Here is a 70976-nt window from a genome sequence, read left to right as displayed (position 1 = left end):
ACGCACCCACGCACGCACCCACGCACCTACCAACGCACCTACCCACGCACCCACACACGCACCCACACACGCACCCACGCACCTACCCACGCACCTACCCACGCACCCACACACGCACCCACGCACCTACCCACGCACCTACCCACGCACCCACACACGCACCCACGCACGCACCCACGCACGCACCCACGCACCTACCAACGCACCTACCCACGCACCCACACACGCACCCACACACGCACCCACGCACCTACCAACGCACCTACCCACGCACGCACCCACACACGCACCCACGCACCTACCCACGCACCTACCCACGCACCCACGCGTAACACATTGTCCTGCGGAGGGAGCTGGTAGGAACGTCGGGTTGCTCGGTCAATGGCCTGCAGGGTCAACGGCGGCGTGGTGTATTCCGCAAATATGCCCGACTGTGAGGGCGGGCACAAGCCGGCGTGAGTAGGTTAAACGTTGAGTTTTATAAGGCCACCACGGGGTGACCAGCCCCTCCCCACCCAGCCCCACCCCTCCCACCCCCCACCCAGCCCCACCCCTCCCCACTCAGCCCCTCCCCACCCAGCCCCACCCAGCCCCACCCAGCCCCACCCCTCCCACTCCCCACCCAGCCCCACCCCTCCCACCCCCCACCCAGCCCCACCCCTCCCACCCCCCACCCAGCCCCACCCTCCCACCCCCCACCCAGCCCCACACTCCCACCCCCCACCCTCCCCACCCAGCCCCTCCCCACCCTCCCCACCCAGCCCCTCCCCACCCAGCCCCTCCCTGCACGACGGACGGACGGACACAATAATCCCCTGTGGGCTGGTGTAACCAGGAGGTTCTTACCAGTATAAATTGCACGCGTAAGCATTCACAAAGACAAAGATCCCTCTGATCCCATACAGGCTTTGAACAGGCAGTTGGGGCAAGTGCTGTTCGCGATTAGCAGCCTCTTGATGTGGCCAGCGTCACGCCCGGCCGCCTTTGTCTCCCCAAACGCTGATGTTTTCAAAGAAAAAGAAAAGATCCCCCGTGTAGCCTAAACAGACTGTTGGGGCAAGTGCTGTTAGCGAGCGCCTATGAAGGCCGGCACGGCACACGAGGGGGTGGGTGGCCAGCACCACGCCCGGCCGCCTTTGTCTCCCCAGTGGCGATGTTTGCACACCGCACAAGGTATCTTATTTGAGGCTGAGTCGACCTAGGGGAGGCCCAGGACCGGTTCAGATAATCGTCACTGGTAGTTGTCCGTGAGCGGGAATCGCACTCGGGTCGCCGGGTTCGTAGCGTAGTGCGCTCACCGCTACACCACCGCTCCCCCATACACCCACCCACACACAGAGACAAAGATCCCCCGTGTAGCCTGTAACAGACTGTAGGGGCAAGTGCTGTTCGCGAGCACCTATGAAGGCCGGCATGGCACACGAGGGGGTGGGTGGCCAGCACCACGCCCGGCCGCCTTTATCTCCCCAACGGCGATGTTTGCACACCGCACCAGGTATCTTATTTGAGGCTGAGTCGACCTAGGGGAGGCCCAGGACCGGTTCAGATAATCGCCACTGGTAGTTGTCCGTGAGCGGGAATCGAACTGGGGTCGCCGGGTTCGTAGTGCAACTCGCTAGCCATTATGCTGCCACTGCAGAAAAACACACCCACACAGCATATTGTCAACTGCATGAACTCGCCATTGTAATTAGTCCCTAGAGCAGTGATTCTTATTATTTTTCTTAACCCGGGGGTGCCGTGCCATTCCCTGGGGGTGTGAGACGCACTTTCTGGGCGTGCGAGACGTGGCCGGACTTTTTTTGTTGTTGAATCGTCGAAAACACGAATTAAGCACGTGGCAATGTAAGTGACACCTGAGGACGGCTGCTTGCGTTGTGGCCGAAACGTCGTGAGAATTGCATCTTATTATGTTTTATTTGTATTATTTTATTATTTCCCTTCTACGTGACTTTACCGAAAGAACCAAGAAGATGAATCCCTGCAGTCACGAAAGCTTTAAATCGAAATATTATTTATTTCTTCCAATGATTGCTGAGCCAGAATCCATTAAATATACGCTGCCAAGCCTGGTGGTGTTCATTAAGACGCTGTCTTTCCGACAGACCTGTTCTTCACCTGAGGACGGCTGCTTGCGTTGTGGCCGAAACGTCGTGAGAATTATTTAATTCTGTTTTATTTTTATTGTTTTATTATTTCCCTTCTACGTGACTTTACCGAAAGAACCAAGAAGATGAATCCCTGCAGTCACGAAAGCTTTAAATCGACATTCAACGGGGCAATGTTGAGAGATAGGTCTGTCGGAAAAATCAGTGTTCTTCACCTGAGGACGGCTGCTTGCGTTGTGGCCGAAACGTCGTGAGAATTATTTCATCATGTTTTATTTTTATTATTTTATTACTTCCCTTCTACGTGACTTTACCGAAAGAACCAAGAAGATGAATCCCTGCAGTCACGAAAGCTTTAAATCAAAAATTATTTTATTATGTTTTATTTTTATCATTTTTTAATTTCCCTTCTACGTGACTTTACCGAAAGAACCAAGAAGATGAATCCCTGCAGTCACGAAAGCTTTAAATCGAAAAATACAATTCGCTTTGTTTCATCCAACTCTCTGTGTAGTTATTATCGTTGTACTTTTTTTAACGATTGAGACTCAATAGCGGTTGCAAGGCTGCAGTCAAGGCTAAGAATCGCTGAACTAGTTGTTGTCATACTGCCAGTATGTCATATCTGGGCGTCTGTGATAAATGAACGTCATATCTCATCGGATTCTTCCAGTGTAAATCAATATTCAGATTCCGATTTCGTCTGTTTTCCACCGATAACATCACGCGACGTGGAATGTACACAACACCAAGTTCAACTTTAGCTGCCGTGCAGTTGACTGCTAGACAGCCACACACTATGAGACCTCTTTTACCAGTGGCAAAATATAGTAGTAGGTTTTTACCCTTTTAAACTGGTACAAAACTGACACCTTTATACAAGGCATCATGTTAAAAGGGTAAAAACCTACTACTATATTTTGCCACTGGTAAAAGAGGTCTCATAGTGTAAATGCTTACCCCGAGCTCTCAATACTCTGATATTGCACTGTCTTTGAGGTGTACGCCTTCTGGTGTCATCTGGTCCAACACCAATGGGGACTAGGCTCTAAAGAAAGCCGTCTCGGGTGTGGACCAATCAACTTCAAGGACAGTGCATATTATTATCATTATCAGAGTTGTTTCTTTTTGTTTGCATTTTGACTGCTTATGTTGTGGTTATTGCAAACATGATGCCTTGTATAAAGGTGTCAGTTTTGTACCAGTTTAAAAGGGTAAACACCTACTACTAGACAGCCAGTTTATATTTATTTTCACATCCATAATCCCAGCCTTCTACTCACAGCGTTACACACACTACCATCACCATTGCCACACGTTGTTTCGAGCGTGCAAGTTTAGCTTGCGCCTTTCTAATTTTCCAGGTGTACAAGTGTAGGGGTTCATCTTATTGGTTCTTTCGGTAAAGTCACGTAGAAAGAATTTAATAAAATGATAAAAAAATTAAAATAAAACATAATAAAATTATTCTCACGACGTTTCGGCCACAATGCAAGTATCCGTCTTCAGGTGAAGAACAGGTCTGTCGGGGAGACAGAATCTGAATGGAACGCCCCAGGATTGAAGCGACCAAGAAGATGAATCCCTGCAGTCACGAAAGCTTCAAATCGAAACTGTAGGGGTGTTTCGAGAGGACAAACAAACACACCCAGGGGTGGGTTATGCCCGCACGTGTAAGGGTGCCTTCATCCACGTCCGCATCGGTTAGCCCTGGGGGGCTGTAACGGTGCTGTGATCCCCCATGGCCCCACCCCTCGGGGGGGGAGTTGCTCTACAAGGCGGTGAGCCGGTGGGCTCGGGGTTCAGTGTTTAGCTGAAACCATTTTTCGATTTAAAACTTTCGTGACTGCAGGGATTCATCTTCTTGGTTCTTTCGGTAAAGTCATCACGTAGAAAGAGAATAAATTAAATAATATGTATTTCATATTAATTACATATTTAATAATATATTTAATATTTAATTGATATTAAATAATACAATTAAATATTAAACAATATGTATTCTTGGTTCTTTCGGTAAAGTCACGTAGAAGGGAAATAGTTGTATTTTTATTTTTTATTATTTCCCTTCTACGTGACTTTACCAAAAGAACCAAGAAGATGGTTTAAACCAGTGAAGAGTGAAGACCGGCTAGATAGGCCCTGGGACTCCCCTGGATCGCCGTCCTTCTAAGGACCGACCAGGGCAAGCCAGTGGTGTGGCCCCAGAGCCCAGAGCTGATGTTCTTGTAAGAGCCGGTCTGGGGACTCAGGGTGCCGTGATCCCAGCTTGGCCACAGCTGGATCAGCTAGCCTCCCCTAGCTCTCGAGTGGAGGACCTGGGAGTAGGCTAGCCGGGTTAGAGTTACTGGGGTCTCCCTGTTAGACGGGTGAAGGGGCCGTTACCCCTTCGAGTGTTGTATACATTGGCCTGTGTTGAGTGTGAAGTTATAATACTGGTAGGAACGAAGTGAACCAGCCTCAAATAGATTATATCGTCCGTCCATCCGTCCGATGTCCGATTAGGTGTAGCAGCATCACCCCCTACTGCAAACACTTGGCAGGACCCTACAAAAACCTTTAGACTCAGTGAGGCTTTCCTGGCTAAACAAGTGTAACATTCCCTTATAATTCCCCGAGATAGTTTTTAATTAAAACATTTAAATTAAAAATTAACTCACAGCGGCCTAAAGCCTACAGCTAGGCCTAAAGCCTAGAACTAGGCCTCAAACTCTCCCTTCGTATCGTAACCTCCGCCATTTCATTTTATTATAGCCATTCATTTGTTCGTTCCTACCAGCCCACCCCGCAGGGACCTGTTAAATAAGTGTGCCTCCGACTTTGTCGTCTACGTCTCCTTGAACTCACTACACAAACATAGACGCAACTTCAACCGAGATGATGGATTAAAATTGAGCAATCTTTGGAAGGATGTAATGAAACAAGTTAAACTTTAGCTGCCGTGCAGTTTACTGCTAAACAGCCAGTTTAGATGTATTTCACATTATCATAGCTACTGCCGTGCCCAGTTACATGCTAATTTCTCACATTAACATCATGCTAATCTCTACATTGTCATAGCTACTGCCGTGCCCAGTTACATGCTAATTTCTCACTTTAACATCATGCTAATCTCTCACATTATCATAGCTACTGCCGTGCCCAGTTACATGCTAATTTCTCACATTAACATCATGCTAATTTCTCACATTAACATCATGCTAATCTCTCACATTATCATAGCTACTGCCGTGCCCAGTTACATGTTAATTTCTCACATTAACATCATGCTAATCTCTCACATTATCATAGCCACTTCCGTGCCCAGTTACATGTTAATTTCTCACATTAACATCATGCTAATCTCTTACATTATCATAGCTACTGCCGTGCCCAGTTACATGTTAATTTCTCACATTAACATCATGCTAATCTCTCACATTAACATAGCTACTGCTGTGCCCAGTTACATGCTAATTTCTCACATTAACATCATGCTAATCTCTCACATTAACATAGCTACTGCTGTGCCCAGTTACATGCTAATTTCTCACATTAACATCATGCTAATCTCTCACATTAACATAGCTACTGCCGTGCCCAGTTACATGTTAATTTCTCACATTAACATCATGCTAATCTCTCACATTAACATAGCTACTGCTGTGCCCAGTTACATGTTAATTTCTCACATTAACATCATGCTAATCTCTACATTGTCATAGCTACTGCTGTGCCCAGTTACATGCTAATTTCTCACATTAACATCATGCTAATCTCTCACATTAACATAGCTACTGCCGTGCCCAGTTACATGTTAATTTCTAACTTTAACATCATGATAATCTCTTAACATAGCCACTTTCGTACCCAGTGACATGCTAATCTCTCACTTTAACATCACTCGACCCAGCCACTCCTTTATGACCCTTGGGCTACACCCATTTCAAAACCTTTAAAACAGTCTGCATCAGCAGCAGGCCACGCTTTCACACCTGATGACGGATGCTTGTGTTGCGCCCGAAACGTCGTGATTTCATTGAGTTGTTTTCATTTATTTCATTTTTTACCTACGTGACTTTACCGAAAAAAACAAAGAGTATGTACACTGGACGTAATTATTGGAACGATCAAATACCTGTCAACCCCCAATTAGTGCCCTACCTCATTACAGACCGATTCAGACAGTGTTGGTCGCCCCGTGCCACACTACAACCACCACAAGAACAACAACAACCACTACAACAACAACCACCACAAGAACAACAACAACCACTACAATGACAACAACCACAACAACAACAACCACTACAACAACAACAACCACTACAACAACAACCACCACAAGAACAACAACAACCACTAGAACCACCACAAGAACAACAACAACCACTACAACGACACAAACCACAACAAAAACAACAACCACTACAACAACAACCACCACAAGAACAACAACAACCACTAGAACCACCACAAGAACAACAACAACCACTACAACGACAATCACTCCAACCACTCCAACCACTACAAGAACAACAACAACCACTATAACAACCACTACAACAACAACCACTACAACAACAACCACGACAACCACCACAAGTACAACAACCACTACAACAACAACCACTACAACCACCACTACAACAACAACCACAACAACCACCACAAGTACAACAACAACCACTACAACAACAACCACTACAACCACCACATGATAAACAACAACCACTACAACAACCACTACGACAACCACAAGAACAACAATAACCACAACACCAACCACAACAACCACCAACCACCGCAACGACCCACAACAACAACCACCGCAACAACCACCACCACAACAACCACCGCAACAACCACCACCACAACAACCACCGCAACAACCACTACAACAACATCAATCACCAACCACAGCAACAACCCACGTAAAACATCTCTCCACCTCCTCCTCCCTCCCTCCCTCTCACCTCCACGTGTTTCCGTGACCCCGTGACATCTGAAGTGCTTACGGGGACCCTCTGGGAAGATAATGTGTCAGCGTTTGGATTGTGTGTGAGCGTGGTGGTGGTGGTGGGAGTGCGTCTCTGCCTGTGTCTGTGTGTGTGTGTGGTTAGAAACATTTGGGCTGGCTCGCCTACGATCCTGCTTTGGGTTTAACCTGCAGGCTGGATTGTGTGAGGAGCTCACGAATCCTGGAAAGATCTGGACAAATTTCCCATCGGTGAGCTCCTCCGGCAGGCAAGGCTGCGTTGGCTGGGTCATGTAGCCCGCATGCCCAGCCACCGCATGCCTAAACAGCTTTTGTTCGGCAGGATCGAGGGGGCTAAACGGGCGCGGCACGGGCTAGAGAAGAGATGGAGTGATGTGGTACAGGAGGACGTGGAGCTGAGTGGACTTGCAGATGACTGGTACCAGCGGTGTCAAGATCGGCATCAGTGGAGGAGGCTCGTGAAGGACGCTACTGGGCAGTTGGAGGCAGTCGCCCACCAGCAATAACGAAGGGCGGAGGAGCGACGCTCACAACAACGAGCGGAGCGCCGGGTGGCTAAAGCACAGCAAGCTGGCACAGTAGGGGGCACAGATGGTGCATCGGCCAGTGGACTCAGTCAGTCAACCCATAGCACCTGGGTCTGTCCCGTGACCTCCTGCCAGCGGGTATTCGACACTTCCCGTTAATGTGTTTCACTCATACTGCACCATCTCGACTGGAGTGATCGTAACCCCACGTTACACACAGACACACAGAGCCAATGAATGATCCCTTGGGTCAATGTGTCCGATATTCTCCATGGTGAGTCCCTGATAGCAACACGACATCACTTCGTGGATGGGTAATCCGAAGCTTGGGAATTTATGATGCAGTTCGAACTTGTGTGATGTGTGCATTTATTAAAACGGTCGCCGAAATAATCTAAAGAATCTCTAATGCATGATTCTAAATGTGGAGAGAGAAAAACGGAGGACCCGGAGAAAAATTCCACGCGACCACGGGGAGAGAGAGACGCAAACTCCAAATATACAGCAGCAGCAGGCGTCAGGGTCGAGATCGTACCCACGACCTCCTGTACACCAGGCGAGGTAGTTAACATCTCCTAGCCACCGTGATGATGATGAGAGAGAGAGAGACACGCAAACTCCAAATATACAGCAGCAGGCGTCAGGGTCGGGATCGAACCCACGACCTCCTGTACACCAGGCGAGGTAGTTAACATCTCCTAGCCACCGTGATGATGATGAGAGAGAGACACGCAAACTCCAAATATACAGCAGCAGGCGTCAGGGTCGGGATCGAACCCACGACCTCCTGTACACCAGGCGAGGTAGTTAACATCTCCTAACCACCGTGATGATGATGAGAGAGAGACACACGCAAACTCCAAATATACAGCAGCAGGCGTCAGGGTCGGGATCGAACCCACGACCTCCTGCACACCAGGCGAGGTAGTCAACATCTCCTAGCCACCATGATGATAATGAGAGAGATAGACACGCAAACTCCAAATATACAGCAGCTGGCGTCAGGGTCGGGATCGAACCCACGACCTCCTGCACACCAGGCGAGGTAGTTAACATCTCCTAGCCACCGTGATGATGATGATGATGATGAGAAAGAGACACGCAAACTCCAAATATACAGCAGCAGGCATCAGGTTCGGGATCGAACCCACGACCTCCTGCACACCAGGCGAGGTAGTTAACATCTCCTAGCCACCGTGATGATGATGAGAGAGAGACACGCAAACTCCAAATATACAGCAGCAGGCGTCAGGGTCGGGATCGAACACACGAACCTCCTGCGTACCAGGCGAGGTAGTCAACATCTCCTAGCCACCGTGATGATGATGAGAGAGAGACACGCAAACTCCAAATATACAGCAGCAGGCGTCAGGGTCGGGATCGAACACACGAACCTCCTGCGTACCAGGCGAGGTAGTCAACATCTCCTAGCCACCGTGATGATGATGAGAGAGAGACACGCAAACTCCAAATATACAGCAGCAGGCGTCAGGGTCGGGACCGAACCCACGACCTCCTGCACACCAGGCGAGGTAGTCAACATCTCCTAGCCACCGCGTCTCAATTGCAGGGCCGAGCGCCTTTAACCTCATTGACTGGATGTCTCTGGGGAGGGGGAGGGGGGCAGGGGGGAGGGGGGGCGGTGGAGGAGGGGTGGAGGGGGGAGGGGGGCAGGGGGAAGGGGGGGAGGGGGGGGAGGGGGGGGAGGGGAGCTGGGGGGGTGGGGGGGTTACGGCTCGGGACACCTGCACATGATGAGGCGCTCACCTGACGATGTTTTGCTCCTCGGGCGAATTTCGCTCAGGAATTTAAACGGCGGCTCGGATTTCCTCCATCAGCCCCCCAACACCCCCCACACCCCACACCCCCCCCCCCCCCACCACGAACAGGACCCTAAAATCGAGAGGGCGAGGTGATTTAGACAGCAGCGCGCCTTTGTCTTACCCGCAACCAGGTAGCCGTTTGAGGTCGAGTAGACCTAGGGGAGGCCCAGCACCGGCTCAAAAAACCGTCAATTGGTTGTCGTTGGCCCTGTGCGGGAATCGAACTCGGGTCGGCGGTTCCGTGAAATCAGCGCGTCGATTGTGAATAACTTGCGGGGAGCGGTGGTGCAGCGGTTAGCGCTACGAACCCGGCGACCCGAGTTCGATTCCCGCTCACGGCCAACACCGGTGGCAATGATCTGAACCGGTCACGGGCCTCCCCTAGGTCGACTCAGCCTCAAATGGGTACGTGGTGCGGTGTGTAGTAAACATCGCCACTGGGGAGACAAAGGCGGCCGGGCGTGGTGCTGGCCACCCACCCCCTCGTGTGCCGTGCCGGCCTTCATAGGTGCTCGCTAACAGCACTTTTCCCGAAAGACTGTCTAGGCTATATGGGGGATGTTTGTCTTTTGTGTGTGTACATGTGTGTAGGTGTGTGCGTGTCTGTGTGTGCTGGGGAGCGGTGGTGCAGCGGTTAGCGCTGCGCTGCGTTACGAACCCGGCGACCCGAGTTCGATTCCCGCTCACGGCCAACACCGGTGGCAATGATCTGAACCGGTCACGGGCCTCTCCTAGGTCGGCTCAGCCTCAAATTGCTACCTGGTACGGTGTGTAGTAAACATCGCCACTGGGAAGACAAACCACCCACCCCCTCGTGTGCCGTGCCGGCCTTCATAGGTGCTCGCTAACAGCGCTTTTTCCGAAAGACTGTGACTGTCTAGGCGTCTCGCTCACACGTCCAGAAAGGGCATCTCGCAACCCCCAGGCAGCAGCTGGACACCCCCAGGTTTAGAAGAACCACCGCTCTCAATGACCTACATCATACTAGTAGGGAGACAAAGGCGACCGGGTGTGGTGCTGGCCACCCATCCCGTCGTGTGCCGTGTCGGCCTTCATAGGTGCTTCAGATTATTTTGTCCAGAGGTGTGGACTCGAGTCATGTGACTTGGACTCGAGTCAGACTCGAGTCATGAATTTGATGACTTGCGACTCGACTTGGACTTGCATAACAATGACTTTGTCCCACCTATGAGATGTGGACTCGAGTCATGTGACTTGGACTCGAGTCAGACTCGAGTCATGAATTTGATGACTTGCGACTCGACTTAGACTTGCATAACAATGACTTTGTCCCACCTCTGATTTTGTCTGCTATGAATTTCCACGTGATGAGGCCAATTTGTTGAGCTATCATTTGTGGCCAGGTCGCTTCTGAAAAATAAGTTAAAACCTCAGCGGGCTTTACCTGGCAAGATACAAATAATTATTTCGTTTAATTTGCATGTTTTTTTAAGTTAACACATTGTCCTGCTGTGGAGGGAGCTGGTAGGAACGTTGGGTTGCTCGGTCAATGGCCTGCAGGGTCAACGGCGGCGTGGTGTATTCCGCAAATATGGCCGACTGTGAGGGCGGGCACAAGCCGGCGTGAGTAGGTGAAACGTTGAGTTTTATAAGGGCACCACGGGGTGAACAGCCCCTCCCCACCCAGCACCACCCCTCCCACTCCCCACCCAGCCCCACCCTCCCACCCAGCCCCTCCCCACCCTCCCCACCTAGCCCCTCCCTACCCTCCCCTCCCCATCCAGCCCCACCCAGCCCCTCCCCACTCTCCCCACCCTCCCACTCCCCACCCAACCCAACCCTCTCTACCCAGCCCCTCCCCACCCTCCCCACCCAGCCCCTCCCCACCCACCCAGCCCCACCCTCTCCACTCAGCCCCTCCCCACCCAGCCCCTCCCCACCCTCCCCTCTCCACCCTGCCCCACCAATTCCATTTTTGGATTCACGACGGACGGACGGACACAATAATCCCATGTGGGCTGGTGTAACCAGCCCTACCAGTAACATTTTCTATGCTTTGCACTTCTATCATGTTTTTGTAATGTTCGTACCCCTTGCCCTGCCTGGACATCTGTGAACAACATAGAGCTTTATAGATCATCAGATTCCTCCAGCAGTTTTGATTCTGTCTCTCAAACCCTGGTCGCAGGGTTCACAGTTCACAGTTCGCAGTACGTTGTTGTTGTTTGCTGTGTATTGCTTTCAAATGATGACTGCAATGTTCTGTTTTTAAATCCTTTATATTAAGTTCACTTGCTTGCTTGCGCGCTTACGACCGTGGAAATCTTTCGGTCGTTTTTTAACCCACTTCCCGTGATCCAATCGAGCTGACATTTTGCACACAGACTCGTTGTGCGTGACAATTCATTTTCGTGAAAAAAATTGCCAAAATTTTACACTGTTTAGGGAATTTTTTTATATATTTAATTTAAAATACCAATGTGATAAAAATGAAACTTTTGCTCAAGAAAGACAGAAATGAATAATAAAATAAAACCGATGCCACGCATATAAAGGATTTATAGTGAAAAACTTTGTTTTTACGGGTTAATTTTTTAAGCTTTACCGGCCAATTGTTAGCGATCTCATTCCAATGGCTGTTCCGATTTTGATCATTTTGCGCCATCTACCGTTCATGATGGCGAATCGAGCGATAGGTTCCGAGAAGACAAAACGGACTTGGGTTTTCGACACTTCCCGTGGCCTTAAAATGTGTTTCACTCATATTGCACCATCTCGACCGAAGTTATCGTGAGCCCACGTTACACACAGACACACAGAGCCAATGAATGATCTCCTCAATGTGTCCGATGTTCTCCGTGGTGACTCTCTGATTTCGAAAAGTGTATTGGTTTAGCCATGTTTGTTTGTTGTAGTACAGAGTTAGACTGATGGCCTTAATCTAAGTTGTCTTGTGGTTGTTGTTGTTGTTTGACTTGCATCCCACTGGGATTTTTGCACACAGCGTTGGTGTACGGTGTTTTTTTCTGCAATATTTTGCTGTCTTTTTTTGGATTTTCTGTTTGCACTCAGTCACATATTCACTTTAAGATGTTTTTTGTTCGTGTTTTTGTTTTTTTGTTTGTTGCGGTTGCACCCGATTCAAGAGCCGAATGGCTCACAGGGCTACACCTAATACATGAACTTGAACTTGATAGCAACACGACATCACGCCCGAGTTTCACTCACATTGCACCATCTCGACCGAAGTTATAGCGACCCCACATTACAGACACAGCCAACGAATGACCCCTTCGGTCAATGTGTCCGATTTTCTGCGTGGTGACTCTCTGATAGCAACACGACATCACGCTCGAATTTTACTCACATTGCACCATCTCGACCGAAGTTATAGCGACCCCACATTACAGACAGAGCCAACGAATGACCCCTTCGGTCAATGTGTCCGATTTTCTGCGTGGTGACTCTCTAATAGCAACACGACATCATGCCCGAGTTTCACTCACATTGCACCATCTCGACCGAAGTTATAGCGACCCCACATTACAGACAGAGCCAACGAATGACCCCTTCGGTCAATGTGTCCGATTTTCTGCGTGGTGACTCTCTGATAGCAACACGACATCATGCCCGAGTTTCACTCACATTGCACCATCTCGACCGAAGTTATAGCGACCCCACATTACAGACACAGCCAACGAATGACCCCTTCGGTCAATGTGTCCGATTTTCTGCGTGGTGACTCTCTAATAGCAACACGACATCATGCCCGAGTTTCACTCACATTGCACCATCTCGACCGAAGTTATAGCGACCCCACATTACAGACACAGCCAACGAATGACCCCTTCGGTCAATGTGTCCGATTTTCTGCGTGGTGACTCTCTGATAGCAACACGACATCATGCCCGAGTTTCACTCACATTGCACCATCTCGACCGAAGTTATAGCGACCCCACATTACAGACACAGCCAACGAATGACCCCTTCGGTCAATGTGTCCGATTTTCTGCGTGGTGACTCTCTAATAGCAACACGACATCATGCCCGAGTTTCACTCACATTGCACCATCTCGACCGAAGTTATAGCGACCCCACATTACAGACACAGCCAACGAATGACCCCTTCGGTCAATGTGTCCGATTTTCTGCGTGGTGACTCTCTAATAGCAACACGACATCATGCCCGAGTTTCACTCACATTGCACCATCTCGACCGAAGTTATAGCGACCCCACATTACAGACACAGCCAACGAATGACCCCTTCGGTCAATGTGTCCGATTTTCTGCGTGGTGACTCTCTGATAGCAACACGACATCACGCTCGAATTTCACTCACATTGCACCATCTCGACCGAAGCTATAGCGACCCCACATTACAGACAGAGCCAACGAATGACCCCTTCGGTCAATGTGTCCGATTTTCTGCGTGGTGACTCTCTGATAGCAACACGACATCACGCTCGAATTTCACTCACATTGCACCATCTCGACCGAAGTTATAGCGACCCCACATTACAGACACAGCCAACGAATGACCCCTTCGGTCAATGTGTCCGATTTTCTGCGTGGTGACTCTCTGATAGCAACACGACATCACGCTCGAATTTGACTCATATTGGACCATCGCGTTCGGAGATGGTCCAATGTTAGTGAAGACGGACGGACAGAGACAACGCATTATGCCTGTCCACGTTAGTTGGAAACGCCCAGTTAGGAGTGTGGCTGCACTTGACAACCTAATGTCGCCAGATTGAGTTAATCTCCCGTCGTGGTAATTTAAACAAAGTGTGCACGGCTTAAAGCGTTCGTGACTGCAGGAATTAAATCTCTTTGGGTCTTTCGGTAAAGTCACGTAGATAGGTTCAAATAAAATAACAAAATCACAAAAAACTATACTATACTATTATATTATATTCTTAGGTTTTGTCGGTAAAGTCACGTAGGTAAAACATTACAATTAATAAAAGTAAAATACTTTATTAAAGTCACGTAGGTAAAACATTACAATTAATAAAAGTAAAATACTTTATTAAAGTCACGTAGGAAAAACATTAAAATTAATAAAAGTAAAATAAAATAATATAATAAAATAATATAATATTTTATTTTATTTTTATTAATTTTAATGTTTTACCTACGTGACTTTACCGAAAAAACCTAAGAATAGGAATCCTTGCAGTCACGAAAGCTTCAAATCTAGAACTATTATATTATTTTATTACTTAATTATATTATTTTATTATATTATTATGTTATTTTATATTATTTTATTTTATTATGTTTATTTTCATTATTTTATTACTTCCCTTCTACGTGACTTTACCCAAAGAACCAAGAAGATGAATCCCTGCAGTCACTAAAGCTTTAAATCGAAAATTAAACTATACGACGTTTCGATCGCAACGCACGCGTTCTTCCTGATGACGACCGCTTGTGTTTGCGATGGAAACGTCGTAATTTTTTGTTATTTTGTTATTTTCTTTGAACCTATCTACGTGACTTTAGGGGACGTCCATAAATGACGTCACGCGATTTTGGACGATTTTTTACCCCCCCACCCACCCATCGTCACACGGCGTCACAAAAAGTCAGACACCCCCCCCCCCTCGAATATGACGTCACAAAACTCTACCCCCTCCCCCCCCCCAAAAAAAAATATAAAACATGCTTCAAATCGATTTAAAGCTTTCGTGACTGCAGGGATTAATCTTCTTGGTTCTTTCGGTAAAGTCATCACGTAGAAGGGATGTTTTATTTTTATTATTTTATTACTTCCCTTCTACGTGACTTTACCGAAAGAACCAAGAAGAGGCTTCAAATCGCTTTAAACTATTGTCATTGTAGTGCGTATTTAATGTGGCGCTGCACTCTGATGTTGTAGGAGAAAACATTTATTTAAAAAAGTCTATTTAATTATTTATTAAAGTTGCACATTTCTCACCCCCCCCCCTCGTCACACATCGTCACAAATGTTTGACCCCCCCCCCCCCCCAGGTGCGTGACGTCATTTATGGACTCAGAACCCACGTGGTTCAACTCAAACCCCACGTGGTTCAACCAAACCCCACGTGGTTTAACTCAAAACCCACGTAGTTCAACCAAACCCCACGTGGTTTAACTCAAAACCCACGTGGTTTATCTCAAAACCCACGTGGTTCAACCAAACCCCACGTGGTTTAACTCAAAACCCACGTAGTTCAACCAAACCCCACGTGGTTTAACTCAAAACCCACGTGGTTTATCTCAAAACCCACGTGGTTCAACCAAACCCCACGTGGTTTAACTCAAAACCCACGTGGTTCAACCAAACCGCACGTGGTTCAACTCAAAAACCCACGTGGCTTCTTCACCACGTCGAATTTGGGTCACGTGGTCCCCCCCCACCTTGCCCCGCCCCCCGAGCGGAACCACGTGACCCCCTAACCCCGCCAGCGTGACCCCAGGAAGCGGAAACGAAGCGGCTCGCGCCGTGGAATAAGGAACGGAAGTGAGAATTAAATTAAAGTTTTTTGTTCTTATAATTTTAAATCCTCCTCGGTTATTTATCATTCGCTTCCCACCCCCTCTTCTCTCCGCTTTCCCAGCCGTTATAAAATCGTTCGAGCTCCCCTGTTTTCTATTTAGTAAATTTAAATAAAATTAAAACAAAATTGTGCAATGTGTAAGCGATTCACCTTTGAAACGACCACCACCAAAACCTCCCTCTCCCATTCATTTGTAGCGGCGTTTCGTGACGGCAACCACCGGCTCATCAACCAGCTCGCCGACCCACTCTTCACAGCTGGATGAGTCTCGCTGTCATCACGAAACGCTGTCTGACCATCGTCACAGCGCCCGGCTAACGACACGGAGGTACGTGGTGGTGGTGGTGTTGGATGGGGGCGCATAGAAGTGCAGTACAACCCTACGATTTTGCCGGACCAGTGCTTGACCATGCCGCTACTGTACAGTCACACACGTGTGTGTGTGTGTACAGTCACACACACACGTGTGTGTGTCATGTGTCGGTGCGGTTTGGTCGAAGGTCGTGAAGCGAAGAATTGGGAGCATACGTGGGTACAGTACAACAATGTATGTTGTAGTACTATAGTAATTGTCAAGAGTTAATTGACACGCGTGCTAAGATCGTTTCTTTTACGTGATAATCCCCATGTGTGTGTTGTTTGTATAGGGACATTAAGACTGATTAGCACTGTACTCATGCTCGAACACGTGTTCAGTACAGTCCTTAATCAATCTACTGCTGGATGAATGCCTCGTAACTGGTTTCGGACATACTTCACCGCGCTGGTCAATGCGGATTTAAGAAGGCAAGGAGTGTGGGGGGGGGCATAGAAGTACAGCACAACAAGTGTGGGTAACCTCCCCCCCCCCCCCCCCCCACTGCCCCTACCCCCATCTCATCAACTCTTCCAAAGCGTTGGAAAAGTAGACCAAAGTAACCCTTCTGGCAGCAGTAGCCAGTACAAGTGGTTGCAGGGCTGCACCCTGGTACCACTCTACCTGTGGGTAGGCGCACCACGTAGCAGGAATGGCCCCGACTCCAAAGCCAATGAGCCCAGCAGCGGCCGATTTCACTACAACAGTGAGGCATTCATGCCACGGTCTAATGCAAGTTCAAGCGGCGATTACAACAACAACAACCACAGCACCCATGGGCATTTCCCCATGCTGACATGTGGCTGGTTGACACAGCTGGTGATACAAACCCATGGTCATTTCACCATGCTGACATGTAACTGTCTGACTCAGCTGGTGATACAAACCCATGGTCATTTCACCATCCTGACAGGTGGTTGGCTGGCTCAGCTGGTGATACAAACCCATGGTCATTTCACCATGCTGACAGGTGGCTGCCTGACTCAGCTGGTGATACAAACCCATGGTCATTTCCTCATCCTGACAGGTGGTTGGCTGGCTCAGCTGGTGATACAAACCCATGGTCATTTCACCATGCTGACAGGTGGCTGCCTGACTCAGCTGGTGATACAAACCCATGGTCATTTCACCATCCTGACATGTGGCTGGCTGACTCAGCTGGTGATACAAACCCATGGTCATTTCACCATCCTGACATGTGGCTGGCTGACTCAGCTGGTGATACAAACCCATGGTCATTTCACCATGCTGACAGGTGGCTGCCTGACTCAGCTGGTGATACAAACCCATGGTCATTTCCTCATCCTGAAGGTGGCTGGCTCAGCTGGTGATACAAACCCATGGTCATTTCCCCATGCTGACATGTGACTGTCTGACACAGCTGGTCATACAAACCCATGGTCATTTCGCCATGCTGACATGTGACTGTCTGACACAGCTGGTCATACAAACCCATGGTCATTTCCCCATGCTGACATGTGACTCTCTGACACAGCTGGTCATGCAAACCCATGCTCATTTCACCATCCTGACATGTGACTGACACAGCTGGTGATACAAACCCATGGTCATTTCACCATCCTGACATGTGACTGTCTGACTCAGCTGGTGATACAAGCCCATGGTCATTTCACCATGCTGACATGTGACTGGCTGACAGCTGGTGATACAAACCCATGGTCATTTCTTCATCCTGACATGTGACTGGCTGACACAGCTGGTGATACAAACCCATGGTCATTTCACCATCCTGACAGGTGGCACGCTGACACAGCTGGTGATACAAACCCATGGTCATTTCACCATCCTGACATGTGACTGTCTGACACAACTGGTGATACAAACCCATGGTCATTTCACCATCCTGACATGTGACTGTCTGACTCAGCTGGTGATACAAACCCATGGTCATTTCCTCATCCTGACAGGTGGTTGGCTGGCTCAGCTGGTGATACAAACCCATGGTCATTTCACCATGCTGACATGTGACTGTCTGACTCAGCTGGTGATACAAACCCATGGTCATTTCCTCATCCTGACAGGTGGTTGGCTGGCTCAGCTGGTGATACAAACCCATGGTCATTTCACCATGCTGACAGGTGGCTGTCTGACACAGCTGGTGATACAAACCCATGGTCATTTCACCATCCTGACAGGTGGTTGGCTGGCTCAGCTGGTGATACAAACCCATGGTCATTTCCTCATCCTGACAGGTGACTGTCTGACTCAGCTGGTGATACAAACCCATGGTCATTTCCTCATCCTGACATGTGACTGTCTGACTCAGCTGGTGATACAAACCCATGGTCATTTCACCATCCTGACATGTGACTCTCTGACACAGCTGGTGATACAAACCCATGGTCATTTCCCCATGCTGACATGTGACTGTCTGACCCAGCTGATGATACAAACCCATGGTCATTTCCTCATCCTGAAGGTGGCTGACTCAGCTGGTGATACAAACCCATGCTCATTTCCTCATCCTGACATGTGACTCTCTGACACAGCTGGTGATACAAACCCATGGTCATTTTCCCATCCTGACATGTGACTCTCTGACACAGCTGGTGATACAAACCCATTCTCATTCCCTCATCCTGACAGGTGGCCGGGTGCCCGCGTGGCCGGAGGGCGGACGAGGAGCGACTTAGCGGGGCGAGCGGGGTGAGCGGGGTGAGCGGGGTGAGCGGGGCACCATGGGCCCTCCGCTGGACGACCTCGTGGCGAGCGTCTCTCTGCACACCCTGAAGCCGCTGCCCCTTCGCGGCTACGCCGGTCCCTTCGTCGCCCTCTACGCCGCCTGGCTCTACGCGTGGCTCACCGCCGCCGAAGCCGTCACCGCCGACGCCGCCGCCCACGACCTGACCGAGGGAGCCACGGAGTCGAGCGGTGGCGGGGGACTCGATGGGGCGGAGCTCAACGGAGGGGAACACGACGGAACGGGCCTCCTGCTGCTGGTGGCCGGGGCGGCGACGGTGCTGGTGCACGTGCTCACGGCGCTCTCGTGCCACTGGTCCGTGCACGTCCGCTGCGCTCTCACGTGCAGGAAGGTGAGCGGTGGTGGTGGTGGTGGTGGCGGTGGTGGTGGTGGCGGCGGTGGTGGTGGTGGTGGTGGTGGTGGTGGCGGTGGTGGTGGCGGTGGTGGTGGTGGCGGCGGTGGTGGTGGTGGCGGTGGCGGTGGTGGTGGCGGTGGCGGTGGTGGTGGTGGCGGTGGTGGCGGCAGTGGTGGTGGTGGTGGTAGTTGCAGTGGTGGCGGTGGTGGCGGTGGTGGCGGTGGCAGTAGCAGTGGTAGCTGTGGTTGTGGTGGTAGCTGCGGTGGTGGTGGCAGTGGTGGTGGTGGTGGCGGTGGTGGCGGTAGCAGTGGTAGCTGCGGTGGTGGTGGTAGGGGTGGTGGTGGTAACGGCGACGGTGGTGGCCGTGGTGGCGGTGGTGGCGGCGGTGGTGGTGGTGGTGGTGGTGGTGGCGGCGGTGGTGACTGTGGTGGTGGTGGTGGTGGTGGCGGCGGTAGCAGTGGTAGCTGCGGTGGTGGCGCTAGTGGTGGTGGTGGCAGTGGTGGTGGCACAGTAGGTGGTGCAACATCTGGTGGTGCATCTTGCCAAGTCATCTCAGTCGGTCGACCCATGGCACCTGCTGGGTCTCTGTTCCGCGACCTCCTGTCAGCGAGCCTTCTCCGCTTAAGTTGCATCGGCCCTGTAGCAGAGGTCGCAACCGGGTACCCGATACCCGTACCCTACCCGATACCCGGCTACCCGTACCTGGCCGGGTACGGGTACCAGTTTGCGACCCTGGTGCGGCCGGGTACGGGTAGGCCATGAGTCACTGGTGAGTCACCGTTTGTCACTCATTTCCCAACGTCTTGTCTCTTCTCACAATTCAAGTTCCTAGAATCAACCCACCCGCGCCTGCAACGTGGCTTCATCCCAGAGGTCGCAACCGGGTACCTGATACACGTACCCTACCCGATACCCGGCCGTGTACGGGTACCCATTTGCGACCCTGGTGCGGCCGGGTACGGGTAAGGAATCAAAACCCGTTTGCGACCTCTGCCCTGCATGCCGTGGTGACGTCACCATCACTGAGTGTCGAACGCCGGGCATTGGTATTGATATTGGCGGTGGTGGCGGTGGTGGCGAAATAATAATAATCATAATAAACTATGTTATAAAGCGCCTTTCATATTGAGGTATCTCAAAGCACTGTACGTAAAAGTAAAACTCGGCTCACAAGTTCGGATGAAATCTCAGCGAGATAGAAAGCTGACGGTAACGATACCACTGACGTCAAAGTGGAGAACCACGATGAAAGGGAATAAGGTTATTAATAATTCCGGCAGAGTAATTCAAGAGGACAAACAAAATCGTTTTTTTCCATCCTAAGTTACGGGGAAAGTCTGCAGTACATAAGTAATATGAAAAACAACTTTTTTTAAAACACGCTTTTTTGAAATGTACTAGTAATGGCAGAACTCCACGACTCCAGGAAGTGGCTCCAAAGCTTGCCACGACGTAAGGGACCGTGGCCAATTACAGCCAACGTCAGTTGAACGCGGACAATTAGACCCAAGGCGAAACATAACATGTAAAAAATTACGTTTAAAAAGATATATTTTTTATGATAGAATATAGTATTGTCATCAGTATGACATAAGTATACCAAGTTTGCAGTCAATACCACATTGGGTTAAAATTGAGTTACAAGATTTGAGGATACGACAACGACAACAATAACAACAGACAGAGCGAGTTAAAAGAAAGCGTGTAAAATAGGTGAGTTTTAAGACGGTGATTTAAAAAAGTGAAACAGACTCGGAATGCCCAATGGACCAAAGAAGGGGAACTCCACAAACGTGCTGGGAGTAGTGGTCGTGGTGGTAGTGCCGATAGACTTGCAGACGACCGGTACCAGCGGTGTCAAGATCGGCCTCTGTGAAGGGAGGAGGCTCGTGAAGGACGCTACTGGGCAGTTGGAGGCAGTCGCCCTCCAACAACAACGGAGGGCGGAGGAGCGACGCTCACAACAACGAGCGGAGCGCCGGGTGGCTAAAGCACAGCAAGTTGGCACAGTGTGGGGCACAGGTGGTGCATCTGCCAGTCGTCTCAGTCAACCCATGGCGCCTGCTGGGTCTGTTCCGTGACTTGCCGATGACCCAAGGTACTATTGGTCTCTACTCATGGTTACCGGCAGCGTAGACCGTCTATGGCAGACAGAGTTGAGCGTCCCACTTGCGAATAAACTGGAAGTTCGTTCGAACTGCTTTTTTGAATCCTTATATAAGTTCGCTTGCTTGCTGCTTGCGCGCTTACGACCGTGCAAATCTTTCGGTCGTTTTTTAACCCACTTCCCGTGATCCAATCGAGCTGACATTTTGCACACAGACTCGTTGTGCGTGACAATTTATTTTCGTGAAATTTTTTTTCCAAAATTTTACACTTTTTAGGAAAAAAAATATTATATTTAATTACCAATTGCTTAATGGTGGCAGGCAATCATCTGACCCATAGGTGGCAGCCATCTCAAGCCAGAGGACGAGAGGACTCTAGCCGCCACGCATATAAAGGATTTATAGTGAAAAACTTTGTTTTTACGAGTTAATTTTTTTGTGTTTAGTTTGTTGTGCTTCCCCCGTCCCTCCGATTAGCACGATCGGCTACGTACGGCAGTGCGAAAGATGTTCCACGTACGTACGATACGTACGCCAACTTTCCCCTCTCCCCTCCCCGCCCCTAGGAAGAAGACCCTAAGAAGGCTACGTGGGTCAAAGTCGTTCCAACGCCGAACAACGGGTTTGCCGAACTCGTGCCTCTCCTCCACAGCTCGGTAAACGATAACGCACATACACACACACGTTCATACATCTTCTTGGTTCTTTCGGTAAATTTCGATTTAAAGCTTTCGTGACTGCAGGGATTCATCTTCTTGATTCTTTCGGTAAAGTCACGTAGAAGGGAAGTAATAAAATAATAAAAATAAAACATAATAAAACAATTTTAGCTAAATGCCTCTTGATATTCATATTTTTTTGTCAAGGCGCTCTTTTCCCCCCTTCCAACCCAGCTTATATATACGCTCCAAGCTCGTGTGCTGTTTCATTCAGACGCTGTCGCCTCGACAGACCTGTTTTTCACCTGAGGACGGCTGCTTGCGTTGTGGCCGAAACGTCGTGAGAATTGTTTTATTATGTTTTATTTTTATTATTTTATTCTTTCGGTAAAGTCACGTTTTTTAGAGTCGCGGCATCTCTTCAGAAAGGTGAGAGACTCGATTAGCTGAGCCTTCCTATCCCGGAGTTTGTTGAAAGATCTTAAAGTTTTGTGGAATCCCACCCCGTAGTGGCGGTTACATTTCGATTTAAAGCTTCTTTCGTGACTGCAGGGATTCATCTTGTTGGTTCTTTCGGTAAAGTCACGTAGAAGGGAAATAATAACATAATAACAATAAAACATAATAAAATACAATTCTCACGACGTTTCGGCCACAACGCAAGCAGCTGTCCTCAGGTGAAGAACAGGCGCTTGTGCCAGGCGCGGTGCACTTGGAGAGGGGCCACAAGAACGGGTCGGTCCGAACCTGACCGTGAAAAATTTTCCGAGCCTAGCGTGGCGATTTGCTACCGCGGTTTTGCTGCAGCGGTGTTTCTACCGTGGTGTATTTACCATGGTATTGCTACCGCGGTTTTGCTACCGTGGTGTATTTACCATGGTATTGCTACCGCGGTTTTGCTACCGTGGTGTATTTACCATGGTATTGCTACCGCGGTTTTGCTACCGTGGTGTATTTACCATGGTATTGCTACCGCGGTTTTGCTACCGTGGTGTATTTACCATGGTATTGCTACCGCGGTTTTGCTACCGTGGTGTATTTACCATGGTATTGCTACCGCGGTTTTGTTACCGATCACGGCTTCTCCACACGAAAAACAATTCGAACCTGACCACGAAAAAGCAACGCTACAGGATGTTCACCCCACCTCCCCTCACCCCCCCCCACCCACCCCACCCACCCCCCCCACCCCCTCACCCACCCCCCCCCTGCCCCCCCCCGCCCCCCACTCCCCTGGCCACCTCTCGCAGGGGGGAGACGGAGGAGGCGATGGCGAGGTGGTGGTGGAGCAGGAGGAGGAGAGCGTCGCGTTCGAGTTCCAGAAGACCAAGTACGTGTACGATGGGCGTGAGAAGCGCTGCTTCCAGCCGGTCGTGTTCCCCGTGGCGCTGGCGCTGTCCGTCTACCAGAGCGCTCGCGGCTTCCAGGAGGAGGAGGCGGTCGCGGCCGAGAGGACTTACGGCAGAAACAAGTGAGCGGCATTTCTACCGATTACACAGACTCAACACTGCACCATAGACTCAACACTGAGACCCACAGACTCAACACTGCCCATAGACTCAACACTGCCCACAGACTCAACACTGCCCATAGACTCAACACTGAGACCCACAGACTCAACACTGCCCATAGACTCAACACTGAGACCCACAGACTCAACACTGCCCATAGACTCAACACTGCCCATAGACTCAACACTGCCCATAGACTCAACACTGAGACCCACAGACTCAACACTGCCCACAGACTCAACACTGCCCACAGACTCAACACTGCCCATAGACTCAACACTACCCATAGACTCAACACTGCCCATAGACTCAACACTGCCCATAGACTCAACACTGCCCATAGACTCAACACTGCCCATAGACTCAACACTGCCCATAGACTCAACACTGCCCATAGACTCAACACTGCCCATAGACTCAACACTGCCCACAGACTCAACACTGAGACCCACAGACTCAACACTGCACCATAGACTCAACACTGCCCATAGACTCAACACTACCCATAGACTCAACACTGCACCATAGACTCAACACTACCCACAGACTCAACACTGCCCATAGACTCAACACTACCCATAGACTCAACACTGCACCATAGACTCAACACTACCCACAGACTCAACACTGCATCTCCGATTAGCACGGTTGATTACGTACGGTACGGACAAAGTTCAGCGTGCGTTACATCGTCCACCACGATGTCCCCCGCTCTCCCTGTCCCCTCTCTCATCTCTCCCCCCCCCCTCCCCCTCCCCCCCCACAGGGCCGAGATGGTCGTCCCGGAATTCATGGAACTCTTCATGGAACGAGCCACGGCGCCGTTCTTCGTGTTCCAGGTCGGGACGCGGGAAAACCAAAAAAAAACTGCCGGAGCCAAGCTCAGTGTGCCTGGCGTGGGAAACGCCGGGGCGTGTGTCGGCGTGTGCGTGTACCGGCGTGCGCGCGTGTGTGTGTGTGTGTATGTGGGGAGCGGTGGTGTAGCGGTTAGCGCTGCGCTGCGCTACGAACCCGGCGACCCAGGTTCGATTCCCGCTCACGGCCAACACCCAGTGGCGATTATCTGAACTGGTCCTGGGCCTCCCCTAGGTCGACTCAGCCTGAAATGAGTACCCGGTGCGGTGTGTAAACATCGCCACTGGGGAGACAAAGGCGGTCGGGCGTGGTGCTGGCCACCCACCCCCTCGTGTACCGTGCCGGCCTTCATAGGTGCTCGCTAACAGCACTTTTCCCGAAAGACTGTCCCAGGCTATATGGGGGATGTTTGTTTTTTGTGTGTGTACATGTGTGTGCGTGTACGTGCGTGGGGTGCGGTAGTGTAGCGGTTAGCGCTACGCTGCGCTATGAACCCGGCGACCCGGGTTCGATTCCCGCTCACGGCAAACACCGGTGACAGTTTTCTGAACCGGTTCTGAGGCCTCCCCTAGGTCGACTCAGCCTCAAATGAGTACCTGGTGCGGTGTGTAGTAAACATCGCCACTGGGGAGACAAAGGCGGTCGGGCGTGGTGCTGGCCACCCACCCCCTCGTGTGCCGTTGCGGCCTTCATAGGTGCTCGCTAACAGCACTTGTCCCTACAGTATGTTAAGGCTATACGGGGGATCTTTGTCTTTTGTGCGTGTGAGTTGTGAGAAGCGGTGGTGTAGTGGTTAGCGCTACGCTGCTGCGCTACGAACCCGGCGACCCGGGTTCGATTCCCGCTCACGGCCAACACCACCGGTTGTGACGATTATCTGACCCGGTGCGTGTGCGTGCGTGTCCGTAGGTGTTCTGCGTGGGTCTCTGGTGTCTGGACGAGTACTGGTACTACAGCATCTTCACGCTGGTGATGCTTGTGATGTTCGAGGCATCTCTCGTGCAGCAGCAGCTCAAGAACATGGCGGAGATTCGCAAGATGGGCAACAAGCCGTACGCCATCCAAGTACGGCGCTCACCGGCTCGCCGCAGAGGTCGCAAACGGGTTTTGATTCCTTACCCGTACCCGGCCGCACCAGGGTCGCAAACGGGTTTTGATTCCTTACCCGTACCCGGCCGCACCAGGGTCGGTAACGGGTTTTGATTCCTTACCTGTACCCGGCCGCACCAGGGTCGCAAACGGGTTTTGATTCCTTACCCGTACCCGGCCGCACCAGGGTCGCAAACGGGTTTTGATTCCTTACCTGTACCCGGCCGCACCAGGGTCGCGAACGGGTTTTGATTCCTTACCCGTACCCGGCCGCACCAGGGTCGGTAACGGGTTTTGATTCCTTACCTGTACCCGGCCGCACCAGGGTCGCAAACGGGTTTTGATTCCTTACCCGTACCCGGCCGCACCAGGGTCGCAAACGGGTTTTGATTCCTTACCTGTACCCGGCCGCACCAGGGTCGCAAACGGGTTTTGATTCCTTACCTGTACCCGGCCGCACCAGGGTCGCAAACGGGTTTTGATTCCCTACCCGTACCCTACCCGAAATGAGTGACAAACGGTGACTCACCAGTGACTCACGGCCTACCCGTACCCGTACCCGGCCGCACCAGGGTCGCAAACGGCTACCCGTACCCGTAGTAGCCGGGTATCGGGTAGGTTACGGGTATCGGGTACCCGGTTGCGACCCTTGGCCACACCCGAGACAGCTTTCCTTAGAGCCTGTCTCGGGTGTGGACCAATCAACTTCAAGGACAGTGCATACATTATCAGAGTTGTGTTTTTAGTTTGCATTACGACTGCAGGTATTGTGGTCAATGCAAACACGACTCCTTGCAAAAAAAAGGTGTCAGTTTTGTTGCCAGATAGAAGGGTAAAAAAACAATTATCATATTTTTTACTGGCAAATGAGGTTCCAATGGTGTAAATGCTTACCCAGAGCTCTCATACTATGATGATGCATTGTCTTTGAGTTGTGCGCCTTTTGGCGTCATCTGGTCCAACACCATGTGAGACTAGGCTCTAAGGAAAGCTGTCTCGGGTGTGGACCAGAGTTGTGTTTTTTGTTTGCATTACGACCGCAGGTATTGTGGTCAATGCAAACACGACTCCTCGTAAAAAAAAGGTGTCAGTTTTGTTGCCAGATAGAAGGGTAAAAAAAACAATTATCATATTTTTTACTGCCAAATGATGCTCCAATGGAGCTCCACATCGCGTCTGCGTGTTCGATGGGCGACCGCGAGCCTACGGGAGCTCGGCGAGCAACGGGACGGACCGCGGTTCACGTGCCGCCGAGGCTTTGCCCGCTCGCCGCGGCTCGATCAACGGCGCGCTTTTGCCAGACGTCCCGTCGTGCGGTCGACCCGCCGTCGCCCCACCGTGCGGCCGCTGTGTGTGCCCACCGCAGGTTTACAGGAACCGCAAGTGGAGAGCGATCAACACCGACGAGCTCATTCCCGGCGACATCGTCTCCATCGGTGAGAGCGTCACGCTTCGCCACCGACTCTGTGGTGGTCAGACAGGGCAGGCGGGGACAGGGTGGGAGGCAGGCGGCAGGGCAGAGGTCGCACTCATTTCCCCAACGTCTTGTCTCTTCTCACAATTCAAGTTCCTAGAATCAACCCACCCGCGCCTGCAACGTGGCTTCATCCCAGAGGTCGCAATCGGGTACCCGATACCCGTACCCTATCCGATACCCGGCCGGGTACGGGTAGCCGGGTATCAGGTAGGGTACGGGTACCCGTTTGCAACCCTGGTGCGGCCGGGTACGGGTACGGGTAAGGAATCAAAACCCTTAAATTTCGATTTAAAGCTTTCGTGACTGCAGGGATTCATCTTCTTGGTTCTTTCGGTAAAGTCGTCACGTAGAAGGGAAATAATAAAATAATAAAAATAAAACATAATAAAATACAATTCTCACGACGTTTTGGCCACAACACAAGCAGCCGTCCTCAGGTGGAGAACAGGTCTGTCAGACGCTGTCTTTCCGACAGACCTGTGTGTGTGTGTGAACACGTGTGTGTGTGTGTACACGTGTGCGTGTGTGTGCGTGCGTGCAGGTCGCTCGCACCAAGAGATCCTCGTCCCGTGCGACTTGCTTCTGCTGCGTGGCAGATGCATTGTGGACGAAGCGATGCTCACCGGGGAGTCGATCCCACAGATGAAGGTGCAGCGACAGCCTTCACGAAGGCCGGGGGTGCTCTCACCCCCACACCCTTCACCCCAGATGTTGACTACCTCGCCTTATATGCAGGAGGTCGTGGGTTCGATCCCGAACCGTTGACGCCTGCTGCTGTATATTTGGAGTTTGCGTCTCTCTCATCATCATCATCATCACGGTGGCTAGGAGATGTTGACTACCTCGCCTGGTGTGCAGGAGGTCGTGGGTTCGATCCCGACCCTGATGTCTGCTGCTGTATATTTGGAGTTTGCGTCTCTCTCTCATCATCATCATCACGGTGGCTAGGAGATGTTGACTACCTCGCCTGGTGTACAGGAGGTCGTGGGTTCGATCCCGACCCTGACGCCTGCTGCTGTATATTTGGAGTTTGCGTGTCTCTCTCTCTCATCATCACGGTGGCTAGGAGATGTTGACTACCTCGCCTGGTGTACAGGAGGTCGTGGGTTCGTTTCAAACCCTGACGCCTGCTGCTGTATATTTGGAGTTTGCGTGTCTCTCTCTCATCATCATCATCATCACGGTGGCTAGGAGATGTTAACTACCTCGCCTGGGAAACAGGAAGTTCACGGGTTTGATCCCGACCCCTTAATACCTCCTGCATATTTGGAGTTTGTGTGTGTCTCTCTCTCCCCGTGGTTTTTCCCCTCCGCATTTAGAATCAACGTCACGCTAATCGAGTTATTTAGCTTCCGCTATACATCTCCGCGCGATGATCACGATGATGGTCATAAGTCGTTGGGCTATCATTTGTGATGGTCGGGTTCGCATCTGAAGAAAAGAGCTACAGAGTTCAGTGGCGCCTTACCCGGTGAAATAATAATATTTTAATGAATTTCGATTTAAAGCTTTCGTGACTGCAGGGATTCATCTTCTTGGTTCTTTCGGTAAAGTCACGTAGAAGGGAAGTAATAAAATAATTTCGATTTAAAGCTTTCGTGACTGCAGGGATTCATCTTCTTGGTTCTTTCGGTAAAGTCACGTAGAAGGGAAATAATAAAATAATGAAAATAAAAGATAATAAAAGAAAAATAAGTTTTATTTTTATTATTTTATTATTTCCCTTCTACGTGACTTTACCGAAAGAACCAAGAAGATGAATCCCTGCAGTCACGAAAGCTTTAAATCGAAACCACAACGCAAGCAGCCGTCCTCAGGTGAAGAACAGGTCTGTCAGATGCTGTCTTTCCGACAGACCTGTTCTTCACCTGAGGACGTCTGTCTTTGCGTTGTGGCCGAAACGTCGTGAGAATTATCTTATTATGTTTTATTTTTATTATTTTATTATTTCCCTTCTACGTGACTTTACCGAAAGAACCGAGAAGAAAAATATTTTAATACTTTTTATTTAAAAAAATTTGTGTCTCCCACCGCGCCACCTGCGCTCACCCGCCCCCCGTTGCGATCGCAGGAGCCGGTGGAAGAGCTGGACCCCGAGCGGGTGTTGAACGTGGAGCACGACTCGAAGCTGCACGTCATCTACGGGGGCACCAAGGTGGTGCAGCACACGCCGCCCCCCAAGGCCTCCACTGGCCTCAAGCGTGAGTGCCTCCTCCTCATCGTCATCGTCTGTCGCCTGTCTGTCTGTCTGTTCGTCTGTCTGTTCGTCTGTCTGTTCGTCTGTCTGTCTGTCTGTTCGTCTGTTCGTCTGTCTGTTCGCCTGTCTGTTCGTCTGTCTGTTCGTCTGTCTGTCCGTCTGTCTGTTCGTCTGTCTGTCTGTTCGTCTGTCTGTTCGTCTGTCTGTTCGTCTGTCTGTCTGTCTGTCCGTCTGTCTGTTCGTCTGTCTGTTCGTCTGTCTGTCCGTCTGTCTGTCCGTCTGTCTGTTCGTCTGTCTGTTCGTCTGTCTGTCTGTCTGTCTGTCCGTCTGTCTGTTCGTCTGTCTGTCCGTCTGTCTGTCCGTCTGTCTGTCTGTCTGTCTGTCCGTCTGTCTGTTCGTCTGTCTGTCCGTCTGTTTGTTCGTCTGTCTGTTCGTCTGTCTGTCCGTCTGTCTGTTCGTCTGTCTGTCTGTCTGTCTGTTCGTCTGTCTGTTCGTCTGTCTGTCCGTCTGTCTGTTCGTCTGTCTGTCTGTCCGTCTGTCTGTCCGTCTGTCTGTCCGTCTGTCTGTCCGTCTGTCTGTTCGTCTGTCTGTCTGTTCGTCTGTCTGTTCGTCTGTCTGTCTGTCTGTTCGTCTGTCCATCCATCTGTCTGTCTGTCCGTCTGTCTTGTCTGCCCTTCTATCAACTCTCTCTCTCTCTGTTTGTCTTACCACCTGTCTGTCTGTCTGTCCGTCTCTCTTTCCGCGCCCCCGCTTGGCAGTCCATCGGTCTGTTGTTGGTCTGTTTGTGTATGAAGTGGTGGAGGGGGGGGAGTCATGATTCCTCTCGTGGAGATCATCTGACAGGAACGAACCGGGAGTCTAAAGTTGTGGCTCTCTCCAGCACCCTTTGAATTGCCATCCAATCGGTCGAGCGATGGACCCTGCAGTCCGTCGAGTGATCGAGTGCTTTCGTCATCACATCGCACAGCTCTGGTTAAAAAATAAAAATTATCGGCTGTTTATTTTTTATTTTCCTGTTACAGCAACGGACAACGGATGCGTGGCGTACGTGCTGCGTACGGGATTCAACACGTCGCAGGTGAGTGGGTGGGTGGGTGGGTGAGTGAGTGGGTGGGTGAGTGAGTGAGTGGGTGGGTGGGTGAGTGAGTGGGTGGCTGGGTGGGTGTGCGAGTGGGTGGGTGAGTGAGTGGGTGAGTGAGTGAGTGAGTGGGTGGCTGGCTGGGTGGGTGTGCGAGTGGGTGGGCGGGTGAGTGAGTGGGTGGGTGAGTGAGGGGGTGGCTGGGTGGGTGTGCGAGTGGGTGGGTGAGTGAGTGGGCGGGTGAGTGAGTGGATGAGTGTGTTGTCGTGACCTGGAGTGCGAGTGGGTGTGTGGGTGAATGAGCAATCTGGTGTGTGGTTGAGTGAGTGAGCGGGTGAGTGAGTGAGTGAGTGAGCGGGTGGGTGAGCTGGTGGATCAGTGAATGGGCGAGTGATCGGGTGTGCGGTTGAGCGAGTGGGTGGGTGTGTGGGTGAATGAGCAATCTGGTGTGTGGTTGAGTGAGTGAGTGAGTGAGCGAGTGAGTGAGTGAGCGGGTGAGTGAGCGAGCGGGTGAGTGAGCGAGCGGGTGAGTGAGCGAGTGAGTGAGCCGGTAGATCAGTGAATGGGCGAGTGATCGGATGTGCGGTTGGGTGAGTGGATGGGTGTGTGGGTGGATGAGCAATCTAGTGTGTGGTTGAGTGAGTGAGTGAGCGAGTGGATCAGTGAATGGGCGAGTGATCGGGTGTGCGGTTGGGTAGGTGGGTGTGCGGTTGGGTAAGAAATCTGGTGTGTGGTTGAGTGAGTGAGTGAGTGAGCGGGTGAGTGAGTGAGCGAGTGGATCAGTGAATGGGTGAGTGATCGGGTGTGCGGTTGGGTGGGTGGGTGTGCGGTTTGGTAAGAAATCTGGTGTGTGGTTGAGTGAGTGAGTGAGCGGGTGAGCGAGTGAGTGAGCGAGTGGATCAGTGAATGGGTGAGTGATCGGGTGTGCGGGTGGGTGGGTGTGCGGTTTGGTAAGAAATCTGGTGTGTGGTTGAGTGAGTGAGTGAGCGGGTGAGCGAGTGAGCGAGTGGATCAGTGAATGGGTGAGTGATCGGGTGTGCGGTTGGGTGGGTGGGTGTGCGGTTTGGTAAGAAATCTGGTGTGTGGTTGAGTGAGTGAGTGAGCGGGTGAGCGAGTGGATCAGTGAATGGGTGAGTGATCGCGTGAGCGGCTGGGCGAGTCGGCTGCGCCGCGCGCGCGCGTGCCGGGTCTGGGCCCGCCCCCGTTGACTCTCCGCCGCCGTGCAGGGCAAGTTGCTGCGCACGATCCTGTTTGGGGTGAAGCGCGTCACCGCCAACAACATGGAGACCTTCGTCTTCATCCTCTTCCTGCTCGTGTTCGCCATCGCCGCCTCGGGCTACGTCTGGCTGGAAGGTTCGTGACCCCGGCCTCGCCAACGCGACAACGCCAGCGAGCGAGCGAGCGCTAGCGGCACTTGCCCCGGCAGTCAGTTGGAGGCTACGCGGGGGATCTTTGTTTTGTTGTGCGGTGCCGCCCGCTAGCGGCACTTTCCCCGACGGTCCGTTGGAGGCTACGCGGGGGACCTTTGTCTTGTTGTGCTGTGCCGCACGCTAGCGGCACTTGCCCCGACGGTCAGTTGGAGGCTACGCGGGGGACCTTTGTCTTGTTGTGCTGTGCCGCACGCTAGCGGCACTTGCCCCGACAGTCAGTTGGAGGCTACGCGGGGGATCTTTGTCTTGTTGTGCTGTGCCGCACGTAGGCGGCACTTGCCCCAGCGGTCCGTGAGAGGCTACTGCTGCTGCTGCTGCTGCCACTGCTGCTGCTACTGCTACTGCTGCTACTGCTGCTGCTACTGCTGCTACTGCTGCTGCCACTGCTACTGCTGCTGCCGCTGCTGCTTCTACTACTCCTGCTGCTACTGCTGCTGCTTCTACTGCTGCTACTACTACTGCTGCTGCTGCTACTGCTGCTGCCACTGCTACTGCTGCTGCCGCTGCTGCTACTACTACTCCTGCTGCTACTGCTGCTGCTTCTACTGCTGCTACTACTACTGCTGCTGCTGCTACTGCTGCTGCCACTGCTACTGCTGCTGCCGCTGCTGCTACTACTACTCCTGCTGCTGCTGCTTCTACTGCTGCTACTACTACTGCTGCTGCTGCTACTGCTGCTGCTATTGCTGCTACTGCTGCTGCTTCTGCTGCTTTTGCTACTTGCCCCGGTGGTCCACTGAAGCCTACGCGGGGGACCTTTGTCTTGTTGTGCGGTGCCACCCGCTAGCGGCACTTGCCCCGGCGGTGCGTGCGAGGCTACGCGGGGGACCTTTGCCTTGTTGCGCGTGTATAGGTGCTGCCCCCTAACGGCACTTGCCCCGGCGGTGCGTGCGAGGCTACGCGGGGGACCTTTGTCTTCTTTTGCGGTGCCACCCGCTAGCAGCACTTGCCCCGACAGTCCATTGGAGGCTACGCGGGGGACCTTTGTCTTTGTGTTTGCAGGCACGAAGGACGCGAGCCGCAACCGCTACAAGCTCTTCCTGGAGTGCACACTCATCCTCACGTCCGTCGTGCCCCCCGAACTGCCCATCGAGCTCTCCCTCGCCGTCAACACCTCGCTCATCGCCCTCGCCAAGCTCTGTACGTCACCCCACACCCCACCCCCCCCGGGAACCCCTGCCCCACGGTGGGGGGTGTGGGGTGGGCAGTGTTGAGTCTGTGGGTAGTGTTGTGTCTGTGGGCGGTGTTGAGTCTATGTGCAGTGTTGAGTCTATGGACAGTGTTGAGTCTGTGGGTGGTGTTGAGTCTGTGGGCGGTGTTGAGTCTGTGGGCAGTGTTGAGTCTATGTGCAGTGCTGAGTCTATGTGCAGTGTTGAGTCTATGGACAGTGTTGAGTCTGTGGGTGGTGTTGAGTCTGTGGGCGGTGTTGAGTCTATGGGTAGTGTTGAGTCTATGGGCAGTGTTGAGTCTATGGGTAGTGTTGAGTCTATGGGCAGTGTTGAGTCTATGGGTAGTGTTGAGTCTATGGGCAGTGTTGAGTCTATGGGTAGTGTTGAGTCTATGGGCAGTGTTGAGTCTATGGGCAGCGTTGAGTCTATGGGTAGTATTGAGTCTATGGGTAGTGTTGAGTCTATGGGCAGTGTTGAGTCTATGGGTAGTGTTGAGTCTATGGGCAGTGTTGAGTCTATGGGCAGTGTTGAGTCTATGGGTAGTGTTGAGTCTATGGGCAGTGTTGAGTCTATGGGTAGTATTGAGTCTATGGGCAGTGTTGAGTCTATGGGTAGTATTGAGTCTGGGCAGTGTGAGTCTATGTGCAGTGTTGATGCCCGTATCCAAGCGTGCTAATCGGAGGTGCCGGGTCGGGAGAAGCCGTGAAGGATGACGAACTTCAGACGAAAAAAAGCAGCTCCCAAGAAACGAGTTTTCAACCGAGACGACTTTCAAAGCGCTCAGCTCCCCGCGGCGCCTCGTCACGCCGGAAGAAAAGAGCGTTCCAGACGGCCGCGGCAAGCGCATCATCCCGATCGTCTGTTGTGCCCCCCCCCCCCCCCCCCCGTGGCTAGACGTGTACTGCACGGAGCCTTTCCGCATTCCCTTCGCGGGCAAGGTGGACATCTGCTGCTTCGACAAGACGGGCACGCTCACCAGCGACAACCTCGTGGTGCGGGGAGTGGCGGGCCTCAAGTGAGTGAGCGTTGGCGCGGTTGAACGGTGGGGGTTGTGCCGGGCGAAGGAATGACCAATGCGTCGGACGCTGGCTGTGTGGCTGCGGCGATGTGGTGGTGAAATGCGTGAGACGGGGCTCCGATAAGGGCACGATTGTAACATCGAATGTGCGGCGCGTGGGCCGGTGCTTGGGTTCTTGTGTGGCCATAAAGGCCGGTGCACCGAGGCACTGAAAATACTAGATTTGAAGCTTTCGTGACTGCAAGGATTCATACTGTTAGTTCTATTTTTCGATTTAAAGCTTTCGTGACTGCAGGGATTCATCTTCTTGGTTCTTTCGGTAAAGTCACGTAGAAGGGAAGTAATAAAATTATAAAAATAAAACATAATAAAACAATTCTCACTGTTAGTTCTTTCGGTAAAGTCACCATGTAGGTAAAAAAATGAAATTAAAATTAATTAAAAAATAAAATCACGACGTTTCGGAGGCAACGCAAGTCTGCGTCATCAGGTGGGACCGTCACAGCCAGATTTGCTGCATCAAGTGAGGCCGGGATTCCAAGATGCACGCTCTTAAATACAAGTTAAGGGGGAGGAGAGGGGGGGAGGAGCTTATCAGAATGAATGGAACGTATCGGGACGATCAGGGCAGAAATCCACGGGTAGAGAGAGAGAGACACGCAGACTTCAAATATACAGCAGGTATCCGGGTCGGGATCGAACCCACGACCTCCTGTACACCAGGCGAGGTAGTTAACATCTCGCCACTGACGCCCCTGCTTCTACTGCTTTTGCTGACTTTGTTGCTGCTGCTGCTTCTGCTGCTGCTACTGCTGCTGCTGCTTCTGCTGCTGCTACTGCTGCTGCTGCTACTGCTGCTGCTGCTTCTGCTGCTGCTACTGCTGCTACTGCTGCTGCTGCTACTGCTGCTACTGCTTCTGCTGCTGCTACTGCTACTGCTGCTACTGCTGCTACTGCTGCTGCTGCTACTGCTGCTACTGCTTCTGCTGCTGCTACTGCTGCCGTTGCTTCTGCTGCTGCTTCTACTGCTTCTACTGCTGCTGCTTCTACTCATGCCTCCGCCTGCTGCAGGGAGGGCGGCGAGGTGACGCCGCTGGGCCGCGTGCCTCTGGAGACGCACTGGGTGCTCGCCACGTGCCACTCGCTCGTGCAAATGGAGGACGGCTCCTTGGTGGGCGACCCCCTCGAGAAGGCCATGCTCACCGCAGCCGACTGGACGCTCACCAAGAGTACGCCGGGGGGGGGGGGCGGCGGTGGTGTACGGTGGTGTACAGCGGTGTACGGTGGTGGCGGTGGTGGCGGTGGTGGCGGTGGTGGCGGTGGTGGTGGCAGTGGTGGCGGTGGTGGCGGTGGTGGTGGTGGTGGCGGTGGTGGTGGCGGTGGTGGCGGTGGTGGCGGTGGTGGCGGTGGTGTACGGTGGTGGCGGTGGTGGCGGCGGTGGTGGCGGTGGTGGCGGTGGTGGCGGTGGTGGCGGTGGTGGCGGCGGTGTACGGTGGTGGCGGTGGTGGCGGTGGTGGCGGTGGTGGCGGTGGTGGCGGCGGTGTACGGTGGTGGCGGTGGTGGCGGTGGTGGCGGTGGTGGCGGTGGTGGCGGTGGTGGCGGCGGTGGTGGCGGTGGTGGCGGTGGTGTACGGTGGTGGCGGTGGTGGCGATGGTGGCGGCGGTGGTGGCGGTGGTGGCGGCGGTGGTGGCGGTGGTGGCGGTGGTGGTGGCGGTGGTGGCGGTGGTGGCGGTGGTGTACGGTGGTGGCGGTGGTGGCGGCGGTGGTGGCGGTGGTGGCGGTGGTGGCGGTGGTGGCGGTGGTGGCGGCGGTGTACGGTGGTGGCGGTGGTGGCGGTGGCGGCGGTGGTGGCGGTGGTGGCGGTGGGCGGTGATGCACGGCGGAAATCGTTGGTAGCTGTTTGATGATGGTGTTGCATCGGTGGCGGTAGTGTATGATGGCGATGGCCGCGGTGGTGGCGTATGGTGTGTGCGTGTGCGTGTGTGTGTGCGCGTGTGCGTGTGTGTTCGTGTGCGTGTGTGCGTGTGTGTGTGTGTGCGTGTGTGTGCGTGTGTGTGTGTGTGCGTATGATGATGTGTGCGTGTGTGTGTGCGTGTGTGTGCGTATGATGATGTGTGCGTGCGCCTGTGAGTGCGTGTGTGCGTGCGCGCGCGTGTGCATTTTGTGTGTGTGCTGTAGTGTAGGGGTTAGCGCTACACTGCATGATGAACCCGGCGACCCGAGTTCGATTCCCGCTCACGGCCAACACCAGTGACAATTATCTGAACCGGTACTGGGCCTCCCCTAGGTCGACTCGACCTCAAACAAGTACCCGGTGCCGTGTGTAGTAAACATCGCGACTTGGGGAGACAAAGGCGGCCGGGCGTGGTGCTGGCCACCCACCCCCTCGTGCGCCGTTACGGCCTTCATAGGTGCTCGCTAACAGCACTTGCCCCTACAGTCTGTTAAGGCTACACGGGTGGTGGGGGGGGGACCTTTGTCTTTGTGCAGCCGACGTCTCGATACCGCGTGGGATGCGCGCCAAGCCCATGCGGATCCACCAACGTTTTCACTTCACGAGCGCCCTCAAGCGGATGTCGGCCGTGGCCTCCATGGAGCGCCACGGGGCCACCGACCTGGTGCACGTCGCCACGGCCAAGGGGGCGCCCGAGACGCTGAGGCCCATGGTGAGAGCGGCGGGCAGCGGCGTCGTTTACATCGTCATTATCATTGTCGTCATTATCATCGTCATTATCATTGTCGTCATTATCATCGTCGTTATCGTCGTCATCGTCGTCGTCGTCATTATCATCATCGTCATTGTCATTAACGTCGTCGTCATCATCATCGTCATTATCGTCGTCATCGTCGTCGTCGTCATTATCATCATCGTCATTGTCATTAACGTCGTCGTCATCATCATCGTCATTGTCGTCATCATCATCGTCGTCGTCATTGTCGTCATCATCGTCATCATCGTCGTCGTTGTCATCGTCATTATTGTCATCGTCGTCGTCGTCGTCGTCGTCATCATCATCGTCATCATCGTCATCATCGTCGTCGTTGTCATCGTCATTATTGTCATCGTCGTCGTCGTCGTCGTCATCATCATCGTCATTATCGTCAACGTCGTCGTCGTCGTCATCATCGTCGCCGTTGTCATTGTCATTATCGTCATTATTGTCGTTATCGTCATCGTCGTCATCATCGTCATCATTATCATCGCCCGGGACGATGAGGCGCAGGGTGAGAGGCACGTGCACCGAGCGTGATTGTGATCGTCGTCATCGTCGTCATCAACTTCTTCAGCTCCGATGCACTGTCTCCCCGCTCTCTCCGCTCTCACTCCACTCCTCGCTCCACTCCTCTCTAATTTTTTTACTTTTTATTCATTTTTTACAAAAATGTATTGTATTACATTGCTCTGTTTCTTCTTGTTTTACCTTTTCTTGTTTCATCGTATGTAATGGCAGAGATTAGGGATGTATAAAGTACAACCATAACCACAATCATATAAACAGAATCTATTTTATAGCACTCTCTCCCCGCTCTCTCCCCACTCTCCCCACTCTCCCCACTCTCTCTCCCCCCACTCTCCCCCCACTCTCCCCACTCTCTCCCCACTCTCCCCACTCTCTCTCCCCCCACTCTCCCCCCACTCTCCCCACTCCCCCCACTCCCCCCACTCTCCCCACTCTCCCCACTCTCTCTCCCCCCACTCTCCCCACTCCCCCCACTCTCCCCACTCTCCCCACTCTCCCCACTCTCCCCACTCTCCCCACTCTCCCCACTCTCTCTCCCCCCACTCTCCCCACTCTCCCCACTCTCCCCACTCTCTCCACTCTCTCTCCCCCCACTCTCCCCACTCTCCCCACTCTCTCTCCCCCCACTCTCCCCCCACTCTCCCCACTCCCCCCACTCTCCCCACTCTCCCCACTCTCTCTCCCCCCACTCTCCCCCCACTCTCCCCACTCTCCCCACTCTCTGTCCCCCCACTCTCCCCACTCTCCCCACTCTCCCCACTCTCTCTCCCCCCACTCTCCCCACTCTCCCCACTCTCTCCACTCTCTCTCCCCCCACTCTCCCCACTCTCCCCACTCTCCCCACTCTCCCCACTCTCTCCCCCCCCACTCTCCCCACTCTCCCCACTCTCTCTCCCCCCACTCTCCCCCCACTCTCCCCACTCTCCCCACTCTCTCTCCCCCCACTCTCCCCACTCTCTCTCCCCCCACTCTCTCCCCACTCTCCCCACTCTCTCTCCCCCCACTCTCCCCCCACTCTCCCCACTCTCCCCACTCTCTCTCCCCCCACTCTCCCCACTCTCCCCACTCTCTCTCCCCCCACTCTCCCCACTCTCCCCACTCTCCCCTCTCCCCCCACTCTCCCCACTCTCCCCACTCTCTTTCCCCCCACTCTCCCCACTCTCCCCACTCTCCCCACTCTCTCTCCTCCCACTCTTCCCCCACTCTCCCCACTCCCCCCACTCTCCCCACTCTCCCCACTCTCTCTCCCCCCACTCTCCCCACTCTCCCCCCACTCTCCCCACTCTCCCCACTCTCCCCACTCTCTCTCCCCCCACTCTCCCCACTCTCCCCACTCTCTCTCCCCCCACTCTCCCCACTCTCCCCACTCTCTCTCCCCCCACTCTCCCCACTCTCCCCACTCTCCCCTCTCCCCCCACTCTCCCCACTCTCCCCACTCTCCCCACTCTCTCTCCTCCCACTCTTCCCCCACTCTCCCCACTCCCCCCACTCTCCCCACTCTCCCCACTCTCTCTCCCCCCACTCTCCCCACTCTCCCCCCACTCTCCCCACTCTCCCCACTCTCCCCACTCTCTCTCTCCCCCCACTCTCCCCACTCTCCCCACTCTCCCCACTCTCTCTCCCCCCACTCTCCCCACTCTCCCCACTCTCTCTCCCCACTCTCCCCGCTCTCTCTCTCTCCCCACTCTCCCCACTCTCCCCACTCTCTCCACTCTCTGTCCCCCCACTCTCCCCACTCTCCCCACTCTCCCCACTCTCTCTCCCCCCACTCTCCCCACTCTCCCCACTCTCTCTCCCCCCACTCTCCCCCCACTCTCCCCACTCTCCCCACTCTCTCTCCCCCCACTCTCCCCCCACTCTCCCCACTCTCCCCACTCTCCCCACTCTCTCCCCACTCTCCCCACTCTCCCCACTCTCTCTCCCCCCACTCTCCCCCCACTCTCCCCACTCTCCCCACTCTCCCCACTCTCTCCCCACTCTCCCCACTCTCCCCACTCTCTCCTCTCTCCCCCCACTCTCCCCACTCTCTCTCTCTCCCCACTCTCTCCCCACTCTCCCCACTCTCTCCCCACTCTCTCCCCACTCTCTCCCCACTCTCCCCACTCTCTCCCCACTCTCTCCCCACTCTCCCCACTCTCTCCCCACTCTCTCCCCACTCTCTCCCCACTCTCCCCACTCTCTCCCCACTCTCCCCACTCTCTCCCCACTCTCCCCACTCTCCCCACTCTCTCCTCTCTCCCCCCCTGGCGGTGAAGTTTGCGGAGTTGCCCAAGCACTACGACGAGGTGCATACGGAGTTCTCGCGGCAGGGCGCACGCGTACTGGCACTTGGCTACCGTGAGCTCGGCTCCCTCAACCACCGCCAGGTGAGACCCCCCCCCCTTCCCCCCCGCCCCCCGCGGGGTGCAGGCGGTGCAACTGCAACAGCAACAGGGGGTGGTGGGGGTGGAGGGGGAGGCCATGGTCTAGGAAGACGAGCGGGGCGGTGCGGTTTTCGGGATGTGCTGCCGTGTGATGGTGGTGGTGGTGGTGGCAGAGGTGGTGATGGTGGTGATGGTGGTGGTCGTGGTGGTGGCAGAGATGGTGGTGGTGGTGGTGATGGTGGTGGTGATGGTGGTGGTGATGGCAGTGGTGGTGGTGGTGATGGTGGTGGTGGTGGTGGTGATGGTGGTGGTGATGGCAGAGGTGGTGGTGGTGGTGGTGATGGCAGAGGTGGTGGTGGTGGTGATGATGGTGGTGGTGGTGGTGATGGTGGTGGTGGTGGTGGTGGCAGAGGTGGTGATGGTGGTGGTGGTGGTGATGGCAGAGGTGGTGGTGGTGGTGATGGTGGTGGTGGTGATGGTGGTGGTGGCAGAGGTGGTGGTCGTGGTGGTGGTGATGGTGGTGGTGATGGCAGAGGTGGTGGTTGAGGTGGTGATGGTGGTGGTGATGGCAGAGGTGGTGGTGGTGGTTCTGGTGGGCGGATGAGCGACGCTCACAACAACGAGCGAAGCGCCGGGCGACTAAAATGCAGCAAGTTGGTACAGTAGGGGGCACAGGTGGTGCATCAGCCAGTCATCTCGGTCATCTCGGTCAGTCGACCCGTGGCACCTGCTGGGTCTGCCCCGTGACCTCCTGCCAGCGTGCGTTCGACACTTCACGTGGCCTCAACGTGCATCTAGCCTGGCACAGGCGCGCACACCCACACACACATCCACACACACATCCACACACACACCCGCACACACACCCACCTACCCACACTCCACACCCACACACACATCCACACACACATCCACACACACACCCGCACACACACCCACCTACCCACACTCCACACCCACACACACACCCGCACACAAACACACACCTACCCACACACACACCCGTACACACACACCCACCTACCCACACGCACACACACACGCACGCAAACCCGCACACAAACACACACCTACCCACACACACACCCGCACACACACACACACAAACACACCTACCCACACTCCACACGCATACACCCACTGACAAATCTCACACACACACACGCGCAAGTTTACCTCCCCACCCTGGGTAAAATATATATATACAAATTATCGTAAAAATCGCGAGCGGTTTGAATTTGGCGAACGATTAGGATGCGCGACGAGCCGGTCACGTGTAGTATTTTTTCCCGCCCGTTATCCGTTCGTGCGTTCATCTCTCTCCCTCTCTCTCTCCCACTCTCTCCACGCGTGCGTGCGTGCGTGTGCATATGTGTGTGTGTGCGTGCGTGCGTATGCGTGTGTGTTCGTGTGCGTATGTATGTGTGTGTGTGCGTGTGTGCGTGCGTGTGTGTGCGTGTGTGCGTGTGTGCGTGTGCGTGTGTGCGTGCGTGTGTGTGTGTGCGCGCGTGCGTGCGTGCGTGTGCGTGCATGTGTGTGCGTGTGTGTATGTATGTGCGTGCGTGCGTGCGTGCGTGTGTGTGTGCGTGTGTGCGTGTGTGCGAGTGCGTGTGTGCGAGTGCGTGTGTGTGTGCGTGCGTGTGTGCGAGTGCGTGTGTGTGTGCGTGCGTGTGTGCGTGCGTGCGTGCGTGCGTGTGCGTGCATGTGTGTGTGTATGTATGTGTGTGCGTGCGTGTGTGTGTGCGCGTGTGCGTGCGTGCGTGCGTGTGCGTGCGTGTGTGCGTGTGTGTGTGTGTGCGTGCGTGCGTGCGTGTGCGTGCATGTGTGTGTGTGCGTGCGTGTGTGCGTGCGTGCGTGCGTGTGCGTGCATGTGTGTGCGTGTGTGTATGTATGTGTGTGCGTGCGTGTGTGTGTGCGCGTGTGCGTGCGTGCGTGCGTGCGTGTGCGTGCATGTGTGTGCGTGTGTGTATGTATGTGTGTGCGTGCGTGCGTGCGTGCGTGTGCATGTGTGTGTGTGTGTATGTATGTGTGTGCGTGCGTGCGTGCGTGCAGGTCCGTGAGCTGAGCCGGGAGGAGGTAGAGAAGAACCTGAAGTTTGCGGGTTTCGTTGTCGTCTCGTGCCCACTGAAGACCGACTCAAGATCCGTCATCAGGGAGATCCAGCAAGCCTCACACCGGGTAGGGCGGGGCGGGGGGGGGGCACGCGCTGGGGACCCCGGGAGAAGAGGGGGGGGGCACACATGAGCCTTTGACCTCGGTTGAATTCACGTGAACCATGACCCCAGTTCACACAGCTTCAATTCACATGAGCCGTTCACATTGTTACCGCACAGTGCGGATAAGCGTCGTGCGCTCGTGCATAACCACTCTCACTGTCTCTACGAGAGCGTAGTAGTAGCTACTACATATGTAGCTACTACTACATGTGTAGTAGTAGCTACTACTACACGTGTAGTAGCAGCTACTACTACACATGTAGTAGTAGCTACTACACATGTAGTAGTAGCTACTACTACACGTGTAGTAGCAGCTACTACTACACATGTAGTAGTAGCTGCTACTACACGTGTAGTAGTAGCTACTACTACACGTGTAGTGTAGTAGTAGCTACTACTACACGTGTAGTAGCTACTACTACACGTGTAGTAGTAGCTACTACTACACGTGTAGTGTAGTAGTAGCTACTACTACACGTGTAGTGTAGTAGTAGCTACTACTACTAGTGTAGTAGTAGCTACTACTACACGTGTAGTAGTAGCTACTACACGTGTAGTAGTAGCTACTAGTAGTAGTAGCTACTACTACACGTGTAGTAGTAGCTACTACTACACGTGTAGTAGCTACGGGCCCCGCACTTTCAAGGGCCCCGCGCTAAACGCTTTCAAGCTGTCAACTCCGTTTCAGTAATTCTGCACTTGCTCTATTACTATAGTACTACACCGCCTTCGACTTTTACGAACGACCGGGTGATTAAGGTGAGCAATTTGTCGTATTATCTGGGCTGTGTAGCAAATGAAAAAATAACAATTCACTATGCAAGTTAAAAATGTATGTCTTTTTAATATTTACGTGTTTTTATTTATTTAAGGCCCCTGCATAACGTATGCTACAGGCCCCGCACTTAGCATCATCCGGCACTGGGTGCAAGGCTGCAGTTGAGGTTAAGAACCACGTAGGTAAACAATTATAATTAATAAAAGTAAAATAAAAATAAAATAAAAATCACGACGTTTCGGAGGCAACACAAGCCTCCGTCTTCAGGTGGAACCGTCACAGCACGATTGCTGTATCAAGTGAGAGAAATTCCAAGAATCATTATTTGTACATATACTGGTTGAGGGTGGGAGGAGCCAAGGTAGGCACCTGGATATTATTGTTGTGAGGTTCGTTGCGGCTGAGGCACGCTGCTAGGAATGAGCCTTTGTTGTGTAAACTGGTTGAACTGGGAGGTTCCAAGAGTTGTTAAGGTGCTTCTGCTGTAAAGGTGTAAATGGGACCGAGCCTTTTGTTATGTAGAGGTGGTGCGGCTGAAACCGCTGTCAGGAATCCTAAGAATATGAATCCTTGCAGTCACGAAAGCTTCAAATCTAGAATTAAGAACCACCGCTCCAGAGATAGACGCGTGGCAATCCTCCCCTCCGCTCCCCCTCCCCTCCGTGGTCACGACGCCCAGGTGGTGATGATCACAGGTGACAACCCTCTCACCGCCTGCCACGTCGCCTCCGAGCTGAACTTCACCCGTCGAGAAAAAACCCTCATCTTGCGCGGTCCACAGGACGCAGGTAAAACCTCTCGGGGGCGGTGGTGGTGGTGGTGGGTTGGTGTCGTCCGGGGACAGGCCGGGCACGGCACATTGATCTACTACCTACGTAGCTCGCTTTAAGGAAGGCGTACGCAGCTATCGCAAGTTCTAGCGACGTGAAGTGGGGTCGTCGTCGCGTGGAAAGCTCTGGCAGCCGAATAGTTTGGAGACGCGCGGCGGCGTTGATTTCTAAACGTGGGGTGGAAGAAACCGGAGGGCCCGGAGAAAAATCCGCGCGACCACAGGTAGAGAGAGAGAGAGACGCAAACTCCAAATATACAGCAGCAGCAGGCGTCAGGGGCGGGATCGAACCCACGACCTCCTGCACACCAGGCGAGGTAGTTAACAACTCCTAGCCACCGTGATGATGATGATGAGAGAGAGACACGCAAACTCCAAATATACAGCAGCAGGCGTCAGGGTCTGGGATCGAACCCACGACCTCCTGCGTACCAGGCGAGGCAGTCAACATCTCCCAGCCACCGTGCGACGACCTCCCCTCTCGACCCCTTGACCCCCGCGCCAGCCGGAGGCGCGGAGGCCAAGCCCTGGCGCTGGGAGTCGATAGACGGCGCCGTGGCGTTGCCGGAGATCCCGGACGGGGCGGACGACTTTGTGGGCAAGTACGACCTCTGCGTGACGGGGGACGGTCTGGCCAGGCTGGGCTCGGAGCACGCGGCTTTGCTGCGGAGGCTGCTGCCCCACGTCAGGGTGTACGCCAGGGTTGCCCCCAAGCAGAAGGTGAGATGGGAGTTCACGTTTTCGTGCGTGTCCGTGTGGTAGTACGAAATAATGATGGCGGCGGAGCGGTGGTGCAGCGGTTGGCGCCGCGCCGCGCTTGCGAACCAGGCGACTAACCCCGAGTTCGATTCCCGCTCGCGGCCAACACCAGTTACGATTGTCTGAACCGGTCCCGGGCCTCCCCTAGGTCGACTCGGCCTCAAATGAGTACCTGGTGCGGTGTGTAGTAAATATAGCCACTGGGGAGACAAAGGCGGCCGGGTGTGGTGCTGGCCACCCACCCCCTCGTGTGCGTGCCGGCCTTCGTAGGTGCTACTCGCTAACAGCACTTGCCCCTATAACCTGTTAAGGCTACACGGGGGATCTTTGTCTTTGTTGTTTAAAAAATATCTTATTTTAAAAAGTTACGTAAAAACAATAATAATTAAAATCTATTTCTCAAAAGTCATTTTTATTTTTTTTTTACTAATAAGTAAAACTAAATATTAACTACATTTTTATGAAAAATTATAATTACAGAGTAAAATTTAATCGACTAAAGTTTTCTTAAAATAACAATCAATAATAATACACTGACACGAAAAACCATTCGAACAAATGCTGGCAACATGTCTGCCTGCGTGTCTGTCTGTGTGTGTGTGTCTGCCTGCGTGTCTGTCTGTGTGTGTGTGTCTGCCTGCATGTCTGTCTGTGTGCGTGTCTGCCTGCGTGTCTGTCTGTGTGCGTGTCTGCCTGCATGTCTGTCTGTGTGCGTGTCTGCCTGCGTGTCTGTCTGTGTGTGTGTCTGCCTGCGTGTCTGTCTGTGTGTGTGTGTCTGCCTGCGTGTCTGTCTGTGTGTGTGTGTCTGCCTGCGTGTCTGTCTGTGTGTGTGTCTGCCTGCGTGTCTGTCTGTGTGTGTGTGTCTGCCTGCGTGTCTGTCTGTGTGTGTGTCTGCCTGCGTGTCTGTCTGTGTGTGTGTCTGCCTGCGTGTCTGTCTGTGTGTGTGTGTCTGCCTGCGTGTCTGTCTGTGTGTGTGTCTGCCTGCGTGTCTGTCTGTGTGCGTGTCTGCCTGCGTGTCTGTCTGTGTGTGTGTCTGCCTGCGTGCGTGTCTGCCTGCGTGTCTGTCTGTGTGTGTGTCTGCCTGCGTGTCTGTCTGTGTGTGTGTGTCTGCCTGCGTGTCTGCCTGCGTGTCTGTCTGTGTGCGTGTCTGCCTGCGTGTCTGTCTGTGTGCGTGTCTGCCTGCGTGTCTGTCTGTGTGCGTGTCTGCCTGCGTGTCTGTCTGTGTGCGTGTCTGCCTGCGTGTCTGTCTGTGTGTGTGTCTGCCTGCGTGTCTGTCTGTGTGTGTGTGTCTGCCTGCGTGTCTGTCTGTGTGTGTGTCTGCCTGCGTGTCTGTCTGTGTGTGTGTCTGCCTGCGTGTCTGTCTGTGTGTGTGTCTGCCTGCGTGCGTGTCTGCCTGCGTGTCTGTCTGTGTGTGTGTCTGCCTGCGTGTCTGTCTGTGTGTGTGTGTCTGCCTGCGTGTCTGCCTGCGTGTCTGTCTGTGTGCGTGTCTGCCTGCGTGTCTGTCTGTGTGCGTGTCTGCCTGCGTGTCTGTCTGTGTGCGTGTCTGCCTGCGTGTCTGTCTGTGTGCGTGTCTGCCTGCGTGTCTGTCTGTGTGTGTGTCTGCCTGCGTGTCTGTCTGTGTGTGTGTGTCTGCCTGCGTGTCTGTCTGTGTGTGTGTCTGCCTGCGTGTCTGTCTGTGTGTGTGTGTCTGCCTGTGTGTCTGTCTGTGTGTGTGTGTCTGCCTGCGTGTCTGTCTGTGTGTGTGTCTGCCTGTGTGTCTGTCTGTGTGTGTGTCTGCCTGCGTGTCTGTCTGTGTGTGTGTCTGCCTGCGTGTCTGTCTGTGTGTGTGTGTCTGCCTGCGTGTCTGTCTGTGTGTGTGTGTCTGCCTGCGTGTCTGTCTGTGTGTGTGTCTGCCTGCGTGTCTGTCTGTGTGTGTGTCTGCCTGCGTGTCTGTCTGTGTGTGTGTGTCTGCCTGCGTGTCTGTCTGTGTGTGTGTCTGCCTGCGTGTCTGTATGTGTGTGTGTCTGCCTGCGTGTCTGTCTGTGTGTGTGTCTGCCTGCGTGTCTGTCTGTGTGTGTGTCTGCCTGCGTGTCTGTCTGTGTGTGTGTGTCTGCCTGCGTGTCTGTCTGTGTGTGTGTGTCTGCCTGCGTGTCTGTCTGTGTGTGTGTCTGCCTGCGTGTCTGTCTGTGTGCATGTCTGCCTGCGTGTCTGTCTGTGTGTGTGTCTGCCTGCGTGTCTGTCTGTGTGTGTGTCTGCCTGCGTGTCTGTCTGTGTGTGTGTGTCTGCCTGCGTGTCTGTCTGTGTGTGTGTGTCTGCCTGCGTGTCTGTCTGTGTGCGTGTCTGCCTGCGTGTCTGTCTGTGTGCGTGTCTGCCTGCGTGTCTGTCTGTGTGTGTGTCTGCCTGCGTGTCTGTCTGTGTGTGTGTCTGCCTGCGTGTCTGTCTGTGTGTGTGTGTCTGCCTGCGTGTCTGTCTGTGTGTGTGTCTGCCTGCGTGTCTGTATGTGTGTGTGTCTGCCTGCGTGTCTGTCTGTGTGTGTGTCTGCCTGCGTGTCTGTCTGTGTGTGTGTCTGCCTGCGTGTCTGTCTGTGTGTGTGTCTGCCTGCGTGTCTGTCTGTGTGTGTGTGTCTGCCTGCGTGTCTGTCTGTGTGTGTGTGTCTGCCTGCGTGTCTGTCTGTGTGTGTGTCTGCCTGCGTGTCTGTCTGTGTGCATGTCTGCCTGCGTGTCTGTCTGTGTGTGTGTCTGCCTGCGTGTCTGTCTGTGTGTGTGTCTGCCTGCGTGTCTGTCTGTGTGCGTGTGTCTGCCTGCGTGTCTGCCTGCGTGTCTGTCTGTGTGCGTGTCTGCCTGCGTGTCTGTCTGTGTGCGTGTCTGCCTGCGTGTCTGTCTGTGTGCGTGTCTGCCTGCGTGTCTGTCTGTGTGCGTGTCTGCCTGCGTGTCTGTCTGTGTGTGTGTCTGCCTGCGTGTCTGTCTGTGTGTGTGTGTCTGCCTGCGTGTCTGTCTGTGTGTGTGTCTGCCTGCGTGTCTGTCTGTGTGTGTGTGTCTGCCTGTGTGTCTGTCTGTGTGTGTGTGTCTGCCTGCGTGTCTGTCTGTGTGTGTGTCTGCCTGTGTGTCTGTCTGCCTGCGTGTCTGTCTGTGTGTGTGTCTGCCTGCGTGTCTGTCTGTGTGTGTGTGTCTGCCTGCGTGTCTGTCTGTGTGTGTGTGTCTGCCTGCGTGTCTGTCTGTGTGTGTGTCTGCCTGCGTGTCTGTCTGTGTGTGTGTCTGCCTGCGTGTCTGTCTGTGTGTGTGTGTCTGCCTGCGTGTCTGTCTGTGTGTGTGTCTGCCTGCGTGTCTGTATGTGTGTGTGTCTGCCTGCGTGTCTGTCTGTGTGTGTGTCTGCCTGCGTGTCTGTCTGTGTGTGTGTCTGCCTGCGTGTCTGTCTGTGTGTGTGTGTCTGCCTGCGTGTCTGTCTGTGTGTGTGTGTCTGCCTGCGTGTCTGTCTGTGTGTGTGTCTGCCTGCGTGTCTGTCTGTGTGCATGTCTGCCTGCGTGTCTGTCTGTGTGTGTGTCTGCCTGCGTGTCTGTCTGTGTGTGTGTCTGCCTGCGTGTCTGTCTGTGTGTGTGTGTCTGCCTGCGTGTCTGTCTGTGTGTGTGTGTCTGCCTGCGTGTCTGTCTGTGTGCGTGTCTGCCTGCGTGTCTGTCTGTGTGCGTGTCTGCCTGCGTGTCTGTCTGTGTGTGTGTCTGCCTGCGTGTCTGTCTGTGTGTGTGTCTGCCTGCGTGTCTGTCTGTGTGTGTGTGTTTGCCTGCGTGTCTGTCTGTGTGTGTGTCTGCCTGCGTGTCTGTATGTGTGTGTGTCTGCCTGCGTGTCTGTCTGTGTGTGTGTCTGCCTGCGTGTCTGTCTGTGTGTGTGTCTGCCTGCGTGTCTGTCTGTGTGTGTGTCTGCCTGCGTGTCTGTCTGTGTGTGTGTCTGCCTGCGTGTCTGTCTGTGTGTGTGTGTCTGCCTGCGTGTCTGTCTGTGTGTGTGTGTCTGCCTGCGTGTCTGTCTGTGTGCGTGTCTGCCTGCGTGTCTGTCTGTGTGCATGTCTGCCTGCGTGTCTGTCTGTGTGTGTGTCTGCCTGTGTGTCTGTCTGTGTGTGTGTCTGCCTGCGTGTCTGTCTGTGTGTGTGTCTGCCTGCGTGTCTGTCTGTGTGTGTGTGTCTGCCTGCGTGTCTGTCTGTGTGTGTGTGTCTGCCTGCGTGTCTGTCTGTGTGTGTGTCTGCCTGCGTGTCTGTCTGTGTGTGTGTCTGCCTGCGTGTCTGTCTGTGTGTGTGTGTCTGCCTGCGTGTCTGTCTGTGTGTGTGTCTGCCTGCGTGTCTGTATGTGTGTGTGTCTGCCTGCGTGTCTGTCTGTGTGTGTGTCTGCCTGCGTGTCTGTCTGTGTGTGTGTCTGCCTGCGTGTCTGTCTGTGTGTGTGTGTCTGCCTGCGTGTCTGTCTGTGTGTGTGTGTCTGCCTGCGTGTCTGTCTGTGTGTGTGTCTGCCTGCGTGTCTGTCTGTGTGCATGTCTGCCTGCGTGTCTGTCTGTGTGTGTGTCTGCCTGCGTGTCTGTCTGTGTGTGTGTCTGCCTGCGTGTCTGTCTGTGTGTGTGTGTCTGCCTGCGTGTCTGTCTGTGTGTGTGTGTCTGCCTGCGTGTCTGTCTGTGTGCGTGTCTGCCTGCGTGTCTGTCTGTGTGCGTGTCTGCCTGCGTGTCTGTCTGTGTGTGTGTCTGCCTGCGTGTCTGTCTGTGTGTGTGTCTGCCTGCGTGTCTGTCTGTGTGTGTGTGTCTGCCTGCGTGTCTGTCTGTGTGTGTGTCTGCCTGCGTGTCTGTATGTGTGTGTGTCTGCCTGCGTGTCTGTCTGTGTGTGTGTCTGCCTGCGTGTCTGTCTGTGTGTGTGTCTGCCTGCGTGTCTGTCTGTGTGTGTGTCTGCCTGCGTGTCTGTCTGTGTGTGTGTGTCTGCCTGCGTGTCTGTCTGTGTGTGTGTGTCTGCCTGCGTGTCTGTCTGTGTGTGTGTCTGCCTGCGTGTCTGTCTGTGTGCATGTCTGCCTGCGTGTCTGTCTGTGTGTGTGTCTGCCTGCGTGTCTGTCTGTGTGTGTGTCTGCCTGCGTGTCTGTCTGTGTGCGTGTGTCTGCCTGCGTGTCTGCCTGCGTGTCTGTCTGTGTGCGTGTCTGCCTGCGTGTCTGTCTGTGTGCGTGTCTGCCTGCGTGTCTGTCTGTGTGCGTGTCTGCCTGCGTGTCTGTCTGTGTGCGTGTCTGCCTGCGTGTCTGTCTGTGTGTGTGTCTGCCTGCGTGTCTGTCTGTGTGTGTGTGTCTGCCTGCGTGTCTGTCTGTGTGTGTGTCTGCCTGCGTGTCTGTCTGTGTGTGTGTGTCTGCCTGTGTGTCTGTCTGTGTGTGTGTGTCTGCCTGCGTGTCTGTCTGTGTGTGTGTCTGCCTGTGTGTCTGTCTGCCTGCGTGTCTGTCTGTGTGTGTGTCTGCCTGCGTGTCTGTCTGTGTGTGTGTGTCTGCCTGCGTGTCTGTCTGTGTGTGTGTGTCTGCCTGCGTGTCTGTCTGTGTGTGTGTCTGCCTGCGTGTCTGTCTGTGTGTGTGTCTGCCTGCGTGTCTGTCTGTGTGTGTGTGTCTGCCTGCGTGTCTGTCTGTGTGTGTGTCTGCCTGCGTGTCTGTATGTGTGTGTGTCTGCCTGCGTGTCTGTCTGTGTGTGTGTCTGCCTGCGTGTCTGTCTGTGTGTGTGTCTGCCTGCGTGTCTGTCTGTGTGTGTGTGTCTGCCTGCGTGTCTGTCTGTGTGTGTGTGTCTGCCTGCGTGTCTGTCTGTGTGTGTGTCTGCCTGCGTGTCTGTCTGTGTGCATGTCTGCCTGCGTGTCTGTCTGTGTGTGTGTCTGCCTGCGTGTCTGTCTGTGTGTGTGTCTGCCTGCGTGTCTGTCTGTGTGTGTGTGTCTGCCTGCGTGTCTGTCTGTGTGTGTGTGTCTGCCTGCGTGTCTGTCTGTGTGCGTGTCTGCCTGCGTGTCTGTCTGTGTGCGTGTCTGCCTGCGTGTCTGTCTGTGTGTGTGTCTGCCTGCGTGTCTGTCTGTGTGTGTGTCTGCCTGCGTGTCTGTCTGTGTGTGTGTGTTTGCCTGCGTGTCTGTCTGTGTGTGTGTCTGCCTGCGTGTCTGTATGTGTGTGTGTCTGCCTGCGTGTCTGTCTGTGTGTGTGTCTGCCTGCGTGTCTGTCTGTGTGTGTGTCTGCCTGCGTGTCTGTCTGTGTGTGTGTCTGCCTGCGTGTCTGTCTGTGTGTGTGTCTGCCTGCGTGTCTGTCTGTGTGTGTGTGTCTGCCTGCGTGTCTGTCTGTGTGTGTGTGTCTGCCTGCGTGTCTGTCTGTGTGCGTGTCTGCCTGCGTGTCTGTCTGTGTGCATGTCTGCCTGCGTGTCTGTCTGTGTGTGTGTCTGCCTGCGTGTCTGTCTGTGTGTGTGTCTGCCTGCGTGTCTGTCTGTGTGTGTGTGTCTGCCTGCGTGTCTGTCTGTGTGCGTGTCTGCCTGCGTGTCTGTCTGTGTGCGTGTCTGCCTGCGTGTCTGTCTGTGTGTGTGTCTGCCTGCGTGTCTGTCTGTGTGTGTGTCTGCCTGCGTGTCTGTCTGTGTGTGTGTCTGCCTGCGTGTCTGTCTGTGTGTGTGTGTCTGCCTGCGTGTCTGTCTGTGTGTGTGTCTGCCTGCGTGTCTGTATGTGTGTGTGTCTGCCTGCGTGTCTGTCTGTGTGTGTGTCTGCCTGCGTGTCTGTCTGTGTGTGTGTCTGCCTGCGTGTCTGTCTGTGTGTGTGTCTGCCTGCGTGTCTGTCTGTGTGTGTGTGTCTGCCTGCGTGTCTGTCTGTGTGTGTGTGTCTGCCTGCGTGTCTGTCTGTGTGTGTGTCTGCCTGCGTGTCTGTCTATGTGCATGTCTGCCTGCGTGTCTGTCTGTGTGTGTGTCTGCCTGCGTGTCTGTCTGTGTGCGTGTCTGCCTGCGTGTCTGTCTGTGTGTGTGTGTCTGCCTGCGTGTCTGTCTGTGTGTGTGTCTGCCTGCGTGTCTGTCTGTGTGTGTGTCTGCCTGCGTGTCTGTCTGTGTGCGTGTCTGCCTGCGTGTCTGTCTGTGTGTGTGTCTGCCTGCGTGTCTGTCTGTGTGCGTGTCTGCCTGCGTGTCTGTCTGTGTGTGTGTCTGCCTGCGTGTCTGTCTGTGTGTGTGTGTCTGCCTGCGTGTCTGTCTGTGTGTGTGTCTGCCTCCGTGTCTGTCTGTGTGTGTGTCTGCCTGCGTGTCTGTCTGTGTGCGTGTCTGCCTGCGTGTCTGTCTGTGTGCGTGTCTGCCTGCGTGTCTGTCTGTGTGTGTGTGTCTGCCTGCGTGTCTGTCTGTGTGTGTGTGTCTGCCTGCGTGTCTGTCTGTGTGTGTGTCTGCCTGCGTGTCTGTCTGTGTGCGTGTCTGCCTGCGTGTCTGTCTGTGTGTGTGTCTGCCTGCGTGTCTGTCTGTGTGTGTGTCTGCCTGCGTGTCTGTCTGTGTGTGTGTCTGCCTGCGTGTCTGTCTGTGTGTGTGTGTCTGCCTGTGTGTCTGTCTGTGTGTGTGTCTGCCTGCGTGTCTGTCTGTGTGTGTGTCTGCCTGCGTGTCTGTCTGTGTGTGTGTGTCTGCCTGTGTGTCTGTCTGTGTGTGTGTCTGCCTGCGTGTCTGTCTGTGTGTGTGTCTGCCTGCGTGTCTGTCTGTGTTTGTGTGTCTATCTGCGTGTCTGCCTGCGTGTGCGTCCCCGTCTGCGTGTCTGTCCCCGTGTGCACGTGTGCGTGTGCCCGTGTGTTTGTGTGTCTGCCTGCGTGTCTGCCCGTGTCCGCCTTCCGTCTCTGTCGCCCTCTCTCCTCGCGTCACCCAGGAATCGGTGATCACCAGCCTCAAGAGCCTGGGCTACGTGACGCTCATGTGCGGAGATGGGACGAACGATGTGGGAGCGTTGAAACACGCCGACGTGGGTGAGCGATGCCTGCGTGGCTACGACGTGTCGTGCCAAAGTCGGCGGTCGCCCCGGTTAATGCCGAAGTGTTGCGTAACGGTCTTCTTGGTTCTCTCGGTAAAGTCACGTAGAAGGGAAATAATAAAATAATAAAAATAGAACATGATGAAATAATTCTCACGACGTTTCGGCCACGACGCAAGCGGCCGTCCTCAGGTGAAGAACAGGTCTGTCGGAAAGACAGCGTCTGAATGACACACCACCAGGCTTGGCAGCGTATATTTAATGGATTCTGGCTCAGCAATCATTGGAAGATAAATAATATTTCGATTTAAAGCTTCTTTCGTGACTGCAGGGATTCATCTTCTTGGTTCTTTCGGTAAAGTCACGTAGAAGGGAAATAATAAAATAATAAAAATTAAACATTAAAATACAATTCTCGCGACGTTTCGGCCACAATGCAAGCAGCCGTCCTCAGGTGAAGAACAGGGCTGTCGGGGAGACAGCGTCTGACAGACCTGTTCTTCACCTGAGGACGGCTGCTTGCGTTGTGGCCGAAACGTCGTGAGAATTATTTTATTATGTTTTATTTTTATTATTTTATTACTTCCCTTCTACGTGACTTTACCGAGTTAGGTAGCTACTTTCCTTCAGAAGCAACCCTCCTGGCCATCACAAATGATAGCCCAACGAAGTGGCTTGTCGTTGTGTGGAAATGTATTGCAGTCAGATGCTCTTAAAGGCGTGACGTCGATTCTAAATGCGGAGGGAAAAACCGGAGGACCCGCGGAGAGAGAGAGAGAGAGACACGCAAACTCCAATTATACAGCAGCAGGCGTTGTCAGGGTCGGGATCGAACCCACGACCTCCTGTACACCAGGCGAGGTAGTTAACATCTCCTAGCCACCATGATGATGATGAGAGAGAGAGAGAGACGCAAACTCCAAATATACAGCAGCAGCAGGCATCGTCAGGGTCGAGATCGAACCCACGACCTCCTGCGTACCAGGCAGCAGCAGGAGCAGGTCGAGGGACTTGTGAAACTTAACCGCGCCGTGCCCGCAGGTGTGGCGCTGTTGGCCAACGCTCCGGAGCGAATGCCGGAGATGAGACCCAGGAGAGGCCGGGATGGAGAAATGGTCGACGCTAAACACTCCTCGGCAAACAGCGCCGGCTCGCTCACGCCGCCGCCGTCATCGCCGGCGGTCTCCGCCAACGCCGGGCCGGCCATCGCCAAGGCCCAAACCGGCCGCTCGGCAAAACACCGGGCGAACTTCGCGCAGAAGAGGGAAGATCAGCTGGCGACGCAGAAGGTGACGTGAGGATTGTTGATCGGTGTTATTCGACCCTGACGCCCGCTGCTGCTGCTGCTGCTGTATATTTGGAGTTTGCATGTCTCTCTCTCTCATCATCATCATCATCACGGTGGCTAGGAGATGTTGACTACCTCGCCTGGTGTACAGGAGGTCGTGGGTTCGATCCCAGACCCTGACGCCTGCTGCTGTATATTTGGAGTTTGCGTGTCTTTCTCTCATCATCATCATCATCACGGTGGCTAGGAGATGTTGACTACCTCGCCTGGTGTACAGGAGGTCGTGGGTTCGATCCCAGACCCTGACGCCTGCTGCTGTACATTTGGAGTTTGCGTGTCTCTCTCTCTCTCCACGCGTTGGTGCACATTTGACCGCCGCTATGAATTTCCACGCGACAACGACGATGATCCGCTTGATCTAATCGGCCCGGCGACTTTGTGGGGAGCGGTGGTGCAGCGGTTAGCGCGATTCGCTTCAGAACCCGCCGATGAACCCGGTGACGATTACCTGAACCGGTCCTGTGCCTCCCCTAGCTCCACTCGGCCTCAACTGAGCACACCTGGTGCAGTTGCGTAAACATTGCCACAAAGGGAGACAAAGGCGACCGGGCTGCTCGCCAACAGCACTTGCCCCTCAGCAGTGTTACAGGCTACACGGGGGACCTTTACCTTTTGCTTGTTCTGCAGGAGCGTCTGAATCAGCTGCTGCGGGAGCTGGACGAGGAGCAACAGCAGCAAGTCGTGAAGCTGGGAGACGCCAGCATCGCCGCCCCCTTCACCTCCAAACTCTCCTCCATCCAGTGCAGTGAGTCTCTGTGTGTCTCTCTCTCTGTGTGTGTCTCTGTGTGTCTCTGTGTGTGTGTGTGTCTCTCTGTGTCTCTGTGTGTGTGTGTGTGTCTCTGTGTGTCTCTCTCTGTGTCTCTCTCTGTGTGTGTGTGTCTCTGTGAAGCTGGGAGACGCCAGCATCGCCGCCCCCTTCACCTCCAAACTCTCCTCCATCCAGTGCAGTGAGTCTCTGTGTCTCTGTGTGTCTGTGTGTCTCTCTCTGTGTGTGTCTCTGTGTGTCTCTGTCTCTCTCTGTGTGTGTGTGTCTCTGTGAAGCTGGGAGACGCCAGCATCGCCGCCCCCTTCACCTCCAAACTCTCCTCCATCCAGTGCAGTGAGTCTCTGTGTGTCTCTCTCTCTGTGTGTCTCTCTGTGTGTCTCTCTCTGTGTGTGTCTCTGTGTGTCTCTGTGTCTCTCTCTGTGTGTGTCTCTGTGTGTCTCTGTGTGTGTGTCTCTCTGTGTGTGTGTCTCTCTGTGTCTCTCTGTGTGTGTGTCTCTGTGTGTCTCTGTGTCTCTCTCTGTGTGTGTGTCTCTGTGTGTCTCTGTGAAGCTGGGAGACGCCAGCATTGCAGCGCCCTTCACCTCCAAACTCTCCCCCATCCAGTGCAGTGAGTCTCTGTGTGTCTGTGTGTCTCTCTCTGTGTGTCTCTCTGTGTCTCTCTGTGTGTGTGTGTGTCTCTGTGTGTCTCTCTCAGTGTGTGTGTGTGTGTCTCTGTGTGTCTCTGTGTCTCTCTGTGTGTGTGTGTGTGTCTCTGTGTGTCTGTGTGTCTTTCTCTGTGTGTGTCTCTGTGTGTCTCTGTGTGTGAGTCTCTCTCTCTGTGTGTTTCTGTGTGTGTCTCTCTGTGTGTGTGTCTCTCTCTGTGTCTCTGTGTGTGTGTGTGTCTCTGTGTGTCTCTGTGTCTCTCTCTGTGTGTGTGTCTCTCTCTGTGTCTCTCTGTGTGTGTGTGTCTCTGTGTGTCTCTGTGTCTCTCTCTGTGTGTGTGTCTCTCTCTGTGTCTCTCTGTGTGTGTGTGTCTCTGTGTGTCTCTGTGTGTCTCTGTGTCTCTGTGTGTGTGTGTGTCTCTGTGTGTCTCTCTCTGTGTGTCTCTGTCCTTCTCTCTCTCTGTCTCTCTCTCTCTGTGTCTCTGTCTCTCTCAGTATCTCTCTGTGTGTCTCTCTTTCTGTCACTCTCTCTGTGTGTCTCTCTCTGTGTCTCTCTGTCTCTGCATCTCTCTGTCTCTTTCTCTGTCTCTCTGTCTTGTCTGCTTGTCTGCCCAGCTGTACATCATCCATCCGCCCGTACATCCGTCTGCTTGTCTGTCTGTCCAACTGTCCGCCTATCCGTCTGCATTGTATCATTGTCTGCTCCGTCTGTCCATCTGTCTGCCTGTCCATCTGCCCGCCCGCGCGCCCCAAGTCTGCCACGTGATCAAGCAGGGCCGCTGTACGCTCGTGACGACGCTGCAGATGTTCAAGATCCTGGCGCTCAACGCGCTGATCCTTGCCTACGGACAGAGCGTCCTTTACCTCGAGGGGGTCAAGTTCAGCGACTCACAGGCCACGCTGCAGGGGCTCCTCCTGGCCGGCTGCTTCCTGTTCATCTCGCGCTCAAAGGTGATTCCCCGTCCCCCACGCGCTCTCCACCCCGTCTTTATCCGCCCCGTCCGTCGATACGTCCGTCCGCCTGTCTGCCCATCCATCTGTCTGTCTGTCTGTCTGTCAATCTGTCTGTCGATCTGTCTGTCTGCCCATTTTTCTGTCTGTCTGTCGATCTGTCTGTCGATCTGTCTGTCTGCCCGTTTGTCTGTCTATCTGTCAATCTGTCTGTCCGTCTGTCTGTCTATCTGTCAATCTGTCTGTCGATCTGTCTGTCTGCCCATTTGTCTGTCTGTCTGTCGATCTGTCTGATTGACCACGACGATTTTTTATTATTATTTTTATTAACAGGACCCTGCGGGGTGGGCTGGTAGGAACGAATAACCAATGAATATAAACATCATGTATTATTACACTTGTTTAGCCAGGAAAGCCTCACTGAGTGTAAAGGTTTTTGTAGGGTCCTGCCAAGTGTTTGCAGTAGGGGGCGATGCTGCTACACCGAATCGGACGATACGAAGGGAGAGATTGAGGCCTAGTTCTAGGCTTTAGGCATAGCTGTAGGCTTTAGGGCGCTGTGAGTTAATTTTTAATTTAAATGTTTTAATTATTTATGTAAAAGCTTTAAATTTAAATGTTTCTATTTAAAAACATGAGGGAATGTAACATTGTTAAACATTAACTCCCTTTCACACACGCGGGGGTACGATACGAAGGGAGAGTTTCAGGCCTAGTTCTAGGCTTTAGGCCTAGCTGTAGGCTTTAGGGCGCTGTGAGTTTTTTATTTAATTTCAAAGTTTTAATTAAAAGCTATCTCAGGGAATTATAAGGGAATGTTACACGTGTTTAGCCAGGAAAGCCTCATTAATTTAAATGTTTTAATTAAAAGCTATCTGAGGGAATTATAAGGGAATGTTACACGTGTTTAGCCAGGAAAGCCTCATTAATTTAAATGTTTTAATTAAAAGCTATCTGAGGGAATTATAAGGGAATGTTACACTTGTTTAGCCAGGAAAGCGTCACTGAGTCTAAAGGTTTTTGTAGGGTCATGCCCAGTGTTTGCAGTAGGGGGCGATGTTGCTACACGGTCGGACGGACGGTCGGACGGACGGACGGTCGGACGGACGGACGAAATAATCTATTGGTGGCTGGTCCACATTGTTCCTACCAGTAAAAACTAGCTTTATACTACCCGGCTTCGCCCGAGACTTGGATTCTTGTCTTGGATTAGTACACGGCCTACACGGACGGTTGGGGGGGGGGGGGTGACGTCAGCAGGCGCGCTGCGTGACGTCAGCAGGCGCGCTGCGTGACGTCATCAGGCGCGCTGCGTGACGTCATCAGGCGCGCTGCGTGACGTCATCAGGCGCGCTGCGTGACGTCATCAGGCGCGCTGCGTGACGTCATCAGGCGCGCTGCGTGACGTCATCAGGCGCGCTGCGTGACGTCATCAGGCGCGCTGCGTGACGTCATCAGGCGCGCTGCGTGACGTCATCAGGCGCGCTGCGTGACGTCATCAGGCGCGCTGCGTGACGTCATCAGGCGCGCTGCGTGACGTCATCAGGCGCGCTGCGTGACGTCATCAGGCGCGCTGCGTGACGTCAGCAGGCGCGCTGCGTGACGTCATCAGGCGCGCTGCGTGACGTCATCAGGCGCGCTGCGTGACGTCATCAGGCGCGCTGCGTGACGTCATCAGGCGCGCTGCGTGACGTCATCAGGCGCGCTGCGTGACGTCATCAGGCGCGCTGCGTGACGTCATCAGGCGCGCTGCGTGACGTCATCAGGCGCGCTGCGTGACGTCATCAGGCGCGCTGCGTGACGTCATCAGGCGCGCTGCGTGACGTCATCAGGCGCGCTGCGTGACGTCATCAGGCGCGCTGCGTGACGTCATCAGGCGCGCTGCGTGACGTCATCAGGCGCGCTGCGTGACGTCATCAGGCGCGCTGCGTGACGTCATCAGGCGCGCTGCGTGACGTCATCAGGCGCGCTGCGTGACGTCATCAGGCACACCGCGTGATGTCATCAAGCACACCGCATGACGTCATCAGGCACACCGCGTGACGTCATCAGGCACACCGCGTGACGTCATCAGGCACACCGCGTGACGTCATCAGGCACACTGCGTGACGTCATCAGGCACACTGCGTGACGTCATCAGGCACACTGCGTGACGCTGCCGCATGCGGGTGACATCACAGATGTGACGTCACCGCTCACTTGCCGTGCAAAATATATCCATTATTGCGCCTCCCCCCCCACTCCCAAAATACAAAAGTCTATTTTTAGACTTTCTGCATTGTGTACAGTCTGGAAGCTACCCACATGCCAAATTTCAAGTTTGTTGCATGTCGGGAAGTACGCTAAACATTTCCAACAAACACACATATTCACAAATTTCCCTTTTTTTCTTCTCGGTTCTTTCGGTAAAGTCACGTAGAAGGGAAATAATAAAATAATAAAAATAAAACATAATAAAATGAAATAATTCTCACGACGTTTCGGCTACAACGCAAGCAGCCGTCTTCAGGTGAAGAATGAGACACTGCCAAGCTAGGAGCTTATATATAAACTGGGTTGGAGGTGGAAGAGCGCCTTAACAAAAAAGAATGTGCATATGAAGAGGAATTTAGCATATTCATGGAAAATGCGTAGGAGGTGGGCGGGGGGGTTTCAAAGGCATATTATGCCCATGCATTATGCAGGATCAGCAGCACCAAGGGGGGGTGCAGGGAGTAGCATTAACAAAGGAAAGGAATGTTATTGATATGTAGCTGCAGTTACATATGCACATTCTTTTTTGTTAAGGCGCTCTTCCACCTCCAACCCAGTTTATATATAAGCCCCTAGCTTGGTAGTGTCTCATTCTTCACCTGAAGACGGCTGCTTGCGTTGTGGCCGAAACGTCGTGAGAATTATTTCATTTTATTATGTTTTATTTTTATTATTTTATTACTTCCCTTCTACGTGACTTTACCGAAAGAACCAAGAAGATGAATCCCTGCAGTCACGAAAGCTTTAAATCGAAAAATAAAATAATTCTCACGACGTTTCGGCCACAACGCAGGAGACCTGTTTCTCCACCTGAGGACGGCTGCTTGCGTTGTGGCCGAAACGTCGTGAGAATTATTTTATTATGTTTTATTATTTTTATTTTATTATTTCCCTTCTACGTGACTTTACCGAAAGAACCAAGAAGATGAATCCCTGCAGTCACGAAAGCTTTAAATCGAAATTTCCCTTTCATTATAAAAAAATGCTCAAACCATAAAGGTCTATTGTTTCTTTATCATCATCATTATATTTCTGTTTCTTTTATCCACCACTTTCCATCCCCTCGCCGGACCCCCGTTTGACCGCGACGCATTTCCCCCCCCCTCCTCACCCCCCCCACGTTTTGCGTCCAGCCGTTGAAGACGCTGTCGTGCGAGCGTCCGCTGCCCAACATCTTCAACGTGTACACGGTGGCCACGGTGCTGGCACAGTTCGCGGTGCATTTCTGCAGCCTCGTGTTCCTCTACCGGCAGGCGGGCACGCTCATCCCTCCCAGGTACAACTCACTTGCTCGCTCATCGCGGTGGTGGTGAGTCAACGGCTCATCCCTCCCATGTACAACTCGCTCGCTCGCTCATCGCGGTGGCGGAGAGTCAACGGCTCATCCCTCCCATGCACAACTCGCTCGCTCGCTCATCGCGGTGGTGGTGAGTCAACGGCTCATCCCTCCCATGTACAACTCGCTCGCTCGCTCATCGCCGTGGCGGTGAGTCAACGGCTCATCCCTCCCATGTACAACTCGCTCGCTCGCTCATCGCCGTGGCGGTGAGTCAACGGCTCATCCCTCCCATGTACAACTCGCTCGCTCGCTCATCGCTCATCGCCGCCACCGCCACCGCGGTGCAGAGGTCGCTACCGGGTACCCGATACCCGGCTACCCGTACCCGGCCGGGTACCTGGTGCGGCCGGGTACGGGTACGGGTAGGCCGTGAGTCACTGGTGAGTCACCGTTTGTCACTCATTTCCCAACGTCTTGTCTCTTCTCACAATTCAAGTTCCTAGAATCAACCCACCCGCGCCTGCAACATGGCTTCATCCCAGAGGTCGCAATCGGGTACCCGATACCCGTACCCTACCCGATACCCGGCCGTGTACGGGTAGCCGGGTATCGGGTAGGGTACGGGTATCGGGTACCCGATTGCGACCTCTGGGGCAGAGTCAGTGGGTGCCTCTGTGTGTTCGTCTGTCTTAGTCTTGTGGGGAGCGAGAGTGTGTAGTGGTACCCGAGTTTCCACCATCAGTGACGATTGTCTGAACTGGTACTGAGCCTCCACTGCGTCTCAAATGAGTACCTGGTGCGGTACGCAGTAAACATCGCCACCAGGGAGACAAAGGCGGCCGGGCGTGGTGCTGGCCACCCACCCCCTCGTGTATCGTTCTGGCCTTCATAGGTGCTCGCTAACAGCACTTGCCCCGACAGTCTGTTCAGAGGGCTGTGCGATGGTTAGGAGATGTTGACTACCTCGCCTGGTGTGCAGGAGGTCGTGGGTTCGATCCCGACCCTGACGCCTGCTGCTGTATATTTGGAGTTTGCGTGTCTCTCTCATCATCATCACGGTGGCTAGGAGATGTTAACTACCTTGCCTGGTGTACAGGAGGTTGTGGGTTCGATCCCGACCCTGACGCCTGCTGCTGTATATTTGGAGTTTGCGTGTCTCTCTCTCCGGGCCCTCCGGTTCTTTTCCCTCCACATTTTAGAATCAAACGTCACGACGCGTTTTTTTTGGTTTATTTGGTATTTTGGCTGCTGTAAATGTTCACGTGGTGATGATGACGATGATGATGACGATGATGATGATGACGACGACGATGATGATGATGACGACGATGATGATGATGATGACGACGATGATGATGATGACGATGATGATGATGATGACGACGATGATGATGATGACGATGATGATGATGATGATGACGATGATGATGATGATGAAGATGATGATGACGATGATGATGATGACGACGATGATGATGATGACGATGATGATGATGACGATGATGATGATGATGACGACGATGATGATGACGATGATGATGATGACGATGATGATGACGATGATGATGATGACGACGATGATGATGATGACGATGATGACGACGATGATGATGATGACGATGATGATGATGACGATGATGATGATGACGATGATGATGATGACGACGATGATGATGATGACGATGATGACGATGATGATGATGATGACGACGATGATGACGACGATGATGATGACGACGATGACGATGATGATGACGACGATGACGATGATGATGACGACGATGATGATGATGACGATGATGATGACGACGATGATAATGATGATGACGACGACGATGATGACGACGATGACGATGATGATGATGACGAGTAGTAAGGCTGTACGCGTGGGGACCTTTGTCTTGAAGGCAAGGAGCGTTCGTGGACCTCTACAAGGAGTTTGAGCCGAACCTGGTGAACAGCACCGTCTACATCATGTCCATGGCGATGCAAATGGCCACGTTTGCCATCAACTACAAGGTGAGGGCAAGGGGGGGGTGAGCGAGAGAGCGAGAGAGAGAGCGGTAGTGTAGTGGTTAGAGAGAGAGCGCGAGAGAGCGAGAGAGAGTGCAAACATAAAAAAATTAACCCGTAAAAACACATTCTTCACTATAAATTCTTTATATGCGTGGCGGCTAGAGTCCTCTCGTCCTCTGGCTTGAGATGGCTGCCACCTATGGGTCAGATGATTGCATGCCACCATTAAGCAATTGGTAATTAAATATTAAAAAAAAAAAATTCCCTAAACAGTGTAAAATTTTTGAAAAAAAAATTCACGAAAATGTATTGTCACGCACAACGAGTCTGTGTGCAAAATGTCAGCTCGATTGGATCACGGGAAGTGGGTTAGAAAACGACCGAAAGATTTGCACGGTCGTAAGCAAGCAAGCAAACACGCACGCAAGCACGCAAGCAAGCTAGCGAACTTAATATAAAGGATTTAAAAATCCAAGAAAAGCAGCAAAAAATTGCAGAAAAAGCACCGTACACCAACGCTGTGTGCAAAAATCCCAGTGGGATGCAAGTCAAACAACAACAACACAACTTAGATTAAGGCCATCAGTCCAACTCTGTCCTACAACAAACAAACATGGCCAAACCAATACACTTTTCGAAAATCACCAAAATAAAGCCATAAAAGCAATGAAACAGTGCAGGTCATAGGAACTGTGACCAAATTTTCACAATAAACTCCGTAAACAACACGTACCACCAAACCCTGCAGCCATAGCTGGCTGCATGAGTCACTCCACAACAGCATGAGCATCAGTCGGAGTATCAACATTTTTCAATGCACCTTTAAGATCAGCACACTAAATCAAAACACAGATCATACTTTGCAGCGGTCATCCGGAGCGAAACATTTGATTTTAGGCCACTGAATTGCAGTGGCAGCTGTGGGTGTACAACTCCTCTAGAGCAGTTTTGAGTGAAGATCTCACAGGTAGGTTTCGATTTAAAGCGTTCGTGACTGCAGGGATTCATATTCTTGGTTCTTTCGGTAAAGTCACGTAGAAGGGAAATGATGAAATAAAATTCTCACGACGTTTCGGCCACAACGCAAGCAGCCGTCCTCAGGTGAAGAACAGGTCTGTGGGAAAGACAGCGTCTGAATGCATAGTATAGTGTATAGTGAATGCCATTCAGACGCTGTCTCCCCGACAGACCTGTTCTTCACCTGAGGACGGCTGCTTGCGTTGTGGCCGAAACGTCGTGAGAATTATTTTATCATGTTTTATTTTTATTATTTTATTACTTCCCTTCTACGTGGTGACTTTACCGAAAGAACCAAGAAGATGAGAATGAACTCGGTCGAACCACCAGGTGGGCAGTTGAACTTTTGACATTTCAGTCCCCGACCACTGCCGGATATCAAAACGGAAATCGTTTTTCCTGCTCAAATCGACTGCAAGTGGTGGGGGGGGGAGCGGGGTGGGGTGGGGTGGGGGGTTGGGGGGGAGCGGGGTGGGGGGGGGGAGCGGGGTGGGGTGGGGGGTGGGGGGTTGGGGCGGGGTGGGGGGTGGGAGCGGGGTGGGGCGGGGTGGGGGGGGGGAGCGGGGTGGGGTGGGGTGGGGGGTTGGGGGGGAGCGGGGTGGGGGGGGGGAGCGGGGTGGGGTGGGGGGTGGGGGGTTGGGGCGGGGTGGGGGGTGGGAGCGGGGTGGGGCGGGGTGGGGGGGGGGAGCGGGGTGGGGGGTGGGGTGGGGGGTTGGGGGGGAGCGGGGTGGGGGGGGGGGAGCGGGGTGGGGTGGGGGGTGGGGGGTTGGGGCGGGGTGGGGGGTGGGAGCGGGGTGGGGGGTGGGAGCGGGGTGGGGCGGGGTGGGGGGGGGGAGCGGGGTGGGGGGTGGGGTGGGGGGTTGGGGGGGAGCGGGGTGGGGGGGGGGAGCGGGGTGGGGTGGGGGGTGGGGGGTTGGGGCGGGGTGGGGGGTGGGAGCGGGGTGGGGCGGGGTGGGGGGGGGGGAGCGGGGTGGGGGGTGGGGTGGGGGGTTGGGGGGGAGCGGGGTGGGGGGGGGGGAGCGGGGTGGGGTGGGGGGTGGGGGGTTGGGGCGGGGTGGGGGGGTGGGAGCGGGGTGGGGGGTGGGAGCGGGGGTGGGGCGGGGTGGGGGGGGGGGAGCGGGGTGGGGGGTGGGGTGGGGGGTTGGGGGGGGGGTGGGGTGGGGGGTTGGGGTGTTCCGCTCGCACAGCGAACTCACCGCGGAGGGCGTGGTAGAGAGAGAGAAAGACACGCAACTCCAAATTTACAGCAGCAGGCGTCAGGGTCAGGATCGAACCCACGACCTCCTGTACACCAGGCGAGGTAGTCAACATCTCCTAGCCACCGGTGGCGCCTCCTCTAACAGCACTTGCCCCGACACTCTGTGAAGGCTACACGAGGGGGTGAATCTTTGTCTTTTGTTTGTTGTTGTTGTTGTTGTCGTGTCAATGCAGGGCCACCCGTTCATGGAGAGCCTGCAGGAGAACAGGCCGCTGCTGTGGAGCGTGCTCCTGACGGGGGTGTCCATCGCTTGCCTCGTCACCGGGGCGCTGCCCGAACTGTCGGCGCACTTTGAGATCGTCGACTTCCCCTACGAGGTTCGTGCCGGAGGGGGCCGCGGGGCTCGCGGCGTTACGCGCTCGCTCGAGTGGTCGCTCGATCGATCGAGTGATTGCTCGATCGCTTGATCGCTCGCTTGATCGCTCGATCGATCGCTCGCTTGCTTGATCGCTCACTCGCTTGATTGCTTGCTTGCTTGCTTGCTCGATCGCTCGCTTGCTTGATCGCTCGCTCGCTCGCTTGATCGCTCGATCGATCGCTCGCTTCATCGCTCGCTCGCTTGATCGCTCACTCGCTCGCTTGCTTGATCGCTTGCTCGCTCAATCACTCGCTTGCTTGATCACTCGCTCGCTTGCTTGATCGCTCGCTTACTTGATCGCTTGCTCGCTCAATCACTCGCTTGCTTGATCACTCGCTTGCTTGCTTGATCGCTTGCTTGCTTGATCGCTCGCTTACTTGATCGCTCGCTCGCTTGATCGCTCGCTTGCTCGATCGCTCAATCACTCGCTCGCTTGATCACTCGCTCGCTTGCTTGATCGCTCGCTTACTTGATCGCTTGCTTGCTTGATCGCTCGCTTGCTTGATCGCTCGCTTACTTGATCGCTCGCTCGCTTGATCGCTCGCTTGCTTGATCGCTCGCTTGCTTGATCGCTTGCTCGCTCAATCACTCGCTTGCTTGATCACTCGCTCGCTTGCTTGATCGCTCGCTTACTTGATCGCTCGCTTGATCGCTCGCTTGCTTGATCGCTCGATCGCTCGCTTGCTTGATCACTCGCTCGCTTGCTTGATCGCTCGCTTACTTGATCGCTCGCTCGCTTGCTTGATCGCTCGCTTGCTTGATCACTCGCTCGCTTGCTTGATCGCTCGCTTACTTGATCGCTCGCTTGATCGCTCGCTTGATCGCTCGCTTGCTTGATCGCTCAATCACTCGCTTGCTTGATCACTCGCTCGCTTGCTTGATCGCTCGCTTACTTGATCGCTCGCTTGATCGCTCGCTTGATCGCTCGCTTGCTTGATCGCTCAATCACTCGCTTGCTTGATCACTCGCTCGCTCGCTTGCTTGATCGCTCGCTTACTTGATCGCTTGCTTGCTTGATCGCTCGCTTACTTGATCGCTTGCTTGCTTGATCGTTTGCTTGCTTGATCGCTTGCTTGCTTGATCGCTCGCTTGCTTGATCGCTTGCTTGCTTGATCGCTTGCTTGCTTGATCGCTCGCTTGCTTGATCGCTTGCTTGCTTGATCACTCGCTCGCTTGATCACTCGCTTGCTTGATCGATCGCTCGATCGTTCGATCGATCGCTCGCTTGATCGCTCGCTTGCTTGATCGCTCGCTTGCTTGATCGCTCGCTTGCTTGATCGATCGATCGCTCGCTCGATCGTTCGATCGCTTGCTTGATCGCTCGCTTGCTTGATCGCTCGCTTGCTTGATCGCTCGCTTGCTTGATCGCTCGCTCGCTTGATCGCTCGCTCGCTTGCTTGATCGCTCGATCGATCGCTCGATCGTTCGATCGATCGCTTGCTTGATCGCTCGAACGCTCGATCGCTTGCTTAATCGCTCGCTCGCTCGATGGCTTTGTAAATTATCAGAGCATGTTTTTCGTTTGCATGTTCACCACAAGTACAGTGTGTTTGTGTGGTTAATGCGCAGACACGGTTCCTTGCAAAAGGTTTCCGCTTGGCGTTGGAACGTCTTAACCACAGCAAGGGTTAAAGCTATTCTCACGACGGGTACCTTTTGAAATATCTTCTTGGTTCTTTCGGTGAAGTCACGTAGAAGGGAAATAATAAAATAATGAAAATAAAGCATAATAAAATAATTACTTTATTATGCTTTATTTTTATTAGAAGGGAAATAATAAAATAATAAGAAATTCACATAATAAAACAATTATTTTATTATGCTTTATTTTCATTATTTTATTATTTCCCTTCTACCTGACTTCACCGAAAGAACCAAGAAGATGAATCCCTGCAGTCACGAAAGAAGCTTCAAATCGAAACCGTTTTAAAATCGTGAACTCTGCGTTGTTCTTCCGCTCCCGCCCCCTCCCCCACCGCCCCGTGACCCCGTGACCCGGTGACCCCGTAGTTCAAGTGGACCATCTTCCAAGTCCTCGTGGCTGACTTTGCGTCCTCCTGGCTCCTCGACCGGCTCCTGCAGAAGCTGCTGGGACACGGCTCCATGCGTATCCCGGTCTGAGATGTCCCCCGTCGCCGGGTGCTCCGGCCAGAGCGGCCCCCCACTACTTCCTTGACCCGCACAACCAACACCACCACCACCGCACCACCACAACCGCACCACCACCACCACCGCACCACCACCACCGCACCACCACCACCGCACTGACACTGCACTACCACCGCACCACCACCACCGCACTGACACTGCACTACCAACACCGCACCACCACCACCCGCACCACCACCACTCGCACCACCACCACCTGCACCACCACCACCGCACTGACACTGCACTACCACCACCGCACCACCACCACCTGCACCGACACTGCACCACCACCGCGCCACCACCACCCACACCACCACCACCGCACCACCACCACCGCACTGACACTGCACCGCCACCCGCACCACCACCACCACCGCATCGACACCGCAACGGCAAATCCTGAAGACAACCGAGGTCACGACCTCGGCGGTTGGTGCTGTCGATGTGACGGCGCACACACACACACGCACACACGTACCGCACACGCACGCACGCACACACGTACCACACACGCACGCACACACGTACCACACACACACACGTGCAGCACACACGTGCACCACACACACGCACACGTGCACACACACACGCTCGCACACGCACACACACGTGCACACACACACACGTGCACACACACACGTACCACACACACATGCACCACACGCACACCACACACACACCACACACCACACACGCACACACACACATACCACACACACACCACACACACACCACACACGCACCACACACGCACACACACACATACCACACACGTGCACCACACACACACACGTACCACACACGTGCACCACACACGCACACACACATACCACACACACGCACACACACGTACCACACACGCACACACACACGTACCGCACACACACACGCACACACACACATACCACACACGCACACACACACGCACCACGCACACACACACACGCACACACACACACGCACCACATACCACACACGCACACACATGCACACACACACACACACGTACCACACACACACACGCACACACCCACACACGCACACACACGTACCACACACACACACGCACACACCCACACACGCACACACACGCACCACACACGCACACACACACACGCACACACACACACGTACCGCACACACGCACACGTACCACACACGCACACATACCACACACACACACGCACCACACACGCACACGCACCACACACGCACCACGCACGCACACGCACACGTACCACACACGCACACACCACACACACACACACGCACCACACACGCACCACACACCACACACACACGCACCACACACACACCACGCACGCACGCACGCAGGGCGACGATGACGACGACTACGAAGAGGGAGGAGGTGGAGGAGGAGGTCTGGAACGCGAGCCAGCCAGCGTCGGCGCCTCTCGTCCCGCATATTCCGACGAAATTTATTTTTTATTTTTGTAACGGACGTTAGTAGCCACGCGCCCGCCAGTCACCTCCTCCACCTCCTCCTCTTACCTGCCGTGTTCGTGCGCTCGCAAGCGCGTGTGTAGGTGTGTGTGTGTGCGTGCGTGTGTGTTATGGGGAGCGGTGGTGCAGCGGTTAGCGCTACGCTGCGCTACCAACCAGGCGACACGGGTTCGATTCCCGCTCACGGCCAACACCAACAGTGACGATTATCTGAACCGGTCCTGGGCCTCCCCTAGGTCGACTCAGCCTCAAATGAGTACCTGGTGCGGTGTGTAAACATCGCCACCGGGGAGACAAAGGCGGCCGGGCGTGGTGCTGGCCACCCACCACCTCGTGTACCGTTCCGGCCTTCATAGGTGCTCGCTAACAGCACTTGCCCCGACAGTCTGTTAAGGCTACACGGGGGATCTTTGTCTTTGTGCGTGCGTGTGTGTGTGGGGTGCCGGACTGGAACATGATTAAAATAATAAACCACAAAACCCAATTGTGTTTCCATCGTCGTCTCCATGACAACAACGGTGTGAGTGACGGCGTCAAGAAGTTCGCGAGAGCGGACGTCTAAAGTTTTTTGTTATTCCCCCGACGCATCTTCCGTTAGCGCAGGTGGCTACGTACGGTGCAAACGAAGTTTAACAAACACATACTGCCCATAGACTCAACACTGCCCATAGACTCAACACTGCCCATAGACTCAACACTGCCCATAGACTCAACACTGCCCATAGACTCAACACTGCCCATAGACTCAACACTGCCCGTTCTACAGATGTAGATGCCACTGGTTCTTCACGTTCTGCAGATGCAGATGCCACTGGTTCTTCACGTTCTGCAGATGTAGATGCCACTGGTTCTTCACGTTCTGTAGATGTAGATGCCACTGGTTCTTCACGTTCTGCAGATGCAGATGCCACTGGTTCTTCACGTTCTGCAGATGTAGATGCCACTGGTTCTTCACGTTCTGCAGATGTAGATGCCACTGGTTCTTCACGTTCTGCAGATGTAGATGACACTGGTTCTTCACGTTCTGCAGATGTAGATGCCACTGGTTCTTCACGTTCTGCAGATGTAGATGCCACTGGTTCTTCACGTTCTGTAGATGTAGATGCCACTGGTTCTTCACGTTCTGCAGATGTAGATGCCACTGGTTCTTCACGTTCTGTAGATGTAGATGCCACTGGTTCTTCACGTTCTGCAGATGCAGATGCCACTGGTTCTTCACGTTCTGCAGATGTAGATGCCACTGGTTCTTCACGTTCTGCAGATGTAGATGCCACTGGTTCTTCACGTTCTGCAGATGTAGATGACACTGGTTCTTCACGTTCTGCAGATGTAGATGCCACTGGTTCTTCACGTTCTGCAGATGTAGATGCCACTGGTTCTTCACGTTCTGTAGATGTAGATGCCACTGGTTCTTCACGTTCTGTAGATGTAGATGCCACTGGTTCTTCACGTTCTGCAGATGTAGATGCCACTGGTTCTTCACGTTCTGCAGATGTAGATGCCACTGGTTCTTCACGTTCTGCAGATGTAGATGCCACTGGTTCTTCATGTTCTGTAGATGTAGATGCCACTGGTTCTTCACGTTCTGCAGATGTAGATGCCACTGGTTCTTCACGTTCTGCAGATGTAGATGCCACTGGTTCTTCACGTTCTGCAGATGTAGATGCCACTGGTTCTTCACGTTCTGCAGATGTAGATGCCACTGGTTCTTCACGTTCTGCAGATGTAGATGCCATTGGTTCTTCACGTTCTGCAGATGTAGATGCCACTGGTTCTTCACGTTCTGCAGATGTAGATGCCACTGGTTCTTCACGTTCTGCAGATGTAGATGCCACTGGTTCTTCACGTTCTGCAGATGTAGATGCCACTGGTTCTTCATGTTCTGCAGATGTAGATGCCATTGGTTCTTCACGTTCTGCAGATGTAGATGCCACTGGTTCTTCACGTTCTGCAGATGTAGATGCCACTGGTTCTTCATGTTCTGCAGATGTAGATGCCACTGGTTCTTCACGTTCTGCAGATGTAGATGCCACTGGTTATTCACGTTCTGTAGATGTAGATGCCATTGGTTCTTCACGTTCTGCAGATGTAGATGCCACTGGTTCTTCATGTTCTGCAGATGTAGATGCCATTGGTTCTTCACGTTCTGCAGATGTAGATGCCATTGGTTCTTCACGTTCTGCAGATGTAGATGCCACTGGTTCTTCACGTTCTGCAGATGTAGATGCCATTGGTTCTTCACGTTCTGCAGATGTAGATGCCACTGGTTCCTCACGTTCTGTAGATGTAGATGCCACTGGTTCTTCACGTTCTGCAGATGTAGATGCCACTGGTTCTTCACGTTCTGCAGATGTAGATGCCACTGGTTCTTCACGTTCTACAGATGTAGATGCCACTGGTTCTTCACGTTCTGCAGATGTAGATGCCACTGGTTCTTCACGTTCTGCAGATGTAGATGCCATTGGTTCTTCACGTTCTGCAGATGTAGATGCCACTGGTTCTTCACGTTCTGCAGATGTAGATGCCACTGGTTCTTCACGTTCTACAGATGTAGATGCCACTGGTTCTTCATGTTCTGCAGATGTAGATGCCACTGGTTCTTCACGTTCTACAGATGTAGATGCCATTGGTTCTTCACGTTCTGCAGATGTAGATGCCACTGGTTCTTCACGTTCTGTAGATGTAGATGCCATTGGTTCTTCACGTTCTGTAGAGGTAGATGCCATTGGTTCTTCATGTTCTGCAGATGTAGATGCCACTGGTTCTTCACGTTCTGCAGATGTAGATGCCACTGGTTCTTCACGTTCTACAGATGTAGATGCCACTGGTTCTTCACGTTCTGTAGATGTAGATGCCACTGGTTCTTCATGTTCTGCAGATGTAGATGCCACTGGTTCTTCACGTTCTGCAGATGTAGATGCCACTGGTTCTTCACGTTCTGCAGATGTAGATGCCACTGGTTCTTCACGTTCTACAGCTGTAGATGCCACTGGTTCTTCATGTTCTGCAGATGTAGATGCCACTGGTTCTTCACGTTCTGCAGATGTAGATGCCACTGGTTCTTCACGTTCTACAGATGTAGATGCCACTGGTTCTTCACGTTCTGCAGATGTAGATGCCACTGGTTCTTCACGTTCTGCAGATGTAGATGCCACTGGTTCTTCACGTTCTGCAGATGTAGATGCCACTGGTTCTTCACGTTCTGCAGATGTAGATGCCACTGGTTCTTCACGTTCTGCAGATGTAGATGCCATTGGTTCTTCACGTTCTGTAGATGTAGATGCCATTGGTTCTTCACGTTCTGCAGATGTAGATGCCACTGGTTCTTCATGTTCTGCAGATGTAGATGCCACTGGTTCTTCACGTTCTGCAGATGTAGATGCCATTGGTTCTTCATGTTCTGCAGATGTAGATGCCACTGGTTCTTCACGTTCTGTAGATGTAGATGC

General features: G+C 53.5%; 1 protein-coding gene across 5 annotated transcripts; it reads left to right on the top strand.

Annotated features, from left to right (window-relative positions):
* Positions 1-15832: 15832 nt before the first annotated feature.
* On the top strand, positions 15833-66409 carry ATP13A1 (ATPase 13A1). Of its 5 annotated transcripts, none has more exons than XM_078881423.1 (28): positions 15833-15888; positions 16123-16253; positions 18888-19333; positions 22011-22100; positions 23354-23574; positions 24381-24453; positions 25379-25534; positions 26925-26994; positions 27577-27683; positions 29107-29236; positions 30255-30310; positions 31537-31663; positions 32743-32880; positions 33804-33924; positions 34999-35156; positions 36418-36593; positions 39425-39535; positions 41585-41710; positions 43206-43314; positions 43861-44075; positions 51924-52020; positions 53067-53314; positions 54001-54118; positions 55535-55731; positions 59118-59260; positions 61171-61282; positions 63728-63871; positions 65923-66409. In XM_078881423.1, exons 3-28 carry the CDS (start codon positions 18980-18982, stop codon positions 66031-66033), a joined length of 3708 nt encoding a protein of 1235 aa, XP_078737549.1. In that variant the 5' UTR covers positions 15833-15888; positions 16123-16253; positions 18888-18979; the 3' UTR covers positions 66034-66409. The 5 variants fall into 5 exon arrangements, 4 of the variants coding, with proteins under 4 accessions (XP_078737549.1, XP_078737550.1, XP_078737548.1 ...); XM_078881424.1 differs by lacking the exons at positions 15833-15888; positions 53067-53314 and adding exons at positions 54263-54320; positions 54415-54472 and having other exon boundaries at positions 15897-16253; XM_078881422.1 differs by lacking the exon at positions 15833-15888 and having other exon boundaries at positions 15897-16253.
* Positions 66410-70976: the final 4567 nt, after the last annotated feature.

The sequence above is a fragment of the Lampetra fluviatilis genome, chromosome 61 (assembly GCF_964198595.1).
Source record: "Lampetra fluviatilis chromosome 61, kcLamFluv1.1, whole genome shotgun sequence".
Lineage (NCBI taxonomy): Eukaryota > Metazoa > Chordata > Hyperoartia > Petromyzontiformes > Petromyzontidae > Lampetra > Lampetra fluviatilis.
The sequence above is the reverse complement of the archived record's forward strand: the minus strand, read 5'-3'. Positions and strand labels throughout refer to the sequence as shown.

Coding starts and splice junctions, on each gene's coding strand:
- ATP13A1 (XM_078881423.1), top strand. CDS start 18,980: ATGGGCCCTCCGCTGGACGACCTCGTGGCGAGCGTCTCTCTGCACACC. Junction 25,535..26,924: donor ACAAGCCGTACGCCATCCAA/GTACGGCGCTCA, acceptor TGCCCACCGCAG/GTTTACAGGAACCGCAAGTG. Junction 52,021..53,066: donor GTTGAAACACGCCGACGTGG/GTGAGCGATGCC, acceptor CCGTGCCCGCAG/GTGTGGCGCTGTTGGCCAAC.